This window comes from Lathyrus oleraceus, chromosome 3 (genome assembly GCF_024323335.1).
Source record: "Lathyrus oleraceus cultivar Zhongwan6 chromosome 3, CAAS_Psat_ZW6_1.0, whole genome shotgun sequence".
Classification (NCBI taxonomy): domain Eukaryota; kingdom Viridiplantae; phylum Streptophyta; class Magnoliopsida; order Fabales; family Fabaceae; genus Lathyrus; species Lathyrus oleraceus.
In genome coordinates this window covers 482998867-483070955 of record NC_066581.1, presented here as the reverse complement: position 1 = coordinate 483070955, position 72089 = coordinate 482998867, and the positions used below count along the sequence as shown (strand labels likewise).

Sequence of the window (72089 nt, the reverse complement as noted above, 5' to 3'; positions counted from 1 at the left end):
ACGAGACCTATACCATTCTACTCGTCTCTTCACGCTGATCCCAAATCTCACACTAGTTTCTCCTAATTCTCACTAGGTTTTGCAAATCGAAGAGGATAAGTTCTAAGATCCAAACTTCCAGTCAACACCACATCCTCTATTCTCACTCAAACTCAAATCTAAACATATATTCATGACCTATGCCACACGATCTACACATCTATAACTTAAAAACAGCAAAAGGAGAAAGTGAAATTCAACTCACCTGAAATTGAAGCTTCTTAGAATCACGATCTCACGAGCTCAGCTGCTCCAGATCAACTCCTATGCACCTCCTTTGAAGCTTTATGCAAGAAGAAACGGTTGAAACCTCTTGAATCTACTTCAATTTCCAAATTCGTTCACCATGAGAAAGCTCTTGAACTGCTTGATATCTTGAAGAATTGCACCAAATAATGGATGATTCTTGATCAGTGAAGCATGAGGATCAAGAATATGTAAGAATCTTTGAGGTTTGTGTGGAGAAAATGGAAATTCGAAGAGAGAGAAAATTGAGAGAGTTCTTGAATTTTCAGATCTGAAAAGTTGGTTATGGCAGTTAGGATTAGGGCTTGGCTATTTATATCCCTTGCTAATGACACTGTTAATCCTCTTTTCCATTTATTAATCATGATTAGTAAGATATGAAGCAATTTGCAAAAATGCACATTAAGCTCCCATGCCCATAATACACGTGTTCAGCTCCATGCAATGGCTTTAATCCACTCAAGAACAACCAAGGGTCATGATTTGAAGAGTAATTAGCTTGCATCTTAAGCCAAGAATGAATGGTGAAGATTTTCTTTAATTTGCACATGTGTGAAATAATGAACATACATGCCCCTCTCATGCATGGCAATGGCTTATTTTCACTCAAATATGGTCTATGAAGCATGCTGAATTGAAGCCTTGCCTTGATTCTTTGTGAATTTTGATTTGTAGCATGATATTATCCTTTGAACAAATTGTGAAATAATGTGACTTTTGGCCATGATTCCTCTTGCACAATTGAGTCAAATAATGTTATTTGAGATGCCTTGAACATGAGAAGCATTTTGCAAAAAGAATGAACCCATTTGAAGCATTATATCAAAAGTTAGGCCATTTTGAATTTCCATGCACACCTTGTGATCAAATAACCATAACTCCTCAACCATTCATCATATGGACATGAATTAGGACTTTTTGGAAAGGGGAGACAAAGATCTACAACTTTCATATTCACCAAAAATCCATTTGAAACTTCTTTGATATTGCAAAGTCAAGTTGAAAGTGGACCAAAAACTTGCCAAATTTGGAAACTTTGAATTATAGGTCATTTTCCATTTTTAGTAACTTTTGCCATGACCTTTGAATCTTCAAGATGGATGTTTAGAATAATGAATAAACCCCATTTGAACATGATTGAGGTGTCTCAACTCATTTCCCCACCTCATAGCCCTCAGTTGACTGCACAGTTGACTTTTGGTCCTCAGATGACCTTGAAATGTCTTGATGATGATAGAACCATGATGATGGTGATATATCCTTGCAGATAATATGATTCTCAAGACCTTTGAAGAATCAAGAAACCCCAATTGAAGCCCATACCCTCAGATGGTTGATGATCAATTCATAGAGACCCTCAGGCTTGAATCTCCTAACTTCTCCATCTTTTGAAAAGACCTTGGAGGATGACTTTCTCAATTTCATATGAGATGCAAAATGCAATGCCTAATGCCCTAAACAGGAAATGAAATTCCACAAGCTAGTCTCAAGAAGAGGAGGGCAAATTTTGAGGTGTTACAGTTGCCCCTATTCAATCCACTAGAGACCCGAAAAGAAGATAGCAGCGGCTTTCTCACTTTCGAGGTATCAAGGGATTGAATACAATAAAAGCCTGAAAATTTGCACTGGAGTGAAGTGAAGTAACAATGCCTGTCAGAATCGGAAAAGAGGTGGTATTGAAATAAGAATCCGTCTGGTGCAGTGAGAGTTGGTCTGAATACCGAAAAAGAATGTTAACCTGGATACCAAAATAAACGGTACATAGAAATAACCATGGCCTGAATGCCGCTCATCAGTCTGAATACTGGAAATAACTTCGATCTGAGCATCGGATGATATGAGATTATTAATATCGGTCTGAACACCGAGAGATTGGCCTGAATGCCACTTCAGTCTGAATATACCTGAAAAATTGGCCTGAATGCCACAAATTGCGTCGACCTGAACGTTGGAAACTTCTTCGATCTGAACATCGAAAAATTGGCCTGAATGCCGCTTCGGTCTGAATACCGGAAACCTGGCCTAAATGCCACAAGTTGCATCGACCTGAATGTCAGAAACTTCTTCGATCTTAACATCAGAAAATTGGCCCGAATGCCACTTCGGTCTGAATATCGAAAAAATTGGCATGAATGCCACAAGTTGCATTGACCTGAACGTCGGAAACTTCTTCGATCTGAACATCGGAAAATTGGCCTGAATGCCACTTCGGTCTGAATACCAGAAAAATTGGCCTGAATGCCACAAGTTGCATCGACCTGAACGTCGGAAACTTCTTCGATCTGAACATCGGAAAACTGGCCTGGATGCCACTTCGGTCTGAATACCGGAAACCTGGCCTGAATGCCACTTCGGTCTGAATACCGGAAACCTGCATGCCTGTCAGCATCGGCAGAAATAGGGAAAATGATAATCGAGGCGGCGCGCGGGCCGACGACCCCTGCTGGGAATAATAAAGATAAGCCACGAACAGGCTGCCCCTATTCAATCCACCGTGAACCGGTCGATATGAACAGCCTCGGCTTTCAGATGATCAGGATGAAGAGTGGTTGAATACCAAGAAAAAACAAACAATTTGCGCTCCGCTGGGAATTAATATTATTTTTTGCTTTTCTTGAACCCCTACACAAATATTTTTCTTTCGCGCGGATAATCCCTGATCACCGCATTTGAACCCCGACAACTTCATGTCACTCTTGCTGCCAAACAATGAACCTCGTTCTCCATTTGAACGCCAGTCGCCTGACGATAACTCTCGATCGTCGTTGTGAACCTCATTCCCCAGAAGACCTTGTATCTCCTTTTCTCCATTTGAACCCCGTTCTCCATTCTCTTGTGATAATTCCGTTGGCAACTTCGGAAATAACACCAACCACCAATCTGACGGCGACATATCAGAGGGTACACCTTCACAAAAAGAAGGTAACATGTGCATTTCTTCCCTTGAAGACACCCATAACGACTTCTGTTGGCCTCGCCAAAGTCTAAGGTGACACATGATCAGAAGACAATCCTGAGGACCTCATCCCGGACACAATCTTCAATCCCCATCTCCATCTCCAGTTGAACCCCGTTCTCCAGAAAATGCCCAGCACTTCCTTTTCTCCTGGTGGACCCCTATTTTTGTGTTGATCGCGTAACGTTCTCCAATCTTCATTTCCATCTCCGTACGAAGGAATCTCTTCCTCCAATATCGCGCTACTGGGAAATACGGTTGATCCAACGTCACGATGCCAAACTCCTCAGAGTAACATCTTCACCAACCAGCTAAACCAATTCTCAAACGGTAACCACGGCTCGAGACTAGTTTATGCTTGCAATGCCGATGCATAAACCTTACAGTGTAATGCTCCATAACCATGGAAATGCTACGCAATTAATTATGCAATCTGCTATGCTTCTCTAAATGATGAATGCATAAAAAATATCCCCCTCAGGGGATAACACGAGCAACTCTGCTGAGGAACTCGATATCACTCCAATCTCCAACCCTGCTTGGGATAACACTAATGTCGAGGAAAGAGCAACCCTTACTGGGGATGACCTCCACCGAACTCGATCCGCTTGGGGAAAAAAACTGCCAACGCACACCTCTGTCGGGGAAACAGCAACCTTCAGACCTGCTGGGGAAATAATAATCTCAACCCTGCTAGGGGAAATACGGAATACCTAGCACGGAACACTCGTTGACTCGTCGAACCCTGGTATTCACCATCTAACCACAGTGTCAACTTTCCACTTTTGAGAGCTCCCATACTCATCCAGTCTCTTCCGATTCATCACCTTGTATTCTCGACTTCTCCCTACTTCGACCTCCTTAGATTCGTGCCAACTCTCTAGTCCTCAGACTTTGAAGAGTCTTCTTGATTAACCCCCTAGGATCGTCGCACTTCTCCGTCTCTACACCATTCTTCAACTCCTTGTCCCTGATTGGACTTCAAAGGAATCTTTTGTCAAAAGCGCTTCATATCACAACCTGCAAGTGAGTGAAAATAAACCAACAGCACCTGCAAAAGAGATCGTTAGATAAAACGTGCCCCAGGCGCGCCAAAATTTCAACACCCAGGCCACTCTTCCTTCCAAATAAGATTTCAAGTTTTCAATCCTATAAACATGCATTGGAAGGGACCCCTATGTCTCAAAATGCAAAGATTCTTTATCAAAATAAACTGATGTTTTTGCAATCAAAGCGGTAATGAAAACAAAAACAAAATTATTTGACTGAATATGCATTTTATTGATTGAAAAAGGTGGCTCGTAACTGAGCAGTACACAGGAAGCAATCCCTGAAAAGAGGTAATTGCGCACAAAAGGAAAATCTATCCTAATGGCAATGTGAACCCGTGATCTCATCAAGTTCCAACCCGGTTACAACCCATATGTCCTCAAGACTCTCCGCGCTTTCTGCCTTCCGAAACAAGACGCTTCCGACCGATCTCCGCTTTCAGATTATCCATGTGTCATATCCAAAGTACAAACACCCATGCTAGATGCAGTTGTTCATTTCACTCCCTCTTTTTCCTGGACCGCCCTTTCGGGTTTTCAGTCCATCGGGATACCCTTTTTTGCCCAAGCCGCCCTTGTGGGGTTTTCGACTTGCCGGGTGTACATTTTTTCCCTTTTTATCCCTAATTTTTGCCCGAATCTTTTCATTTTCATTTTTTTGGTTCGCCGGGATGCCCATTTTTGCCTGGACTATTTTATTCTTTCCGTCCAGCGGGTCTCTTATACGAAATATTTTTTAACGGCATCCGCATTCACAGGGGATGGAAAATCCTCACCATCCATGGTTGTCAACAACAAGGCTCCGCCAGAGAAAACCTTCTTGACCACGAATGGACCTTCATAATTGGGTGTCCACTTGCCCCGACGATCGTTCTGAGGAGGAAGGATCCTTTTCAACACCATATCTCCCATATGGTACACACGAGGTCGCACCTTTCGGTCAAAAGCACGCTTCATTCGCTGCTGGTACAACTGCCCATGACAAATGGCTGCCAGCCTCTTTTCCTCAATCAGGCTCAACTCTTCATACCGAGTCCTTACCCACTCAGCCTCTTCTAATTTCACATCCATCAGGACTCTCAATGACGGAATCTGGACCTCAACTGGTAGCACAACTTCCATCCCATACACAAGTGAGAAAGGCGTTGCCCCAGTAGATGTACGCATTGAGGTTCGATACCCATGCAATGCAAACGGCAACATCTCGTGCCAATCCTTATAGGTCACGACCATTTTTTGCACAATTTTCTTAATATTCTTATTAGCCGCCTCGACCGCCCCATTCATCTTCGAACGATAAGGAGAAGAATTGTGATGCTCGATCTTGAACTCCCGGCATAGTTCTACCATCATCTTGTTGTTGAGATTAGAACCATTATCAGTGATGATTCTTTCGGGAACCCCATATCTGCAAATGATGTCTCTCTTCAGGAACCTGGCCACGACCTGTTTCGTCACGTTTGCATAAGACGCCGCTTCCACCCACTTGGTGAAGTAATCAATAGCCACTAATATGAACTGGTGCCCATTCGAAGCCGTAGGCTCGATCTTTCCAATCATATCAATGCCCACATAGCAAACGGCCACGGAGAAGACATCAAACTCAACGGATTTGGAGGCACGTGCACCTTGTCAGCATAAATCTGGCATTTATGACATTTCCGCACGAAGTTGAAACACTGAGCCTCCATTGTCATCCAGTAATATCCACCCCTTAGCAACTTCTTCACCATCGCATTCCCGCTGGCGTGGGTACCAAACGATCCCTCGTGCACCTCTTTCATCAATTGCCTTGCTTCTTTGTCATCAACACACCTGAGCAAAACCCAATCAAAATTCCTCTTGTACAAAACCCCATCTTTATTCAGATAGAACGTCATGGCCAACCTCCTCAGAGTCTTTCGGTCCTTCTTAGACGCTCCCTCGGGATACTCTTGGGTCTCCAAGTAACACTTGATGTCATAATACCACGACTTTTCGTCATCAGGCGCTGCTTTGACAACAAACACATAAGCCGGTCTATCCAGCCGTCCCACCTCAACACTAGGAACTTGATTCCACCATTGCACTTTAATCAAAGCGGCCAGAGTAGCCAAGGCATCGGCTAAAGGATTTTCTTCCCTCGGCACATGGTGCAATTCCACCTTGGTGAAGAACGTCAACAATCTTATCGTATAATCCCGATATGGAATTAAGTGAGATTGATGCGTAAGCCATTTCCCGTTAACCTGGTTCACAACCAAAGCTGAATCTCCATAGATAACAAGGTTCTTGATTCGCAAATTAATCGCCTCTTCGACACCCAAGATACAAGCTTCGTATTCAGCCATATTATCGGTGCATTCAAACGTTAGCCGGGTAGCAAAAGGAATGTGGGATCCCTTCGGCGTAACCAAAACAGCACCTACTCCACTACCATTCACGTTAACGGCCCCATCAAACATCAGAATCCATTCGGACTCAGGGTCAGGCCCCTCCTCTGGGATAGGTTCCTCACAATCTTTCGATTTGAGAAACATGATGTCCTCATCAGGGAACTCAAATTTCATCGGTTGATAATCCTCAATGGGTTGTTGGGCGAGGTAATCAGACAATACACTCCCCTTTATTGCTTTTTGAGAAGTGTACTGGATATCGTATTCAGTCAAAATCATTTGCCATCTCGCAACTTGTCTGGTCAATGCTGGCTTCTCAAATATATACTTAATCGGATCCACTTTGGAAATCAACAAAGTGGTATGAACCAGCATATATTGTCTCAGTCGGCGAGCAGCCCATGCCAAAGCGCAGCAAGTTTTCTCGAGCAGTGAATATCTTGTTTCACAGTCGGTAAACTTTTTGCTAAGGTAATAAATTGCATTCTCTTTTCTACCAGACTCGTCATGCTGCCCCAGTACACACCCCATAGACCCCTCGAGGATTGTCAAGTACAGGATTAGCAGTCGCCCCTCCACATGAGGCATCAGAATCGGAGGCTCCTGCAAATATTCTTTTATTCTTTCAAATGCCGCTTGGCAATCATCATTCCACCTGACCGTTTGATCTTTTCTCAACAACTTGAATATGGGTTCACACGTGGCCGTTAGATGAGATATAAACCGTGAAATGTAGTTCAATCTACCTAAGAAACCACGAACCTCCTTTTTTGTTCTCCGTTCAGGCATTTCTTGTATCGCTTTTACTTTAGCATGAACAACCTCGATTCCCCTTTCACTTACAATAAACCCCAGCAACTTGTCGGACCGCACTCCAAAAGTGAACTTATTCGGGTTCAACCTCAATTTGAATTGTCTCAACCGGTCAAACAACTTGGCCAAATCTACCAGATGCCCCTCTTCTGTTTGTGACTTTGCTATCATGTCATCAACATAGCATTCGATCTCATGATGAATCATATCATGAAACAAAGTCACCATAGCTCTTTGATACGTGGCATCGGCGTTCTTGAGACCGAATGGCATCACCTTATAGCAAAAAGTGCCCCATTGTGTGATGAACGTTGTTTTCTCCATATCATCTGGCGACATTTTAATTTGATTATAGCCAGAAAAGCCATCCATGAAGGAAAACACCGAGAATTGAGCTGTATTATCTACCAACACATCGATGTGAGGTAATGGGAAATCATCTTTCGGGCTAGCTCTGTTCAAATCCCAGTAGTCCACACACATCCTCACCTTTCCATCCTTCTTTGGTACCGGCATAATGTTCGCGACCCAAGGCGGATAATTAGTGACAGCTAGGAAACCAGCATCCAACTGCTTTTGAACCTCCTCTTTAATTTTCATGGTCATCTCGGGTCGAGTTCTGCGCAACTTCTGCTTCACTGGAGGACAACCTTCTCTCAATGGCAACTTGTGCACAACAATATTGGTATCCAACTCTGGCATATCTTGGTAAGACCAGGCGAAGATATCAACATACTCTTTCAACAGTGCTACCATTCTGCTCTTGACATTCATCTCCAAAGCGGCCCCAATTTTACTTCCTTTCTGACCTCTTCGGTGCCCAGATTAACAATCTCAACTTGCTCCTCGTGCGGTTGAATCACCTTCTCCTCTTGTTTCAACAACCTGGCTAACTCTTCCGGTAGTTCATAATCTTCTTCGCCTTCTTCTCTGGCCTGATAGATCGGGTTGTCGAAGTCATATAGGGGTGTAACAGGATTGTCATCAATGAGATCCGGAGAATAATCGCATTTGCATGAATGTTGATTCATGCGTTGCTTTAGAGTCGGAACAAGACAAATTAAAAGGATGAGAATGAAAACAAACATTGCCATTTTTATTGTATTTATTTTTAAACTGCAAAAATAAATGAAAAACAGAGAACGCCGCTTTTAATGTGAAAAACATCCGTTTATTAATGATGCAAATAATGCAAAATGAAACATATGAGGTGGCACTTACAATGGACCATTACATTTCGGGCAAAACGTATGGCTTTCACGCAAACAGGATTAATAAACAGAAATATTACTCTTCACGCAGAGTGACACTGATGAACTTTTCGGCTTTCCAATTCTGGATCTCCATTCCTGGTACGCACGGTTTTATCCACGAGTCGGGCTCGCAGTCACTGTCAGTCTCTTCACCCACAGCCATTGGGGCCCTCAACTGATCCACATCCGTCACCCCGATTTTACTTTTATCCTCAGAAATTACATTCACCCTCATCTGACCATGTGTCGGCATGGGATTAGCATTAACATTCGGCGATGGTGCAAAATTGATGGCTTTGGAATCCACCAAGTCTTGAACAACATGCTTAAAGGCTTTACAACCCTCAATATTATGCCCGGGAGCACCAGAATAGAACTCACACTTGACGTTCTCATCATAACTTACAGGCCTCTGATCTGGTCTCAACGGAGCTAACGTCCTCGACTGTACCAACCCGAGATCCTTCAATTTCTTCAACAGAATGGCATACGTCATAGATGGCCTATCAAACTGGGTTTGTTGCGTCTGGTAAAGTATCTGAGCGGACGAGCTATGTGCAGAGGAATGATTCTGCGTGCGCGAGCAATGATTCCTGGAAATCAGACACGTTAGAAACCGACACTTGCAAAATAGCAGACAAGTTATTATGATTCATGCATGAATGCAATATTTATCCGTATGAGGAACATTCTGTCCTTCGATCCTGGCTTCATTGAGACGGATAATAATTCGACAGCAGCATTCTGACATACATCATCTGGCTTTGTCGTACATAACAGAAAGTTGTGCTTTCGTATTTGGAACAAGGATGTCTCTCAACCAGAATCTCAATCAAGAATGTACCCCACATATGGATAAACATGAGTTAGATGCGGGTAAATGCAAAATGGGAATGATGCAGATGCATGAATGCAATGTATAGTGCCATCCTCCAAGACATCTGAACACCAACTGTACTGGATTACGGTCTCAGAACTGATCACAACCATCCAAGGGACTAAGTAACCACAAATCCAACTCGGGGGATCCGAAATAAACGGAATCGGAGGATACATCACCATCATCACGGGAAAGCCACTGAACGGATAGCAACAAGATCATCTAAATAGATAACCCCAAATCCAACCCGGGGAATCCGAAATAAACGGAACCCGCTCATAAATACCACGGACAGAACTCCGGCGTGTCAGAAATAAATATCCATAAATCCAACTTACAAATAGAAACCCAGATCACAAACCGAACCAAAGTCACCACCAAAGAGTCACCAACAGAACTTGTACCTGTATGAATCAAACCCCTCCCCTCACAGGTGAATTCTAATAAGGTCATCTTAAGGCGGATAATCGGTCTCGACAATCGGATGAGATACTCAACGGGTTTGCCCTTTCGGGTGTGCTGTGAAGCTCTCATAAGGTCATCTAAACCAAAGATCCGGGAAAGAACGGTCACCGAAGTCAACAGCTCAAAAGAGATAACCCAACCATAGTGGAAACTCCACAAGGAAGAGCTCTCTCAGAAGAACCTCGTCCGGCTGTGGTATGTCACGTCTCAACATAATGTTGATCCAACATAAGCAGAGACATGAGACCACGCTAATCCTAGGTGTATACTCGGGTCTGGGTTTTAGCCCCACTCAGAACACCCACCCCCAAATCAGAGGAACCACACCTGTCCAGAATCCAGCACAATGATAACATGATGCATGCAAACATATATGCAAATATACATATAATCACAGTATAATAATCACAAATGCAATAAATAAAGCAGTAAAAGCAACCCAAACTACCCTAAAAACTACGCTAGAGAGCGCTAGGATTGACTCGCTTAGGGAAGATGGACCAGCAAGAGGTCAACTTCAATCCCCAGCAGAGTCGCAAGCTATCGCAACGCGAAAAACAACCGGCGGGGAAAATACAGAGCCGCCATCGACGCTATTCATCCTAGGACGGAAAGGGAGTGCAGGACTAACCTAAGAAAGGGAAAGGAACGGTGTTACGACCAGAGATTACAAGGTACGGGAGTCGGTTACGCAAGGGGAAGGTGTTAGCACCCCTCACGTCCGCCGTACTCGACGGGATCCACGCTCAAAAGATAGCTCAAAGGAAAAGAAAGGGTTGCTACTAATAAACTGCTCAAAGAAACTGCACAAACTAGAACAATAAATAGGTGGGGGAAGAGAAAGAAAACGGAGGAAGTGGACTCGGCAGGATGTCGCATCCTGGGCCTACGTAGTTTGTCAGAAACAAACATCAGAGTCAACGTAGTTCGGGAAAGGGAGACATGCTCGCTAAGACATCGCGCCATATGCCTACGTATCTTCTCTATCCAGAGAAGAATCAGAGCACTCGTAGCTCGGCTAATGCACGCCGAAACAAGACACCAAAAAGGGACGCTGAGACGTCGAAAGAACACTCAAAAGGAAACAGAATGCCAATACATGGACTTACACCTGACTCCTAACAATAACAAACAAAAGGAAACAGAATGCCAATACATGGACTTACACCTGACTCCTAACAATAACCAAACAAAAGGAAACAGAATGCCAATACATGGACTTACTTCCGACTCCTAACAACAACAAAAAGGAAACAGAATGCCAATACATGGACTTACACCCGACTCCTAACAACAACAAACGCTAACCAGCGTACACCAAAGAAAAAGGTTATCAGAACAAACCCCAACAAAGTAACCCAAATATCCAGAATAAACCTCGATATGTATAACCAGTCATCACAAATGAACCCCAAATGAATCCCAATATGAACCCCAATATGAACCCCAAGTGAATAGCAATCGTCACAAATGAACCCCGAGATGAACCCCAAATGAATAACACTCATCACAAATGAACCCCGAGATAAACCCCAAATGAATAACAATCATCACGAATGAACCCCAAAGATGAACCCCAATATGAATAACAATCATCACAAATGAACCCCAACTGAATAACAATCATTACAAACGAACCCCAAAGATGAACCCCAAATGATAACAATCATCACAAATGAACCCCAAAGATGAACCCCAAATGAATAACAAGTAACCAAAGTGAACCCCAAAGATGAACCCCAATATGAATAACAATCGTCACAAAATGAACCCCGAGATGAACCCCAATATAAACCCCAAGCAATAACAGGAGAAATCCCTCCAAGGTATGAACATACAACACACACACGTTGAACAAACGGGTACTCACACAAAACAAAGAAAAGGGTGAACAAACAGAGACTCAACAAAAAAGGGTGAAAAAACACACGAAAACAAAACAGCAAAAAAGAAAAAGGGTGCCCAGAGAGATTGCTCACAACCTCCTGCCTACGTATCTCATCTGGTATGAGAATCAGGGCGACGTAGTTCCCCTTAACAGGGGTAAAACACTCTCCTAATCAGAGACCAGGGAAGCAACAAACTAATAGGGAGACTAAGACTCGAGCCTAATAGTTGTCATGCAAGCAATATCCCTAAGTCGAGGTCTCTAACAAGAACTTAACTCACTCTGGAAGCGAGTCAACTCAAGTCCAAACTCTACATACGTTCAACATCCTCAGAAGTTAATCGTACGACTCCTACAGAAAAGGAGATGAGAAGAGGAAAGCAAATAACCACACCAACACAAGTGAACAAGCATCACACACTATATCCATACCAGAGGCTCAAACAATGGGTGGGCTTTAGTCAAGAGGGGTCATATCAACCTCGACAAACAAGCCAAATTGTAAGAGGTAATATGTAGCTCTTAACCACTGACATTGAATGTCAGGGTGAAGCTGATCAAAGTGGTAATGAGGATGAGACCTCATAGCTCTTAACCCTGGCCAGGGTGAGCTCATGACACAGAAAGCGTGGGGATCCAGAAAGTGGGATCCTTTTCCACTTGACAGACTCTGGACAAAAGATCTGGGACACATGTTCAGAAGCATCAGCACGTAGTGCGAGCATAAAGAACGATACACTGAATAACGGGGGATTGGCTACTAATCCCTTTTATTCGTCAATTGCCTCTTCTCTGGGAGGTCTTATCAAATATCATGTGCCTCTCCTTGGAGGTCTTTGGGCACAATTTTAAACAAACACAAACAGAGCCTCTGAAGGAGGACTTGCCAGCAAAATGCCTGCCAAAAAGGTGACAGGACTTCAGACTACATGGATTAAGAAGCTAACTACCTGAGTGGTGTGTCAACCATAATCCAATGCTCAAGCAAGAGCTAAAGCAAGCAAGCAACTAAGGTACCTGTACAAAGACTAAACAGTTAGTACTTCAGTCGTACAACCAGAAAATAAGCAATGAAACCCTCTTATAGTTACACAATTCAATGCATAAGTGCCTTGGTACTCAAATGAGCTCATGAGCTCACCACATCAATTAAAACCCTACAAAACAAACATAGGTTAGAACTCAATGCATCTCACAAGGTGAGAACAAACCCAATCACCAATGCTGAGTATACACATGAAACAACAAAACAAAGTTAGTTAATGTACAAGACTCAAAACCTAACCAAATGACCAATCCAGGACCCATCCTTTTGCACATCACACATTCAAAAAATCCCTCCAACGTCCTCAAAAGGACCAGCATCAAATCAAAAATCAAGTATCTCAACTGGTCTATGTAATGTGATGACCAAAAATATGCACAAAATGAACTTCCAATTTAGAAAATTCATATCAAATCAGAAATGCATGCAATGACTTTGGGATTTTTTGTACAAGTTCCTCATGCCATGGATGTATAATATGCAAAAGATCAAGTCCAGAATGATGCAAATTCTATGTGAACAAAAATGCACCAATTCAATGTCAAAAATGTGACACAAATTGTCACATTTTTCTCTATGTGTCAAAAATGATGATAACATGTGAGAAAAACTCCAAACCAGTGACCAAAAATTCATGTCATGTATGAATGTAATGTATGCAAATTATTGGATCAAAAAGCTCAAAAATGAGGATTTCACAATACATTGAATGCACTAGGTCAAATTGGCACAACCTTGATTCAAAAATTTCGACATAAAAATCCAGACATCCAAAATTCATGAATTTAGCACCACAAAAAAGTAGACATCAATACAAAACTGTGAAAAAAAATTGGGACTCATTTGGACTATTTTTGTATTTTTTATGAATTTTACAAAATGACTAAACTAATGGAATATGCAAATGAAAATGGAGGGAAAATAAAATGTTTGAATTAATCCAGAAAAATTATCAGCCCTCAGATCTGGCGCGCGCTAAAGATCCACGGTCCATATTCAAACTCATGTAACGCTGCGTTTCATTAATTGACTCAGCATGCACAGTCACTAGTCAGCGCATGCGAGGCTTGGTCAAGCGCTCCTCATCAAATCACATTTCCACGCATGAGCCACATGGCGCACACGTCAACCAAACCCTAACAACACGCAGACGCCGGAGCTACAGCTCCGGTCGTCTTCTCCGGCAAGCCCCACGGTGGCGCCGCCATACATTTTTCCAGAATTTCACGAGACCTATACCATTCTACTCGTCTCTCCACGCTGATCCCAAATCTCACACTAGTTTCTCCTAATTCTCACTAGGTTTTGCAAATCGAAGAGGATAAGTTCTAAGATCCAAACTTCCAGTCAACACCACATCCTCTATTCTCACTCAAACTCAAATCTAAACATATATTCATGACCTATGCCACACGATCTACACATCTATAACTTAAAAACAGCAAAAGGAGAAAGTGAAATTCAACTCACCTGAAATTGAAGCTTCTTAGAATCACGATCTCACGAGCTCAGCTGCTCCAGATCAACTCCTATGCACCTCCTTTGAAGCTTTATGCAAGAAGAAACGGTTGAAACCTCTTGAATCTACTTCAATTTCCAAATCCGTTCACCATGAGAAAGCTCTTGAACTGCTTGATATCTTGAAGAATTGCACCAAATAATGGATGATTCTTGATCAGTGAAGCATGAGGATCAAGAATATGTAAGAATCTTTGAGGTTTGTGTGGAGAAAATGGAAATTCGAAGAGAGAGAAAATTGAGAGAGTTCTTGAATTTTCAGATCTGAAAAGTTGGTTATGGCAGTTAGGATTAGGGCTTGGCTATTTATATCCCTTGCTAATGACACTGTTAATCCTCTTTTCCATTTATTAATCATGATTAGTAAGATATGAAGCAATTTGCAAAAATGCACATTAAGCTCCCATGCCCATAATACACGTGTTCAGCTCCATGCAATGGCTTTAATCCACTCAAGAACAACCAAGGGTCATGATTTGAAGAGTAATTAGCTTGCATCTTAAGCCAAGAATGAATGGTGAAGATTTTCTTTAATTTGCACATGTGTGAAATAATGAACATACATGCCCCTCTCATGCATGGCAATGGCTTATTTTCACTCAAATATGGTCTATGAAGCATGCTGAATTGAAGCCTTGCCTTGATTCTTTGTGAATTTTGATTTGTAGCATGATATTATCCTTTGAACAAATTGTGAAATAATGTGACTTTTGGCCATGATTCCTCTTGCACAATTGAGTCAAATAATGTTATTTGAGATGCCTTGAACATGAGAAGCATTTTGCAAAAAGAATGAACCCATTTGAAGCATTATATCAAAAGTTAGGCCATTTTGAATTTCCATGCACACCTTGTGATCAAATAACCATAACTCCTCAACCATTCATCATATGGACATGAATTAGGACTTTTTGGAAAGGGGAGACAAAGATCTACAACTTTCATATTCACCAAAAATCCATTTGAAACTTCTTTGATATTGCAAAGTCAAGTTGAAAGTGGACCAAAAACTTGCCAAATTTGGAAACTTTGAATTATAGGTCATTTTCCATTTTTAGTAACTTTTGCCATGACCTTTGAATCTTCAAGATGGATGTTTAGAATAATGAATAAACCCCATTTGAACATGATTGAGGTGTCTCAACTCATTTCCCCACCTCATAGCCCTCAGTTGACTGCACAGTTGACTTTTGGTCCTCAGATGACCTTGAAATGTCTTGATGATGATAGAACCATGATGATGGTGATATATCCTTGCAGATAATATGATTCTCAAGACCTTTGAAGAATCAAGAAAACCCAATTGAAGCCCATACCCTCAGATGGTTGATGATCAATTCATAGAGACCCTCAGGCTTGAATCTCCTAACTTCTCCATCTTTTGAAAAGACCTTGGAGGATGACTTTCTCAATTTCACATGAGATGTAAAATGCAATGCTTAATGCCCTAAACATGAAATGCAATTCCCCAAGCTAGTCTCAAGAAGAGGAGGGCAAATTTTGAGGTGTTACACTATGGCTCCGCGACCGAATGTTGTTCAACAAAAGAACCAAATAAGCCCTTGCTTCCAAATTAAGGTTCTCCCTCTTCCAAGATTTTTGAAATCCTTGATCATTCAAGTCATACGTCCTCCCCTCAAGGCAAAGGTGAGCACTAACAGCAGTAAGATCCCAATCATTTACGATCTCTTTAGCACGGTATTCACACCGCATGTTATCCGCCAAGGTAAGAGGATGACCCAAATAAGCATTGATTACATCCTTATTGAAAGTGATGATCTTTCCCCTCGCCCTAGTTTGATAATGGTATGCTACACCTTCTTCCAATTGAAGAGCATTGGCGTAAAATTCACGCATAATGTCATAGTTGATTTCCGCTTCCGGCTCACAAATTTTTCCCCACATTCTCTTTTCAAAGTTTGCCACAAGATTCCTATAGTTTCCACCTGGTGACAAACGAATGAATCTCTCTGACTGAATGGTTCTTTTAATAAGCTTTTCAAACCTCTCCTCATGCTCATTACTGATGAATCTCTGCATGGACCTTGAGGGATCGGAGCTTACTGTTTTTGTGCGCTTGGACATCTGCAAGAAAACCACAAGCAACCACGCAATAGCCAAGACTTAAGTCAGCATACATAAAAACAAAAAATGAAGTGCTGAAATTTTCCAGTTCGCGGTGCGAAGGCCAGATCGCGGCGCGATCTCTGCGAAAACCAGAAAAACCAGCAGCCCTAGGTTCTTTCCTACTGCTCAAATCTTTTCAAAATTGATACCACAAACTCTTAACATGTCCTAATTTGAAGAATCCCTACACATGCAAAGTAAATTTCAACAAACAAATCATCCTCTAACAATTACCCTAATTCACCTTGATGAGAGAGCAAAGAAGGAAAAAGGAAAAAGAGTAAACATACCTTGATGAGAGAACGAGATTGACATGATTCTTGAAAAAAAATGGGATTATTGAGATTGAGAAGGTTAAGATTGTTAGGTTTGAGTTTGGGAGTGAGAGAGTGAAAGTGGTGAAGAGAGAGAGAGAGAGAGATGAAGTTATAAAATATAAAGGAAACAAAAGTAAAACAAAAAATAGAAATTAAAAGGGTCTGTTCCGCTCAGTTCGCGGGGCCAACTTGGTTCGCGGCGCGAACTGAGCGTTTTCCAACTTCCAAAGTAACACAGAAAAACAGGGGACTTAATTTTTGTTCAGTTCGCGGGGCGAACTGAAGGAATTTTCTAAAAATTTTGGAAATTTGACTGACCTCCATTATACTCTCTAAAACAAAGAAAAATACATTACACAAATGAAATAACAAAAAAAATGAAATGAAGGCTTACAACGTTGGGTTGCCTCCCAACAAGCGCTTTGTTTAACGTCGTTTGAGCTCGACGGTTCGGCGGTACTTCACGGTTCGGCGAGTGAAATGACATAGACGTCTCGGTTTACTTCTCCACCATGGTAGACTTTTAATCTCTGTCCATTCACAGTCCATCTCTCTTTTGACTTTGGGTCCTCAACCACAATGGCTCCATAATCTCGGACCTCTTTCACTACAAACGGTCCTGACCATTTGGACTTCAACTTACCCAGAAACAACTTGAGTCTTGAATTAAAAAGGAGAACCATTTGTCCAACTTTGAACTCCTTGTGGCGGACCTTTCCATCATGGTATGCTTTCACCTTCTCCTTGTAAAGCTTGTTTCAGTGGTAAGCATTGTTCCTTGATTCCTCCAATTCATGGAGTTGTTCTTTTCTTTTCTCACCGGCTAGAGTGGAGTCAAAGTTCAAGAATTTAAGAGCCCAAAGTGCTCTATGTTCCATCTCTACCGGGAGATGACAAGTCTTCCCATAAACCATCTGAAACGGGGTTAGTCCAATAGGAGCTTTGTAGGTTGTACGATACGCCCATAAAGCTTCATCCAATTTGAAGACCAATCTTTTCTTGAACTCGAAACAGTTTTTTCAAGTATCTTTTTACTTCTCTATTTGACACTTCCGTTTGACCATTTGCTTGTGGATGGTAAGGAGTAGTCACTTTATGCTTTACACCATAATGTTCCAAGACTTTTTCCAAGGGTGTATTGCAAAAATGTGATCCCCCATCGCTTACTAACACCCTAGGCACACCAAAACGTGAAAATGTGTTTTTCTTTAGAAATCTTATCATGGTTTTGGAGTCGGACTTAGGTGAAGCAATTGCTTCCACCCACTTTGACACATAGTCAACGGCTACAAGAATATACTCATTAGAGAAAGAAGAGGAAAATGGGCCAACAAAATCAATGCCCCAACAATCAAAGACTTCCACTTCCAACATGTTGGTTAGGGGCATTTCATCTCATTTGCCTATTCCTCCGCTTCTTTGGCATGTGTCACAACTCTTTGCATGTTCATGTGCGTCTTTAAACACGGCCGGCCAATAAAATCCCGCTTGGAGGACTTTAGTGGTTGTTCCCAAACCGCTATAATGACCTCCATACGGAGAGTTATGACAATGCCAAAGGATATCTTTTGACCCTTCAAGTGTCACACACCTTCTTAAAATGTTGTCCACGCCCGCTTTGAACAAATACGGGTCATCCCACACATAGTACTTTGCATCCGCTAAAAATTTCTTTCTTTGATTACTAGTGAGGTCTTCCGGTGTCAAACCGGTTGCCTTATAATTAGAAAAATCGGCAAACCAGGGCCTCACTTGAATCGCATAAAGCTTTTCGTCCGGAAATTCTTCCCTCACTTCTTCTTCTTTATTTGTAATTTCCACATTAACCAATCGGGACAAATTATCCGCTACCAAGTTTTCGGAACCCTTTTTATCCCGGATTTCCAAATCAAATTCTTGTAATAACAAAATCCAACGAATTAGTCTTTGTTTGGAATCCGACTTGGTTAGCAGATACTTGATTGTCGAATGGTCGGTGTAAACTACAACTTTGGACCCGATCAAATAAGCTCTAAATTTTTCCAATGCATACACTATAGCTAGTAACTCATTTTCGGTTGTCGCATAATTGACTTGCGCTTCATTTAAAACTTTACTAGCATAGTGGATGGCATGAAAAAATTTAGCTCTTCTTTGACCCAAAACCGCACCAACCGCATAATCGCTTGCATCACACATAAGTTCAAAATCAAGTGTCCAATTAGGTGCAATGATTATGGGTGCGGTGACTAACTTTTCTTTTAACTCATGGAATGCTTTTAGACACGACTCATCAAAAAGAAATTGCGTACCTTTGTTGAGTAAATTACTCAAGGGCTTTGCTATCTTTGAGAAGTCCTTGATGAATCTTCGATAGAATCCGACATGTCCAAGAAAGCTTCTTACTCCTTTGATGTTTGTTGGAGGTCATAGTTTTTCAATGACTTCCACCTTTGCTCTATCAACTTCAAGCCCTTCGGAAGAGATTTTGTGACCAAGAACAACACCTTCGGTGACCATAAAATTGCATTTCTCCCAATTGAGCACTAAATTTGTTTCCACACATCTTTCCAAAACCACATCAAGATTTTTCAAGCATAAGTCAAAGGACGACCCATAAACGGAAAAGTCATCCATAAACATCTCAATACACTCTTTGATCAAATCCGAGAATATTGCTTGCATACACCGTTGAAATGTTGTTGGTGCATTACATAATCCAAAAGGCATTCTTCGGTAAGCAAAAATGCCGAAAGGACATGTAAAAGCCGTTTTCTCATGATCCGCCGGATTGACCGAAATTTTTTTGTAACCCGAATAACCATCTAAGAAACAATAGAAATTCTTGCCGGCCAACCTTTCCAACATTTGGTCCATGAAAGGTAGCGGGAAGTGATCTTTCCTTGTAGCTTGATTTAGCCTCCTATAGTCAATGCACATCCTCCATCCGGTTACCGTTCTAGTTGGAATCAACTCATTTTTATCATTTTTAACAACCTTCATACCACCTTCTTTGGGACTACTTGCACCGGACTCACCCATTCACTATCGAAGATAGGATAAATCATTTCGGCCTCCAATAGTTTTACAACTTCTTTTCTCACCACTTCCTTCATTGATGGATTTAAGCGCCTTTGAGGTTGTGCAACGGGCTTGTAATTTTCTTCCATCATGATCTTATGCATGCAATAAGCCGGACTAATACCCTTTAAATCGGATAATACCCACCCTATTGCACCTTCATTCTTTTTCAGCACTTGTATCAACTTATGCTCCTCTTTTGTGGACAAGGCATTGCTAATGATCACCGGTTTATTGAAATCATCACCAAGGAACACATATTTCAAGTGTGGGGGTAGCATCTTTAACTCTAACTTTGGCTCTTCAACTTTATTTTTCACGTCCAAGTCCTCACTTTTCTCCTCATGATAAGCAATCTCTCCGCAAGACTCCAATTCATCCAAAAATGCTTCAATTTCTTTTTCTTCATTTTCGGTTAAAACATGGTAAGCTCCTATAAGAGATCTCTCTAACAGATTAGAAAGATGAACTTGATTTTCAACCTCCACGATTTCCTCCTCGGTGGCATCGATTCGAAAAGAGTCATGCTTGTCATTAGGGTGCTTCATGGCTTCAAAAAGATTGAAAGTTACCTCTTCATCTTGCACTCTTACTTTCATGAGTCCATCATCAATGTCGATCATCATTCAGGCTGTTTTCATAAATGGTCTTCCAAGAATTAGAGGAACATCACGATCCTCATCCATGTCCACTACCACAAAATCTACCGGAAACAATAATTTATCCATATTTACTAGCATATCTTAAGCAACTCCATATGGTGAAGTGGTAGACTTATCGGCTAGTGGCAAAGTCATCCTCGTAGATTTCACCTCAACATTCCCCAATATTTTAACAATGGATAAGGGAATTAAATTGATGCTAGATCCCAAATCGACCAAACCATTGCCAATGTAAGTGCCTCCAATGGTCACCAGTAAAACGACTCGGCCCGGATTGGATTCCTTCCTTGGGAGAGTTTTTTGGATTATGGCGCTACAACGTGCATCAAGCAAGATTGTCTCGTCTTCCATATATCTCTTCTTATTTGTGAGAATATCCTTCATGAACTTTGCATACCTTGGCATTTGCTCTAATACCTTGGAAGAGTTTTTTGGATTATGGCGCTACAACGTGCATCAAGCAAGATTGTCTCGTCTTCCATATATCTCTTCTTATTTGTGAGAATATCCTTCATGAACTTCGCATACCTTGGCATTTGCTCTAATGCTTCGGCAAATGGAATATTTATTTGAAGTTGCTTAAATATATCCATAAACCGTGCATAGTGTCTAGCATTCTCCTTCTTTGATGGTGTGTGTGGGTAAGGTATATGTTGAGCTGGAATAGCACTTACTCCTTTATCTCCTTTTTTCTTCTTTCTTGCCTTTGATTCTTCCTTCTCACCTGCTTCACCCTCCTGTTCAGCTGAACCATTCTGCCCCTGCTTATTTCACGGCGCCAAAGGGGGTCGCAGCGCGAACTGAACAGTTTTTTCCTCTTTTTTCTTTTCATATTCCACCACCACTTTGTTCTCTTCATTTTCAGTTACGACATTCATATCATCCTCTACTGCAACCTCCTCACTTCTTCCACTCATCACCTCTTTACCTCTTCTAGTAACAATTGTTTTACAATGCTCATTCGGATTGGTTTGAGTGTTAGCGGAGAAAGAAGAACCCGCTTGTTGTTCCGACAATTGCTTCGCAAGTTGGCCTACTTGATTCTCCAAATTTTTGATAGTTGCCTCATTGCTCGTTTGGTTTGCCATGGAGGCTTGCATGAATTATGTGAGAGTATCTTCTAGCTTTGAACTTTCGCCTTGCGATTGTTGGACTTGAGAATTTGGACTTTGATATGGACTTTGTTGCTGAAAATTTTGGTTGTTGAATCTTGATTGTTGATAGCCTTGGTTGTTCCTTTGATATGAGTTGTTGTGAGGTGGGGGTTGCCTTTGATAACCTTGATTTTGGTTGTTCACATAACTCGCTTCTTCCAATGGAGGGCAATAACCGGTGGGATTATCTCCTTGACATAGTTCACAACATGCCACTTGATGTCTAGCTTGAGATCCTTGAATTTCCTTCATTTGTTGTGGAAGTTTGGACATTTGTTGAGTGAGTAACTCCACTTGTTGAGAAAGTAACTTGTTTTGGGCAAGAATAGCATCATTGGTATTTAATTCAAGAACTCCTGGTTTCCTTTGTGAAGGACTACGATCATGTTGACTTTGACGATCATTGAGTGCCATCCGGTCAATAATGACTTTCGCCTCTTCCGCGTTCTTTGATATAAGAGAGCCATCCGCGGTAGCATCCAAAAGTGTTTTGTGAGTCGATTGGAGCCCATTTAGAAAAATATGGATTTGAGTGAGTTCATCAAAACCATGGCCTTTGCATTTTCTCAACATTGACTTGAATCTTTCCCAAGCCTCGTTTAGAGACTCGTTGCTCCCTTGATTGAATACCGCAATAGCCGTTTTGGCTTCCATGAATCGGGATTGAGGAAAATATCTTTCTAGAAACTTTTCTTCTACTAAATTCCAAGCTGTCATCACTCTTGGTGCTTGATCAAGATACCACTCTTTTGCCTTCCCCACTAAGGAATGTGGGAACATTCTCTTGAATAATGCTTCTTCACCCACTTCCTCTATTCCCGTAGAATCCGCAATCTCATAGAATTTGGTGAGATGGGTATACGGATCTTCATGGTCCATTCCGGTGAATGGATTTGAATAAAGGAGTTGGAGGATTCCGGTTTTCATCTCTGTGTTCCTTCCACCACGAGCAAATTGGGCATTCTGCCTTGGACTATTGGCGGACATTTCGGTAGGAACTTCACCCGCCATGTTTCCTTCAAAAGTTTCTACACCCACTTCTTCAATTTGAACAAGTGAAGAAGTAGATGCTTCTTCTCTCTGTTTCCTCTCTTCGGTTAGTTTCCTTCTTCTTCGTGTTTTGCTATTTAGCTTTCGAAGTGTTCTTTCAATTTCGAGATCGAATTGAAATTTCTCCTCGGTAGCCTTTCCTCGCATGCACTAGAATCTACAAAACTAACAAACCAATTGAAACACAAGAGTGATAGTAGTAAAATTAAAAAAAAAAAAACTTAGAACAATGAATTATTGCAATGCTTGCAATATCGAACAACAATCCTCGACAACGGCGCCAATTTGTTGAAAAGTATTTTTCCGGCAAATATTTTTATATCGTATCCACAGAGATTGGTTGATATTACCGTCGTTCTATAATCTCAATTGTTGTAAGTTTGAAAAGTAACCAAGTTGTTTTTGAGTGAATTGTTATCTCTTAATTAAAATGACACTAAGACAATGAAATTAGTTTTAAATCAAATATAAAAGGTTTGCCAAGATTGAAGTTCACTATCCCAATTTCTTATGTTTCCATTATGACAATTATATGGACTCAAAATTATTGATGATATTCAAGTATCCTCTCAATAACATTTATTTCTAAATGAGATTGTGATAATCACTATATTAATCTTTAGACGATTTCTCCATCTAACTACTAATATAACAATCTTTAATGTTTGATACAAAAGAAAAGTAGTGTATAAATCTATTTCTACAATTTATTCACTACTTGAAAGCATACTTTAAGTCAAGATTTGAACAACCTCTCTCAACAATAACTCAAATCTGAATATTCAAAATAGGGTGAAAATATCAATCCATACATCAATAATTAATTGTCACATACAAGAGTTAATAGGAATACATAATCAATAAGGGATAGCTACTACCTTCAATCTTGGCAAAGTGGGGTTTAGCTCCTCATCACCATGTTTGACAGCAAATGGAATGAATATAAAAATGCCTTTGTTTCTCTTTTCCAAAACTTGTGATCATCTCTCCTTTTCTCCCATTGTGTGTTTAAAGAGTTTATTCTTTCCCTAATAATCTCCTTTTGGTCTAAAACAGAAAAGTGATCTCCAAATGTTCTAAAAATGTCACACTTAAGTTGGGCTCCAAACATAACAAATGGCCCAAACTAATTAAAAAGTTTGATGTCTTCGCAGGGTTCACGGCGCCAACATGGGTCACGGCGCGAACTGAAGGGAATGCAGCTTCTTTGCCTTGCAAACTTCCTCAACACTTTTTCTTCCAAAATTTATTCTTCAAGTGTGCTTCCAAAATGTCCATCAAGATCCTTCCAAATTTTGCTCATGCAATCCAATGCTCTTTTGTCCACAATTTCTATAAAACTAACAAATAAGTGAAATGTCTACTCAAAACATAATTAAAATGAACTTAATTGCATATTTACTAAATTGTGAGAATAAAAGTGTGTAAATTCAATAAGAACATGGTAAAAGGGACCAATAATAATATATGAAAAGTAGTGATAATTGGTCCCTAACAATAAGTACTAAAGTTGGGTAAAATATGAGAGGTAAACTAATCGAAGTGTTGGAAGAATATAGAGATTGTTTTGCCTGGAACTACGGAGAAATATCTGGTCTAGATCGAAGTGTGGTGGAGCACCGATTTCCTCTTCAACTTGGGAAAAGGCCAGTAAAGCAACATCCTCGACAGTTTACTCTAGAGGTCACTATAAAGATTAAGTAGGAGATCAAAAGACTCCTTAAAAGTTGGTTTATCAGAACTGCAAGGTATGTCAAATGCTTGGCTAATATAGTACATGTTATTAAAAAAAATGGAACTATTAGAGTCTGTATAGATTTTAGAGATTTAAATAATGCTACTCTAAAAGATGAGTATTCGATGCATGTGGCAGAGTTGCTAGTCGATTAGGTCGCAGGCTACGAATACTTGAGTATGCTTGATGGCTATTTTGGATATAATCAAATTCTCATAGCAGAGGATGATGTCCCCAACACGGCGTTTAGATTTCCTAGAGATTTGGGGAAATATGAATGGGTTGTGATGCTGTTTGGTTTAAAAAACGTTGGAGCAACCTATCAAAGAGCCATGAATGTCATATTCCATGATTTCATTGAAAAAATTATGCAGGTATACAATTATGATATTGTGATAAAATCGTCATCTGAAAATGATCATCTTGATCACCTTTGATGCTCATTTGATAGAATGAGAAAATATGGATTAAAAATGAATCCATTAAAATGTATTTTTGGTGTACATGCAAGAGACTTCTTAGGTTTCGTGGTACACAAGAAAAACATTGAGATCAACCAAAATAAGACAAAAGCAATTTTGGATATCAAGCCTCAATCGACAAAGAAACAACTCCAGTCTTTGTTGGGGAAGATAAACTTCTTGAGAAGATTCATATCGAATATAAGTGGCGAGACGAAGGTTTTTTCGCCACTCCTCAAGATCAAGAAGGAAAGTGATTTTCACTGGGGACAAGAGCAATAGGAGGCTTTCGATGCCATCAAAGAATGCCTCACAAAGCCTCCCATTTTGTTACCTCACAGTAGGAATAAGAATATGAGTTTTTATATTGTTGTGTTGGATACGACCATAGGAAGTATGTTAGCTCAAGAGGACATCAGTGGTGTCGAAAGACCCATATACTACCTCAGTCGAATTTTGATAGACGATGAAACTAGGTACAGTATGATTGAAAATTTGTGCTTATGCATGTACTTCTCATGTATGAAATTAAAGCAATATATAAAACTAGTTTATATTTATGTTTCGTCTCATTGTGATGTTATTAAACATATGTTGTTTAAACCCATTATGCATAGTCGAATTGGGAAATGGGTGCTAGAATTAACATAATTTTTTTAACGTATAAGCCTTTGAGGGCTATGAAGGGCCAGATATTGGCATATTTTATTGTAGATCATGCCATAGTCGAACCTTCACTAAACATGGTTGACACGAACCCTTGGCGGTTATATTTCGATGGGTCAAGCCACGAGAATGGAACAGGAGTTGGGGTATCAACATTATCCCCACAAGACATTTCGACGAAGTTCAAATTAAAGTTGACAGCAAATGTTCCAATACCAAAGCAGAATATGAAGCCCTAATAATTGGTCTCAAAATCCTAAGAGATTCAGGGGCCAAGAAAGTAGAGGTTAAGGGAGACTCGGAATTGGTGGTTAGACAAATCACACGAGAATACAAGTAGAGGTTAAGGACTCCGACAATAGCTTTAGCTGCGACGAATGTCTCGAAAATTTCAAAAAATTTGCAAGACACAAATCTTTTGCCATTGAAAATTTGTCGCAGTCAGATTGAAGAAGACCAATGATAGAGTACTTGGAAAATACAGTCAGAAACACTGACAGGCAAATCAAGTACAGGGCTTTAAGTTATGTATGCCTGGAAATGAGTTGTTGAAGAAAACTCCATAAGGAATATTGCTCAAGTGTCTTTGAAATACAGAAGCTTACTTGGCATATCTGAAGTACACAGTGGAGCCTATGGGGCACACCAAGCAAGCCATAAGATGAAATGGCTTCTATTCTGACAAGGCGTTTATTGGCCAAGTATGTTAAAAGATTGTATCGAGTTCACCAAAGGGTGCCAAGAATATAAAATGCACGCAATCATCCAACACTTACCAGCAAGTGAGTTGCACGCAATTATCAAGCCTTGGCCTTTTGGTGGGTGGGCGTTAGATGTCATCGGTGAAATTCTACCGGTCTCATCGAAACAGCAAAAGTTTATCCTAGTCAGAATAGATTACTTTACAAAATGGATAGAAGTTATCCCTTTGGTAAAAATGGATCAAGAGGCTATGATCGAATTCATTCAAAAACACATCGTATATAGGTTTGGGATTTCCGAAACCATTACCACAGATCAAGGTTCAGTTTTTGTGGGACAAAATATGCAAGAATTTATTGTCGAAACAGGCTTCAAGTTAGTGACTTCTACACCTTATTACGCCCAAGAAAATGGCCAAGTCGATGCATCTAACAAAGTGATAATTAGTTTAATAAGAATACACGTTGCCAAGAAACCTAAGAATTGGCACAAGACACTAGACCAAATTTTGGGGGCTTGTCGAACATCCCCAAAAGAGGCGACGAATTTGACGCCTTTCCTTTTGACATTTGGGTACGATGTTGGGTTACCAGCAGATATCTATTTACAATCAATCATGGTGCAACTCCAGAATGATATCCAGTCGGAACAGTTTGGGGAATTGATGTTCGACGAACTGACTGATTTAAACAAAGAGAGGTTGGCCATAATAGACGTATTGATACGACAAAAGGCATGTATGGTCATAGTGTACAACAAAAGGGTTAAAACAAAAACCTTTGAAGTAAATGATTACGTTTAGAAAGTAATTCTACATATGGATCAAAGAGATCGAACCTTAGGAAAATGGTCTCCAAAATGGGAGGGATTGTTTCAAATAATCCGAACGTTTACGAACAATGCCTACGAAATTCAGGAGTTGGGCATGGATCGAAGGATCTTAAGGGTAAATGGAAAATATTTGAAAAAGTTTAAACCTATGCTACAAGAGATTCAAATTCAAACATAGTGAAAATATTCATTAATTATTTAAAAGACCAAGATGGCATACAAAGTGGTCTACCGACCTTACAAGGGTCGCTATAAAAAAGAAAAGTCAAGCAGGAAATATAGATTTAAAGTCCTCAAAAAAGGTCGTCTCATGACCGATTCAGCTGTCAAGAAGGCTTTTATTCCCCCGCAGCTGCTTAATACTGGCCTCGATCTTAAGGGTTTTTTCTCCATGTGAAATCCCTTTCAGAACTTCATGGTCGACTGCATCTTGAGTAGGAAGCGGTTCGGCCGTATCTAAAGAAGCTTTTTGTGCTTCCACTTCAGCAATCTTCTTGTTAAGTTCGGCTATTTGAGCTTGATAGTCCGAAATTTGCTGACCGAAGGCTTGTTGTTGGCTGAGACGCTCTTGTTTCTTGGCCTCAAAGTCACTGATTTTCTTCTCACACGCTTCACTAAAATCCCACTCAAGCCTCATCTCATTGATCTTGGTCTTGATCTGAAAATCAGCATTTCGACAAATGGCAAGATCCTTGACCAATTGGGTAAAGAAAGCTTCGAACTCAATCAAGTACTTGATAGTCGGGGCAGGAAGCTCATGAAGGGAAAGTTCGTCGAGAAGCTTAAAGATGTCGCGCGTCATACCTTCTTCTTCTTCGAGGAAAGTTAAGAATTCACGCTCAAATAGATGATCTTTTAGTTGTTGAAGTTTGAGTGTGGCGATGGCATCTATCCCTGACGAAGGTACGGCAATCAAAGAATAAGGTCGGGTCTTAGTCGAAACTTAATGAAGTTGCTGCAACTTCCTCAAAGCTTCTGCCGAATTATGTTGCTTCATAGCCTGAACCTCTTCCGGAGTCAAAGTACTGGAAGAGATTCCTTTGCTAACAACAATTGAAAGGGCTTGAATTTGTTGCGCAGCGAGATGTTGTTGAGCCTCAGGCGATACACTTTGAAACTCGTCTTGTCTTTGAGGGCTCAAGATAGCCTCAAATGCTTGATTGTCGACCCTTGCTTCAACTACGGGCTCAGTTGGAGTCAAATCGGTCACATGTTCCTAGAATCAAGAAGTTAGAACCCATGTCGGAGAATAAGTTTGTGAGTTGGTAAAATAAGAGAGACAAATACCTGAGAAGCCACGTGTGGTGGAGAAACAAAAGGACTTATTTTTGGACCATGAGGGGAAAACACCTCACTAAGATCATCTGGAACCACAGTCTTCATGGTCGAAGGAGTGACTCTTGAGGGGGGTTTCTTGGCTTGGACTTTCTTTTTTCGTGTCGGAGTAGGTGGAGCAGCTGATGGCACTTTCGATGTTGGAAAGATATGTCAATGCACACTGCCATCGGAATCTTCATTATCGACCAAAGGCACCTCTTCAGGAACCTGAGTCATAAGACAAGTGAGAGGGTAACTAAATTGCTAAAAACAAAGCCCCATGAAACACTAACGCTAAGTACCTTCGACTTCGGAGTCGATGGCGCCCTTTTCCTCTTAGAAGGTTTGCCATGGGCTGGTTCAGTTGTTGGAACCCTTTTTCGACCCTGACAATAGAGAAAAGGAATGGTTATTTTTGCTCTCTATAAAGAAAGTAAAGGTGAAAGAACAATGGTTACTTTTTTTGTTGGGACTTCGTCAGCATTGGTAATTTGGATTGTTGCATCGGGAGCATCAGTAGACGGTGGTGGAGGCAGAATTTTTCCAGTGAGAACGGAAAAGGCATCAATCATATGTTGAAGGAAAAGATCACTAGAAAAAGCTTGACGTTGGTAGTTGGCCCACCATTCATCGAAGTTGGTGGTTGTTAAAAAATATTGTTGGAACTTAAACACGGGTAGTTCAAGGCGTTGGGTGGACTTGTGAAAATGCAAGCACGCTCTATGGTCATTAGCGTCTAATGATCGACCATACCATACAATGTCAGTCGAGTGTGACACCAAAGGTTTCGGTAACTTTTGACTAAGGTAAAATTGGAGAGCCACCAAGTTGGGTTGGTAACTCATGAAGCCATACCCCTTCGACACCGCTTCAACCCTAAAGGGTAGTAGCATAGGGGTCAAAATGCCATCCACACATCACTTGATTGTGCTACAGCTTGAAGGGAGTCACTTGGGAAAGGATTCTTAAACCATTTCGGGCCAAAGCTTTGGTCCACGAATGGAGCCATATCTAGAGCAAAGTTGTCGGCCTCGATGAACATGTTGAAGTACTTCATAAAAAGATGTTTGTTGGTGGTTTCTTAGCATGTCATCAGGGCAAGTCTTGCTCCTTCGACTGGTCGATCCTCAATTAAGCGCATTATGCACTCCGACACCAGGTAACCCAACTGATAATCAAAAGTGGCATTCAACTAGTGTTGCAAAAGCCACAAAACCTGACAAGTTCAGGGCCTTGGTAGTAGAATGGAGGTATTTTAATTTTAGGGTTGCGAGCCTCAGCGAGTGGTACAAAGAAGCTGGCAAAAGCTTACCTAGAGATACATGTCGACCTTCGTGAATTTGGATCGCCAGACTTATGTAACTTTTGGCTATCTGTAAAGAGCTAGTACAAAAACATAATATGAAAGCCATAATGTTAGAAAATAAATACGTTCTTCGTCAAAAACCTCGACAGAATCCTTATTATGGTGATCTTCGATGTAGTTTTAGAGGTTAGCATGACTGAATGAAAATATGGTCTCTGTCGAAAGTGTGGGGTCGAAAGTTTCGCCTAGTGGCGATAATCCTGTAATATTCGCCACATCAAAGAAAGTTGGCGTCAAAATGCCACATAGAAGCTAGAAAGTATTGGTCGAACCTTCCTAGAAATACATCAAAGCCAGCAACATACAGGGGTTGATTTAGTGAGCTTGCCTTGAAATCTGGATAGCATCGCAGATCCCCGTGCTCATCCACTGGTCATGGAGTTTTCGTTGGACTTTGTTAAGCCAAGATAAGTACTCTTTGTTCCCTGGGGTAGGCATTGACCTGGAGACTCTTGCCTTTGGGTCCATGAATCTGACGTTAAGGGTTCTATCTTTTTCGAAAGTTGGAGGAGCAGCAGGACTGTAACCAGGAAAACAGCCTTGAACCATTTTTGGTTTAGTTTTGGTGTCTGGGTAAGGTCCTTGAAATGCAACAAGTTTGTTGTCAACGACAAATGGAATGAGCATCTGGCGTTGCCAGATTTTTACCACTGCCTCATCAGCAGAAGTGGGTTGAGGAGTATGTTTCACACTTTCCATTGCAGAAAGTTGAAATGCGATGGTGTTGCTGTCAGTGTTTAAGGTGATAGCGTTTTTGGTACGAGCAGAGGAAGTCATTGTTATGAAAGATGAAGAAAAATTTGGTAAGAATAAGATTGTTGTGAGAAATTTTAGAAAGGATATGCAGATGAAGAAGAAGGAAAATAACGTTGAAGGTAAAAAGTGGTTATTTATAGGTAAACCAAGTGACAATCAAGCATTAGTCGATTGGCAGTTGTCCGACTAGGAGGTAGTGGGAAAGTTGGTAGCTTTAGTTGAGATCCCACGACCTGGGAAGCAGGTCATAATGATGATAATTTTTCTAGGAAACCGTAGCGCGGGAAAATCATCATTGCACACAAAAACATGATTAAGGATTAGATGGCCATCCGAAATTTGGAAATTCAAAAGACAAGTTTCTCGATCGTAGCGCCTCATTCAAAACTGGCCTTTTATGGGGCAATTTTTAGCTGGAAATTTATACTTGAATAGCATGAAGCCAGGTCGACCAATAGGAGGTCGAAAGTGGAATCGACGAAAGGGGGAAACCAAGAAGGTTGGGTCGACGAAGGAGATGAGTCTGTCGAAGTCGAAGGCAAGCTTACCATAACGAGAACTGATTCTGGGAAGCAGAAAGGGGGAATTTACCAGCAACGTGGGTGACAGGCTCTGACACGTGGTGCATTGTGAATGGATCATAACCTCCGGGAAGTTATTTCTTACTACTATTTAAGTAGATATAATTTTCATTTCAAGGGGTGGCAATTTTAACATTGAAATAGGAATACACTTGAAGTATCAAGTGTTAGAGAAGTTAACTTCCTGCAAAAATGTACTTTTGCTTCCACCTTTATTTTCAAGTCATTTAACTTGTCAAGTTATTTTCATTTGCTTCGTTCATTTACATATATATCTTGTCTTTTATCTTTCCTTACTTTTACTGCATTTCTATTTTGCAAAACATTTCACTTATTGTTCAAGTATTCCAAACACTTTACGAACAAAACCATCATATACTTAACACACATCGATCTAGAACTTTGTAGTCGGTCCTGCAAGTAAACCTTGATAGGAAGGCTAGAGATTTTTGCGAAAACAAGTCAACCTTCTGATACCTCCTTTGATAGTGAGATTGGTATCTATGTCAGACTTCCTCGGGTGAATGGCTTCAACAATAACTTGAGACTCAAGAATTCCTTTCACCCCACTAAAAGGAACTCTATGAGAAACTGGCATACCCAAAAGATAAGCATACTCCTCCATGGTGGGCAACGGTAGACAGGATCATAGAATTGAACCAACGTACAAAGAAAATCATCCTCAACATCAGTGGATATAATAGATAAAAGTCATCCAAAACGGTCTCTGAGACTCTTAGGATCATCCATAAAAGATGTTAGCTTCCTTAATTCCATAAGATCGGGACATCTGAAATTGTATTTCTGAGTATTCATTCTTCCAATATCCATGATCAAAATATCTACAATGTTTGCAAAGAGATTCTCTAAGTTCCTTGGAAATTGGAAAAAAAAATCTTATGAATGTAATGAGTGCATGATGCAACAACCATAAACAAGATCACACAAAGCACACAAACAAGGTCCAAAGATTCGGAGTCACAATCATGGAGCCAAGGGTAAGAACCAACCCACAATATGTGTATTAAGGGGATAATCACCTGTAGAACAAGGTTCTTAAAAGTTTCCAGAGTCATAATTCCATCTTTTGGATATTACCGGCTTAAACGACTACTCGTCAACCAATAATATTCTTAAGAGAAACGCGTCCGAGTGTAGTATCGCATAACAACTAATTCAAGTCTACATGTGAATATCCACTGCACTACATCCTAAAAGGCCAAGATAGGTTAAGGGTTCTAAGGTCCTCGACTTCTCGGGCTCCCAGGTCGGAAAAAGTAATGCCAACTACAACTACTCGTGTGACATCAGTAATCCCAAAGGGGCATCCAGTGAGTGGGGGATCTCAAGTCAGTTTATTAAGGATTAACTCCACGTAAGCCAAACATAACGATATCACCCTCCTATCATAAGAGCTCTCAAGTCCGGGTATAGGACTTATCTTGCCACATAGAGATCACCAAGCACCAGACATAATAAACAATAACAAACAGCAGCAAACATAATATATGCACAAAAACAAAGATGGGTTTAACCCATTAGAGACTACTCCCCAGCAAAGCCGCAACTTTTCTGTAGCGGTAAAAAAATTGAGATTAAGTTATTGATTAACTTAACTCACAAAGTAAGAGTCGCCGCCGTGCTTTTATTGTTTCCAAAGGAAAAGGAAAAAAGTACTAACAAAACCCGAAGAAGTTTTAAAACAAAACTAATAAAAGAGATAAGGATGTGGGGGTTAGTTATGCAAAGCGAAGGTGTTAGAACCCTAAACATCCATGGTACTCCATGGAACCTCTTTAAAAAAATTCCTTTTGTTTTGAAAATTGGTATTGTTTGCAAAAGATTAGAGAGATGGAAAAGAAATGTTTTTTTTATGATTTTTGTGTTTGCCAAGACTTTTTAAAAGTCTCATGCCTACATACCAATAAAGTGCAATGGAGGATCAAAACCTTGTAGTTCGTGGTAAAAATAACAAAGGTGTTTGTTTTGATTCATTTTTATGAAAAGACATTTTGTCATTTTAAGGAGAATACTCAACTAGTCACCCACAAATATGAGAACTTTGCATCATCATGAGAAGGGATCCAACTTGGATAAGGATCAACAAATATGCCACTAGCTCTCTTAGATGAAAAAGAATTATCATCAATTTTATGGAGATAGGAGAATTATATCTCAACTATGGAAAATGACTTATGTCTAAACTTTGAGAAAAGTTTCAAAAGGAAAAAAAGTGCACAAAGGGCACAAAATGACTTGAGTGAGTTATGCATTTTTTATTCTTTTGAAATTGGTCTAAATATGCTTAAGAAGAATTAGCATTTGTTAGGAAAAGGTTTTGAAAATCACTTGACAATAATCAAGGTTTATTGAGAAATTGGTTCAAGTTTTAAAAAAAACAAGAAGGTTTTGAAAAAGATAGAAGATTTTTGAAAATTTTAAAGAAAGGGGGAAGAAGAATAGACTATCCTAGAGCATACAGTAAAATCTAGGGAGGAAAGACCTAACCAATAAATATCAACCTTTATGACATAAGTCACGAAAGAATTCCCTCATTTGAATTAAGCTTCAAACAAGTAAATAATAACCCATGCATCATATGAAACCAAAGTAGCTCAACCAAGTCTTCAAAGGTAGTCCCAAGTCAAAGGTACCAGATGGATTCCATGGTCTCAAACCATAACTTCCCAAGCAAAGGTCAAGGTCTTAATTCTAGGTCCATAACTCCACAATCATTGTTAAGGATAGTAACCACAAGTCCATGAATCAGGATAACCAAGTTTCTTTTTAGGTTTTTTCTTATTAATGTTTTCTTTACAAAGATATGAAAGAAAAGTCCAAATGGACAAAGAACAAATGACATAATCACAAATAGTATGAGATGGAATGCTAACATAAAGCATAAAGTAAATGGTACAAATAAAGGAGCATAAAGTAAATGACTTGGAAGTAAAAGTTAATACAAGTAAAATGTTAGTAAATGATGTTAGAAATCAAAATGAAAGATGATTTGGTCATTTTTTGGAGAACACTCAATTGTTCACCCACAAGCGTGAAAATATGAACTTATACATCATTTATGAGAAGGGCTCCAACTTGGATAAAAATCAACAAGCATGCCACTAGCTCTCACAAATGAAAAGGGGGCAATATTTTCACACAATACCATGAGGAATATGAGACTTACAATCTCACTTATAAAAATGCATTTTCTTTTCGGACAAATTTAGCGCTATGTTAAGCAATCATAATTAGACTTATGTAGAAGTCACAACTATCTGAGGTCGGTCAATAATAACGTTAGTATTAATACATGCTAGAGAAATGATATGTAAATCATCCTCCTAAAGTCATGCCACACAAAAAAAGAGAATAATCAGGCACAAAGGCTATGAGGATGGTCCACTACTTCAATCCACACTTCATGACACTTAGGACAAACTTATGCATCAATCCAAAGTACCTTAAATGATCCATGATTAATTAGAAGGTAGATTTGAAATGATGAAAGTTCATCAAGTACCAACCCACACATCATGAACAAGATAGACACAAACCATCCAATTGATCAAAGGGAAAAGAAGGAGATGAAGAAGAAAATTCACACCCAAATTGGATCAAAAGTTTGATCAAGTCATCATCAAAATCGATCATCCACTTTGGTGGATTAGGGTTTTTACCCCATCAACACCCAAGATCCATTGAGTTTGATGAGACTCATGATCCAAACCATCATGATCCAAGACCAACAGAAGTTCACAAAGGTCACACAAATATAAAATGCAATTAAATGAAATAAAAATGCATCAAAAGCATTTTTAAATGAATTTTGAAATAGAAATAAAATGAAAAATCCATAAAATCCTTCAAAACACGAAATAAATGGCCAAGAAAATTATGGAAGGTGAGAAATAAAGTGAGAAATATGTGATAAATTTTTCAGAATTTAAAAATACATAAAAGTAATTTTAAACCAATTAAAACAAAGGAGAAAAGAGAAAATTCATGAAAAATAGAAAATCAGTGAAATAAAATATGAAAAAATAAAAATAGATGAACAAAAATAAAAGAGAATTTTAAAAATTATTTTGGGAATTTTTGGATGAAAAATGAAATTAGTATGAATTTTAAAAGAAAAAGCAATTAAAAATGGGAAAAGAAAAATAATTAAAATCAGAAAAAAAAATACTGAGTGTTGGATCACGCCTCATTAATTAACGTGGCAGATGCAACACTCCTCAGGTTATGGAGCACGATGGAACGGGCTACAAGCAGCACACAGAATCCAATTCAAATCCAACCAATCACAATATTTCAAATGTCCAATGTGCCTAGCCAAACTCAGACGACCTGGAACACTCCAGTCATCTTCTCTGGTAAGCTCTCACCGGAGCTTCATTGTTTGTTAAATTCAGAACATGAGACCATCACCCTTGTGATCCTTTTCTCATCCCGAATTCAACCTCATGCTCCAAATTCATTTATCTAAATCGAGCAAAGGGAATTTCAGAGAAGTTTCAGAAGCAAGTAAGCTATGAAAAATAAAATAAAATGATGAACACGATCAATCAAGACCAGCTAAGTTAGGGGAAAGCATCAAAGAGTGAAGGACTACATTGGGGTAACTTGTTTGAGTTTAAATGATGCTCGAAACTACCTTGTCTGGATGGTGATCAGAAGTTGATGAAGCTCGATCTGGTTAGAGCAGTTCAGAAGGTCTCAGAGCTTGGGAATTGTTGCAAACTTTTCAGAGGAAGCCGAAGATGCTAATGGAATCAAGAAATTTGATTGAAACAAGTTGAAACTCAAAACACGATAGTTCAATTTTTCTAGAAAATTTCAAGTTGCAGCAGGAATTTCTTGGCTCTCCAAAGCTTGGAAATGAATGCAGTAGCTTCCTCTATTTATAGGGAATGTGTTTAGATCTAAATATGTGTGGAATGATGTTGAATTCGTGCAAAACGAATTTGACCCGAATGTGAGAAAAATGTGACTTGCAACTCATCAAAACTTAGCCAAATGATGCATTTTAAGGGTCAATTAACTTATTGAGACTTGTTTAAACATGTTTAGGTCCAAAACACATGTTAATTTGGCTTGGAATTAAGATTAGTGAAGTTCAAAATTCGGGCAATGGTAATTTCTTCAGTTACAAGTCACCATGTTCAACCCAATGGGGCACCCTACTCAGGAGGCTTTTTGATCCCGTTCTTTTTGCAATATGTTAACATCATGGCAAAGATTACAATGTGCCAATAAAGGTTGCATTTGGATGATTGAGCGCAAAGTTATGTCATGTTGAAGTTGGCATGAAAAAATGATCATATAACTTAGAAAAGTTCAAGTGCTCCATGGCTGAAAATGACATGTAATGTCTCAATGAATTTCATGGCCTTCTAAGCATATTTTGACCTTGATCCTTGAAGCAAACTTGTAGAGGGCATCACAAATGAAATTGTGCAAAACGAATCATCCTCAAATGTTAAAAATTGAATAAGTTATGATCTTTGAAAGTTGAGAAAACGTCACTTGAAAATATGTCAAATTTCACTAAGTCCACAAATGACCTATAATGTCTCCAAACCTTTGATGATTCTCCAAGCATAATTGGCTCTTGTAATGTAAAGAGAAGTTGTAGAGGATGTTGATAAGATTCATATACAAAAATAAGCATTCAAAAATATTGAGAATTGAAGGAGTTGTGATCCTTGGAACTTTGACTTCAAAATATTGACTTTTTGGTCAAACCACTTAGAACAAGCTTGTGTACTTGGACTTTCCTTGCATTTCAAAGCACATGGGTGATCATATGAACTCAAAATAAGGTGTATTTTATTGAATCTTGGTTAAATTGCCTAAAGCTTGAAGTTGCTTATTGAAGAATGCATGGAAATAAACAAATGAACCTTTGACTTTCCTTGAGAAGTAAGCAAAAAAACTTTGAGAATGTCGTGATTGAAAAGCCCTACCTTGCACAATAAACTTAAGGAAAATAAAACATATTTTTGATATTTTTACTAGTGGTTAGATAAGCAATTAATCATGCAAAAACAAAGGTAAAACACCAACAAAGAGGTGCTTGATGATCCCTGCAATGAGAAAACCTAAAGAAGAATAGGGGGATCAAGATGTGACCTTGTTTGTGTGCAATGATGCAAATGATATGTGGTATCTTAGGGTTAAAAATTAGAGTATCACACATGTCACCCCCTGTACCCCTGAATATCACCCTACACCCCCCTCAGATAGGATCACCATCTTTTCCTCTAATGTCAATATTCAAAGGCATAGCATTGGCTATGAGCTCCGTGCAATGCCCCGGGAGATGGTTTCCCTTCACAAATAACATACTGACCTTACTTTGCAGATGGAAGTGGCTAATGCCACTCATGTCGAAGAAACAGATTACCTCTACTAGGAGATCCACAGTCTTCAATGCGAGATGGTAGAAGCTCGGGCACCCTATCCTTGTCGAGATTGCTCACGCACGTCTATTTAATAGACTTTCCACTATCTTCTTCACACTTGATACATTAAAGCATTGAGGCCACTTATTAGCTTATGTGTGGGGGAGGATTTATATCTCATCATCTTTTTATTTCACCGTCTTTAGACTCATTTTCGTCGCAATTAGATTTAATTTACTGTCATTATTTACTTCATTGTCCATTAGATTCATTTTCATTTTTTTCCCGTTAGTAACATTAATTTTTCAGAATTATTTTCATATTTATTCATTGTTATTTTCAGTTAATTTTTTATCTTTCTACTTACACCATTTGGTATTATTATTATTTCTAACCCGAATGCAAGTTTCATCTTTCAATTTTGACAATCCATCAAAGCAAACCTTCAAGAAATTGCCAACACCCCCCCCCCCCCACCCCCTCAAAATGCACCCAAACACTCCCAAAAGCCCAAAAATCCGCAACAAAATCCCATCTTCCGAAATTACACATATGGCGTTCGCCATGAAATGGTGGCGATCGCCACGGGTCCAGGAACATCAAAAAACGGGACAGAAGCGGAAAAATCACTTTTTTCCCCATTTTCAACCTATCTTCTTCTTCCCCGAACCCATTTTCTTCCACCATTAACTCACATAAAAATCCCACTCACTCAAATTTACTCTTCATCACTCCATTTCCCACTACCTTCTCCATAAATCTACCAAATTCCTCAATCTCAAATTCCCTCATTCTCACAATTTCACCAAAATACTCCATTTTTCACAAAATCCACAACAATGGAAGCAATGGGTGATGGACATATCATTTTTCGACAAGGAAGGAATGACACCAGGAAAAGGAAGAAATATGAAGATTTGTTGAGTCGGGACATCTTCTCCACGAGGTATGTCGGCAACGCTTGCTTGCATAGGTTAGAAATTTACAATAATGTTTATTATTTGGTATGGACATTAGGATTGCAAGATTTGTTTGAACGTAGAGACCGTACTTACGTGAACCTGACACGGGAGTTTCTTAGCTCACTTATCTACTCTATAAGTCAAAACACAGTAAGCACTGCAGGAACAATCAAATTTCGTATGTTTAATGTAGAATACAAATATACTACTGATCAGATTGCAGAGTTGTTGAAATTTCCTCATGGGGAAGGTGTCCCATGTGTAGCACCTATAGAAACTGATTGGGCATTTGCGGCAAGTACATTTTGGCAGGAATTAATAGGTTTTTCTACGAACACCTTTAAGGGTAACTTGCTTTGGAAATTCATACCATTTTTTCCCGAGAATACACAAATAAGTTGAATGCCAAAGAGATATTCTATCTGCAAGTTGCACTCACACAGATACCATTAAACTCGGTCATATTCATGGTGGCCCACGTGTGTTTAGTTTTGAAAATAAAGGATCCATTTCTTTTGGAGGATTGATTACCTCTCTTGCCCGTGATCTTGGACTCGATCAAGAACTTTCTACTTTAGAACCTCTACAACCTCGCACCATTGACCTGCAATTTCTCAAAAACCAGCGGTTGTGTAGAGTTAGGAAGGCATGAGGATACCACCTCATGGTTAACAATAAAGCCATCGAGAGTGTCATTTTGCCTTGTCTTGATCATACCGACGTGTGGAGAGAAAATTAGACTTATGATTTGCTTGCCCCCACCACTAACCAGGTACCCCAAAACATCCATCGAGATGATACAGCTGACGATGATACCGATGACGAATATGATCGGAGAAACATGTCTCCCGTTCATAACCCTCATCCCCCTCATTTTTCACATGCACACACTACACATATGCCTTATAACCCTTTTACATGTACCACCTCTGGTTTCTATTATGACGAAGAGATGTTGCGGGAACAGAGAGCTCGTGAGGAGGTTAGTGATGGCTTGTTTTATGCCATGTATGGGCAACAACAAGATATGATAGAGTTCATGCGGGAATCACAACGCCAAATAGACCACTCCCTAAGATCGTGATGGAAACCCAATCCATCATGGAAGCCCAATAAATGCGTCTGCAAGCTTCATAGGCACGTGATTTTGATCTTGTGCATGCTAACCAGGCATCTATAATAGGGAACCTCTAGAGTCTACAAACGTCAAACGCCTCGCTATCGGCACAAGTCCAGCAGCTCCAGATTTCCCAGAGTTCACACACCGGATCCAGAACCGTCATCCACGGCACCAGGACCAGACAAGAGAGGGTAGTGGAGGCCATCAGTAGCATATCATCCAGTTTCTACCGTTCCTTTTTCACCTTTTATCAAAAGACTGGGGATAATGTTCAGTTTAAGTGTGTGAGAGGAACCTTATTGATTTCATCTTTTTATCATAGTTTTTTAGCTAGATTTACTATTTTAGTATTATTGCTTAGGATTTTATTCACTAGTTTAGTTTGTCTGTTGTGTCATTTCATGTGTTGTCGAGTCTTTATGCGTCGTTTTCTACTGTTATTAATTCTTCCATTTCATTAGCCATACAAAAAAAATTAAAAAATAAAATAGGTGTTTAATTTGAAATTTTAGGCTATTAGACAAATTAACGATAGGTTACAGAGACTTGGGAAAACCCCCAAAAGATCAGTATCGTCTTAACACCTTAAAAGTCTCCTAACTATGGAGATTGATTTGGATACTTGTTATACCATGGCCTTGAAATCTCGCCCTTAAATAAGTCTTTAAGTAGTTTATCTTAGCAGTCATCATCATCTGAATTACCACTGAGTAAGCAGACCGATGCAAATAGGTGAATGATCGTGTGCTAAAAAGAAAGAAAAAGAAAAGTCAAATCTGGAATAGAAAGAACTAGAAAAAAGAGTTTGCATTCTAAGTTAGGTGACCCTCACCCGGTCATTTAGCCTAACGGCTGTGAAACCTCTAAGAATATTGCATATTCATCATAAATGTTTGACATAATATGGATCATGGTCACTAACATGTTTGTTTGTCGTGTGTAAACAGATAACGGGCTTAATGTGATTGCACCTGAATGAAAAATGACGAAAAATGGGATGAATAAGTTAGGTCTGGGCATAATGACATGATGTGAATTGGTTTCTATAGGAAGGAGATTTATGACCGCAAACACGAAATGTGTTGTTATGATACCCTTAGTTTGCGTGTTAGTACCTATCAATATGGCCTTGAGATAATTAAAGTCTTTATCCTAGAATAATTACATGAGCACCATTGTGTTTCTTCTTATGAGCGAGAATGTCTGCTTGAAGACAAGCAATGGTTTAAGTCTGGAAGATTTTGATAACACCGAAACACACCGTATATTTGACTCGATTTACACATGTTTTACTGTCGTTTTGATTTCATTTCTAGTATTATGTTGGTATTTTGTATGGATTTCAGGTACTTAACCATGTGGAAGCCGTGCACGAAGAAATGAGGTAAATCAAACGGAAAACGGAGAAAATGTCCATTTTGCACTCATGGCGACCAGCATGGCGATCTCCATGGAGTTATTCATGATGTGGCTGACGTGTCCCATGACCCAACGGTCAAAAAGACCAAGTCCCCGTGTTTTGTGAAGGAGGCGTTTGCCACAGGGAGTATGGCGATCGCCATCCCCTATAAGAGTGAAACGGTCAAAGGGCTGAAGCATTCTTCCCTACTTTCCCTTTTTTCTCTCACACGAATTTAGCCACATTGAATTGGTTTCAAGGATTTTGTAACACTATAAATAGAGGTTGAATTTTACATTTTAGGACATCAAATCTTAGTGCAACTTAAGCCATATATTCATATTTTCAAGAGCTTTAATTCTTCACATCGGAGGATTATCGCATTGCGGTTGTTATTGAGTTTGGAGCACTTTATTTTGCCGCACTTTTAGTTTTATCTTGCCAGCATTTACTTTTCCGTTCAAGTTTTCCTTCGATTTATTTTTGTACCAAATTTAAGACCCCGTTTGGAGCGGGTTCTTATTATTATCAGAATTATTTATTTCTTTTGTCTATTTACTTTTTATCATCAGTACTAATTATTTCTTTTGCTCATTTACTTTACATGCTCGTTATTTTTCTTGTCTTACTTTGAATTCGAAGTTAAATTTATTTCCCTGCACGTTCGTGATTTTAATTTATTCGCTTATTATGTTTAATTTGCAACCCCTCGCTTTGTTGCTTACTATGACCATGTCCAGCTAATCTACCAGTGCTGGAATGTGAGGACCGTCGATTCGAAGGTACTCGATCTGTTATTTCTTTAGGATTACTATCAGGGTTGTTTTGGTTTTTATCTCAATTTTTCAGAAATTAAAGTTGGTCAGGTTACTACGAGAGTAAGACCGTAGATACGTCGGGTAAGATCGAAAGTCGTCTGGTACCTAAGATAAAATTGTTAAGTGTTTTATTAACAAACACCGCGAGAGCACTTTATAAATTAATTAGGAGAAATTGATATTTCTAAAAAGTGATTTTAAAACTATTTTCGGACGTGTTTATAAGTTTAGAATCCGGTTATCCGGACGACCTTCGGGAACCCTTTAAAGTAAATTTTTCCAACCAAAATTACTTTTTTTACTAAACAACATAATATAATTTCTAGAAAAGGTTTTCACTACTTTAACACAAAGCGCATCGGGCACTCGATAGCGGACGGTATAATTTAAAGATTAAAATCTGGTTCCAAATACGCGAGAGCGACGGTTTCTTTTTAATTAATTCTTTTACAAGGAAGGAAACATTGCCCCGTAAGTAGTTCTACTTAGGAATAATAAGAGTATTATTGATCGATGAGAGTCACATTTCGGTATTACATTTCTGAATTTATTCAAGTCTATTATTTTTACTTTGTTATTCTTATTCCTAATCTTTTACGATCGCCTTAGATAAACACTGTAGCAATAGAAAATGATAGATTGATCATTATGTCTCTGTGGATTCGACAACCTTTTATATTACTCTGATACACTTCGTATACTTGCGGAAAACACACATCACACAGCCAAGAGTTAGGGTTTTGCTTCCCAGATGAATGTCAAGTTGTAATCTCTTTGAATTCATGTCCCAGAGACCAAGAATTAAGGTTTCACCCCAATGATTGCACATGAAGAGCCATGTCACATCTCTAGGATTTAAACCACCATCAAACTCTAGTTTTGCAAGTCATAAGCTTTAAATCTATAATGATTATTAGCAAGTGTTAACATGAATGAGTGATGCACATGAATGAGTACAAATGAATCTCAAGTCAAAGGTTAGATAAAAAATGAAAAAGGAGGGAAAAAATTTAGTATTACAGTATGGTCGGTACATTTTGAATTTACTTTAATTAATGCATGTCTTTTTAATTTATGTATAGTGTGTTTAAATCAATTGCTGTGTGTATTTTCTAATTTATGATCTAAAATGACCTAAAATATAAGTTGGTTTCAAAAAAATATCTAAGTTAGGACAATATTGTTGTCTAGAAAGCATTCAGAGAATTTCTGAGCATCTTCGAAACCATCTCATCTTATGTGCAATAAACACACTTCCAATAACTTAAAATGAATTCAAGTGGTTTTATGAAGATGCATCTTCAGATCCAACCAAAAAAAATTTACATAGATGCATCTTTGTATCATATTTTGACAAAATAAAATGTGGGACAAAATTATGAATTGGTGCAATTTTAAATGTGTTTGAAGATACATTTCTAAACACCAATAAAAATATTTTTAAATTTTTAAAATGCGTAGAGATCGAATGGAATGAATATTTTTCTTTGAATAATACCATAATGGTTTTTGACATATTCATCATTGTGCTCCTAATTTATTCTAAACATAATTCTTCTCTAAAAACCTTAGTTTTCATTCTCTCTTCTCCTCGCATTAAATCCATCAAATATCTATAGATTTTGCTTAACCCTTTATTATGGAGTCTTTTTGAAATAAAAATCCATTCCTTTTCAAATAATATTCTCTTTGCTTTTGTTTCTAACAAATGTTATTTTACCTATAAAAAATAAACAAGAGAAAATGATAAAATCAAGGATAATGCTAATTTGTGATCCAGAGGCACGTTAAGAAACTCATTTATAAAAAAATTGTATTGAAAATAACAATTAAAAAATTAAATTTTATATTTTTAATATAACCAATACACAATTTCCAAATTCTTTATTTAGTTCTTAACTTAAGGACATAAGTTAGCATTACCCTACAAAATTTATATTTACATATTTTCAAGGTATGAATAAAAAAAAGGTTTTTTAATCATTGCCAAGTCATTGGATACCAAGCCACTAGCTATAAGATACCTAGCCACTACACTGACTGCATTTGAAAACAACAAAATGATTGACAGAAATGAAAGACCAACCAAAAGTCAACAAAAATGTTCTTTCATTCATCTGTAACGTAACAACCTATGAAAACAAAATGTCAAAAAGAATACAACATTCAGAGCATGTTATGTGGAAAAAAAAATCCTAACAGGCTAACCTAGGAGGATGAAATATCATGATTTTCTTCACATCAGTTTTACAAGAAAAATGGGGGACAAAAACCAAAACAAAGATATCAAAAGGAAAAACGGTTATCCAAAATTTTCTTCAGCACAGCTGTATACTATATTCCTTACCATGACATTGCTATATATTCACATTTTACTTACCTGTATATGAAATTTCTGTCATCGGAACTGCTTTCAAATGTGGAAATTTTCAAATATGAGTGAAAAAAACATATAAGTTGAGGCCTCCTTGTGATAGAACAAAATTGGCCCTCCCATTTGACATCTAATCTGTAGTAACTAAATCAATGTTAATACCCCTTTCTTTTGCTTCTACAGCAATTTTGTTTGCTTCTCCTATAGACAGAAACAGCTTATAGTAACATTTCCACAACATAATAGAAAATGGATACACTGACAGAGCCTTCTTATAAAACCTCTGTGATATTGCCTCAATGCCCATAGCATTTTGCAGAAACTCTGCAGCTTCCACCCAGACATATTCTGGTGGTATTGGGATGCAACCCGTTATTGCATTAACCAAGGTTGAACAGGCCCAAAACCAGAGACCGGTTGAGTTTAGATCAGAAGAACTGCAATCTTTGCTCAATAGTTTGCAAACAGCAATAGCCAATTGGAAGTTGTAAGGAACTACCTCCATAATGCCTTCAACAAAATCCACCAGATGTTTTGGGTCACTTACAGTTTGAGGTAAAAGAAATGAATCAAACCATGATTGAAGTATCAAATTTAGCGGAGAACAGTCAAATGAAACTGACTGTAATATATTGCCAATGAGATTCTGTAATCTAGGCTTCTTGATGTTGTCAAGAAATTTTCTTGTTAGCACCCTAGGGGCTAGCAACATCTGGGAGGAACCATCCATATATACTTCAAACATCTTCTTGATAGCACTCTTAGGATCATCCTCCTTTAAGCTTGATGCATCACAAACCAGAAACATTACATATTTTCTTATATATGGCTCTAAACCCACAAAATTGACAGTATTCCTAGCCTTATTAACAGCCATGCTTGCTTCTGTTTTATCATTCTGGAAAAAATAATACACAGAAAGATTAAGATATCCAAACATCATATCCATCTGTTTTTTACCAGAAATTGATGTGTCAGCAACAATTTTTGTCCCTGATCTCAATAAGCCAGAAGAATTGCCATCATCAGTGACATTCATTGTGCCGTACGGGGGGTCCTGCACTTGCCATACAGAGTGAAACCATCGGACTGAAATTTTTTTTGCAAGATCAATTCTTTGATTATGGATAGCATTTGCAATGTATTGATTCCAAATGCACTGGACTCCAGGAACTATTTTTGGCCATCTACTAATTGCGTCCTCAAATACCATGAAATTACCAACACCAAAATCTTGTTTCTGTATTTGAGCTGACACCAAGACCAATTCTATGCAGAAAGGGTATAGCTGAACATATTTATCAAACAAAATCCTTGAGCATTCTAAGCTATCAAGAGCAACCATGCATCTGAGATGATTGAGAGCAAAATGTTGGGCATACTTGAGATCAACTTCACTATCCATTGTGAAGGCACGTGAGTTTATATATTCAACTGCTGTTTCCATAAGTTCTGCAGCCCTCTCCTTTTCACTGTCTGATAAACTGACAAAAGGCCATTCAATGTCCAGCAGATCTTTCTCACATTCAAACTTCTGAACAACAGCACCAGGTAGTTTCCTGTAAATAACTAAGTAAACACAACAAATCCATAACACACATTTGTCAGAAATTGTTAAGCAATTGAGTATATCTGAGAGTGGCAGAAGATCAGGCTCATCCAATTTAGTTGTAGCCGAGAGAACTTCATAACTTTTCTGAATGGCCTTCTCAACATTCCCCGACATGCATAAACAATCCATCATCTGCAGAAATAAATCTAAGATGCATGCACTTTCGCATGCTCTGTCTTCAGGAACAGCAGATGCATGCTGACAGAGAGCTGAGAGGGCAGAATCATAGGCCACTAACCGATCATCAAGCTTTATCCGACTATTAACGTACATGAGCCACAGTACATAAGACCCTTCATAGAGCTTAACCTAAAAAAAAAAAAGTTTGAAAATTCCAAGGTAAGGCACATAATCAATCCAAATAAGGAAGGCTGAACATATCACAAGTTAAAGAATTTATCTCCATTCACCCATCACTGCTTAAATATCATGACAGGAACCAGCCTTACAATAATTGATAGAACCACATATCAGTATCTAATGATACACACGAGTCAATAACCATGGATATAACAGCTCTCGATATTTAACATTTTAAAATGACAGATTACATATAAAAAAAAACGTGACTTGAATGTGCAAATAAAATTAATTCAGAAAGGCATGCTTACTCATCACACAACCCTAACCAATAGGCCTAGCAGGTGATTTATAATAGTGCTACCCATGATGGTCAAAATTGCAAGCCAGCGCGAGATCATGCAACTCTGCGATCTAGATGAATCTGGCTGAGTCCGCGCATGGGAGGAATCGCGAATTGGTAGGAGCAGCAAGGGATCGCTGTGCTAAGTCGTAAAAACGTTATAACCTTGTCGATAGTTTCTGTTTGGGCTGCGCATAGTTGTGGTTTGCGGGTCTGGTCTGCCACCCGGTTCCTTAAAAACGACGCCAAAACATTCAGTTTCTTCTTTTTTATAAAATGTGGCGTTGAGTTTCTAACCCATTATAACCAACTACCTCTTAATCTGTGCTTTGCTTTCTTTTTTTGGCATAGGTTTTGCTTTTCTTTTTTGTTTACAATAATTAATCATAATTGTTTTTAATAAATTATTAATACTTAACAATAAAAGAAAATATATTATGCTACAGTGTTATTTTTTGATAATAAGTTTAGTATATAATTACGCAATTGTGGTGTTTTGAAGTGTTTTTCTTTCCACTTATATTATAGTATATAATATTTTTTAAGCATGTCTATGTCAATTTGTGAACCTGGTAGGATCATACGATCTATGTTACAATTCACCAATTTACGATCTTGCAAATCCCGATCCTATGTAAGATCTTGATTTTGACAACCTTGGTGCTAACTACTGTTGGTATAAGGAATCTGTACGAGTTCCTATTTGAGAATAATATAAGAGATGAAATTAATTGATAATTATGTTTTTATTATGTCAGTTATGTTGTTTTTAATTAGGAATAAATAAAGGAAAGGAGATAGTTACTGATTGGCTATGTTTTTATTATGTCAGTTATGTTGTTTTTAATTAGGAATAAATAAAGGAAAGGAGAAAGTGACATTAGGAGATAGTTATTGATTGGTTATGAGAAGGAAGGATAGACCAAGTTCTCAAGTTCTTGGGAAGGAGAAACCATGACACTCGAATTTCTTGAATAGGAATTATGTTTTATTATGTCAGTTATTTTGTTTTTATTATGTCAGTTATGTGGTTTTTAATTAGGAATAAATAAAGGAAAGGAGATAGTTACTGATTGGCTATGTTTTTATTATGTCAGTTATGAGGAGAAAGTGATTAGGAGATAGTTATTGATTGGTTATGAGAAGGAAGGATAGACCAAGTTCTCAAGTTCTTGGAAAGGAGAAACCAAGACACTCGAATTTTATGAATAGGAATTTTCTTGCAACAAGATTATCTCTTTCCTTAGTTTATGTGTAATTTCTTAATCTGTTGTATTTTATAAGTTGTACTTGTAACTTCAAACCCCATTTTCCACTTTTCCTGAAAGTAAAACAGAGGACTAAAATGTTCAGTTCACTACTCTATGTTTTCTGGTAGTGTTTCTTATATTTGTTGAAGTTAGTATTTATGTTTTGTTCACTACTCTATGTTTTTTGGTAGTGTTCTTTGTATTTGTTGAAGTTGGTATTTAGGTTTCCCGATTGTTGATTGTATAAAAATCAGAAGTCAACCTCACCCTTTGAGCTAACTTTTGGGGTTGAGATCCAAGCATATTTAACATGGTATCAGAGTCGGGTTAAGGACTGCAATGTGGGCATTTGACTCATGCACACGCTAGGCGCGTGGGTGGGTGTTGAAATTGGTATTTCTGTTATTGGAGTTTGTTTGTTTGAAGTCACACATTGCATAGGTTCCCGGACTGTTGATTGCTTAAATATGTGAGGGCAACCTCACCCTTTGAGCTAGTTGTTGGAGTTGAGATCCAAGCATATTATACAGTATTCGTCAATAAGAGAATCATTATCAATGTTATATCCAGTTATAACAGAATCAAGCTAACAAATAACCGAGTAAGCCCAGAGGATTTCATGGGTTACCATTAATAGCAACTCCTGGACTTACTATATTATCAAAATTTCTCCATGTAAGAAAGAAAAACTATCCAGACATCATGCTCCTAAAAGTAGAAAACCAATAGAAACATACCGCACATGATAACATGTCCTCCTTTTCATTTTGCCCCAAACCTCCATAGTAAATGAGCATGTAAACTATCCAGATTACCGCAGATGTTGGATTAGTCTCCAGAGCTTTGGACAATACAGATAGAGCCTAAAAGTTCAAAAAATTTAAAAGAAATACGTAAGCAAACTCACACTAACCACCAAGAAATAAAAAGGCACTATCTGTTACCTTTCGCACCCCTTGCAACTTATTGATTTCCTGGTTGAGAATAAGAAGAGCCGTCTCAACAGCTTGCTCACTATCAGCCATAGCCTGTTTAATTTGATTCTAATTATGCAATAAATAAAGGGGGAGTTAGTACGAATAAATGAATTCAAGACATTCAGTATTTCAAACTATATTGTACAGGTTAATCATAAAGTCAAGGCTAGATTAATCAAGAACTGTTCACCAGGAAAACTATGAGTATAGAACTCAGTAATGGTAATGAGTTAAATGACAACTGTCCTTACTAATGACTTCTGTCCTTGTTAATGACAGCTGTCCTTTATAGTGCAGGATATATATATATATATATATATATATATATATATATATATATATATATATATATATATATATATATATATATATATTACTCGCCCATTGTAAATCAATGAATCATTTTCAAACAGATAAAAGAATCAGTTTTATGGTTTTCCCTTTCCTCTCTTATAATGTATCAGGAGCATTTTTGTTCCATGGCCGATACAAGTCCAGAGATGGTATCGGAGACTCTAAAACTGAAAATTTAGTCAATCAATAACTAGACTCTAAGACAAGAGAAAATCTCTGTATATACAAGAAATATTTCTTTGCAATGAAGGTCACAAAATTGCCATCTATACTGAATAATACAAAAACAAGAATAAAAGATCTTTGCCATTAAAATAACTATACCAAACACCATATAAGTAAGTTAACTGATACGCACAAGTATTTAAAATATAATATGGCTGTTCTTCATATCCTAGAATTCAAGTAGTGGATCATTAAATATTCAAAACTATAATATCATAATATTGTTCTGTCACCCCACCTAATCCACTAGGCATAAACTTCTAAGAATACCACGAAAAAAGAAAAAGCTATTGGAATAATTATAGATTGTCAACCATAAAAGATTGATCTCATTTTTACGAATTCTAGGTCCCTCAAGAGGCATTACAAAATTCAATTGGTAATAAGCAAGTACTCTTCTAGGAGTTTCCCAATCTCTAGCATGCTTCCTATTTCTATCATACATGAAATAACTAAATAAAATCCAGAAACACTCCTACAAAATTGCAAATGAAAACGTAAAAAGCATTCCTATAATTGACACACCGTGCTCACTTTGGCATTGTGGTGTTAAAACACAATTAAAGAAAAAAGTATTAGAATAAACCAGGGAAATAATATGATGGTTAGAAGCAACAAACCCCAACTCCATTTCTCCACTGAATAGATAGCTGCTTGCTCCATGCCCCATGGACCTCTATGCGTTCATCACCACCATGTGATAATGGACCATCTGCAGGTGAACCATTTTGTAGCAAATTCATAGTAGCCAAAGTGATACTGAAATGTTGCTGCCAGTACTGAGCAATCCTTTGTGCAGCAATAGGTTTATATGCAAATTGATCCGCTTTCAGAACATCTAAACTAACAAGGTATGTTGGCAGAATAGTAGCTTTGTGATACTTAGTAACTTTTTTCACCCCATTACAATTTTGTTGATGCAACAGTGATCTATCTTGAGAATCTGCTGAAACAGTAATAACAGTCCTTTTAGAGGGAATACTTTTAATAACTATAATAAGGTGGCTAATATCATAATGAAGTCATGTAATCGTAATCCATATATTAGTATATTAATGCTAGCAAGCACATGTGTAAAATAGTCAATAATAGTGCTGCAGCACTTGTTATGGGTCAATTCAAAATTAAAATTATGTCACATAATTCAGTGTCCCCAACAATGTACTTCACATCAGGTGTAAAGAAGCTATCTTTTTTCTAATTTTGAGTCCAAGCAAAATAATAAGATATTGAAAGATCGTCAACTCACTGTTTGGGTCCAGTCATTAAAGATCAATAACACGCATTCAATGCAAATTTGATTCAATTTCAACCTCCAGTTAAAAATACTTACTTTATTTCATGTACAGCTCCTGATTTGTACAGGAATATAAATCATACATACATGATCCCACCCGCATACTCAATCAGACATACCCAATAACTTGACATACTTTTTTCTGGATAAAAACAATTATTAGATCCCAAACCCCAGTGTAAACTGTAAAGTAGGATGGACTGTAGTCTCTTTTCTATATCATCCATATATCATTCATTGACCTAATTATCTTCTATATTCAAACAATATTTAGTTCGGCTTCAAAAAACACCATGAAAATACAAAAACAATCACATGGTGATAGGACAATTGGGCCTCTGGCCCATGGTGATAGGACACTTTAGCCTGTGGCCCAAGGTAAAAGGACACTTCAGCCTGTGGCCCTAGGTAAAAGGACGCTTGATGGGTAGTGGTGAGGGCATTCTGAAATATTGTTAAAGTGGTTAGGAGAGTTCTCTTTGGTTAGGAACAATGTGTTCTGGTATTAGTATCACACTCTGGTTTATCTTTCTGTTTGTAAAGCTTCATGCCCAATCATTTCCATTAGTAATACACAGTTTTCTTCAATAAATTTGTAAATCCTATGACATGGAAGTTCCACCAAACAACAAGAATTAAGGCAAAATATACAGGTTTTTAACTGTAACTAATTTTTTATACCTCCATTATTAAAATCGGTATCTTGATGCTGATTAATGTTTCCATCCCCATAGTCCTTTGCATGCTGCCAAGGACACTCATCATTGTTGCATTTTCCTCGCAGCTCATACATGCAAAGTGGCCAAAATGGATCAACTTCAGGACTGCAGCCATATGAGCCTTCTTCTGAAAATAAATTCCCAATGGTGACAGGCATTGAAACTGCCATCATGTAGTCCCTCTTTGCTTCATCGGAACTGATGCAAGTAGCATTTTGACTTTGACCATCATTATCATGAGTGGACTTATTTTGATTTGGTAATGGATTTGAAGTAAATGGTGACATTTCTCTCAGCTCACTAAATACACTCCTAAAAGTCAAAGGTGGAATGTTCACTGAATTAGTTGAGTGATGATATTGAAAAGGCATATCCCCTCGATCACCTGAACCAGCACAGCAGTTGGCATTCAAAGTATTTCCACCAATGATTTGCTGACTTTGAATCTCATTGGAATCCAGATGGATGCTTCTTTCTTCCCTATCAATGCCTAGATTAAAAGAACAAAATAATCAGGAACTTAACAAAAAAAGTTCAAGTTCATCAAAATTTAATTAACTACAGCTAACTTCAACTAGTGATTTCTCACAATAAAGACCAAGAAGCATTGATGTAAAACCTGAATGATTGGTCAGTTCAAAATCGTGCCAATACACCGCAATTGACAGCACAGCACTTCTAGATTTTTTTACTAAAATATTTTCAATATTGTGAGAGTCCTTGTATCACTATTTTTTAGCTTTATTTTAAAGCATTTAGATAGTTGATTTAGTTGATAGAAACCAAGAGCCTAACTATAGTATATAGCTTTGATCCTCCAACACATAAAATACACAGATCAACTTCTCTTTTAGCAACAGTTCATAAAATTCTAATGATCCAACTCAGTCAAGTTAAAAGAAGAAACAATGACAGCCCACAGCACCAAAACTATTTCAGTTACAAAAAAATTTAAGTAATAAAACTGAGTGAACAGAGAGAATACATTTTCGTAAAGAACATAGAAATGTGAACCAAATGTAGGAGGGAGACATTGATAAGAGTAAAGGAATTATACAGTTTGTCCAAGCTATATATTATTATGCTTTGACAGGATTAAGATTGGCATGACAAACTTAAAGTAAGACCAATATAAAAATTAACAAAAGATAACACATCACAAAATGTTCATTCGAGAGAGAATAAAATCACCTTTAAGATCATTGTTTGCTGCATTAGACAATGAGACGGCACCATGATGCAGTCGGCTTTTCTCATTTCCAACCTCATTTTCAGTACCTCGTTTAGCAGTCTCAATGTTGTTGCATGGACTACTGCTCTTCGTAGCTCTTTTCCCTAATCTTGCAAATAATTCAGACCTTAATGTTGCTTCAAGAAGCAAAGAATCCTGAGGACTATCGGTGGAACAATTTGGATTTGATGTAGTATCTATGTCCGTTTGTTTCGCTTTGGAGTCTTGTTTTCTATGATACTCAGCATCAAGATGATTAGAAGCATGTCCAGCTAGAGAAAACTCTTCATTTTCATTATCTGATGTATCAAATTCATCCATAGGAGAATACACTCCATCTGCGGCATGATTGCCGCTTTGAGGCAGTGGTTCAGATGTACTAGCATCTGGTTCAACGCAATGTTCAGATCCTAAATTTGCTCCATCTGTGTGGTGATAGGAAGTATCAGATTGCCTATTATTGATGCCTTGATCATTAGAATCAAAACTAGGATTATTAATATTATATTCAGCCTGCCTCAGACAGCTTGATGTGGGTATTTGATATCCAAGTTTAGGTAAGTAATCTAGACCTATATCAAGTTGCTGGTGCTGTCCTAAAGACCAAGAAAAACTGGAAGTATTCAAAATCAAAGATCGTAGCTTAGCTAAATACAACTCCCTTTGGTGATAAAGATTGTTGCATCGAGCATTAGCCTCAAGCAAAGACCTCTGAGCTTTAAGATAAGCTCTGTGTGCATTTCTCTCTTCAATTTCACAATTATGTCTGTGCTCTTGAGCTTCCTCCAGTTCCTTGTCTATCAATTCTTCCATACCAAAAAACGACTGTAAATCAATGCTGCTATGCTCTGTGACACTTGCATTACCATTATGATGATTCATAAGAGCAGCATTGCTTAATGCTTCCTGAGTCAAAGACGAGAGGTGAAAGTGAGGAAATTCAAACTAATTCACAATAGAACAAAAACATAATGATTATAAAAGGTATTTTAGGGACCCCTTCAATTGCTTATTGTCAGTACTTTATTCAGGAAACGGCTTGGTAACCCTGTAGTGCTATACTAGTCTGGAAATATAAAGACAACTGAAATTACACAATGTCAAGAATTTCAAATTAACTTCACTCTTTAGAGAACATCAACCAAGAGTGGCACTACAATTGCACGTTATGAAAGTTGGTGCATCACTGAATCAAACCATAGGTCATAGTAATTTAGATTGATCAGTCATTCATAATTTCTAAAGAATTCAAAATGATAAAAGTGGGGAAAGACTAACTATGGTAGATTAGCAAGTAACAAATTGCATGTACCATAGCAACTAACTACGGTACATGCAATTTTTATGTATAGAAAATTATGGCTTATGACCAGTTATTAAACCAAAAAAATACCAAATACAAATAAATGTATAAATAGCAAATTATTACACACTAAATTAGTTTTGACGCGTATAAATAGCAAATTACTCACTAAATTAGTTGGCGCGCAACTGGAAGGCAAATTTGCTGGCATTGCACTTTGGTTGAGAATTGCACAACGGTCAACCAGACTACTACTTTTGTCAGTCTGATTGCAACCATAATTGACATCACCTACAAAGTATGATGAAGACCATGAGATTCTAACCAGAAAAGGACTTAAAACATGTTTTACTGAAAAGCAATTAGGCACTGGTGGAATTAAACACACAGTCTTGTCATACTATAATTTACATGTTATCATGACAAGACAATATAATTTTATATAATGTGACATCAAATTTGCGTAGCACTTGGAAGCACCCTTACATAAGCGTGTGATCAGGAAACTGAGAAAAGAGACAACCACATGGTACAAGTTAATGAAATGTTGAAATGAATACACAAACCAAGAAATGAGACAACCACATGGTACAGGCTAATGAAATGTTGAAATGAATACACAAACCAAGAAATGAGACAACCACATGATACAAACTAATGAAATATTAAAATGAATACACAAACATGAATGTGCGCGGACAGGCATATACTTGAAGGATGTTCTTCAAATTTAGAGATGAAGGAAATTACAAGTAACTTTATTCAAACATATGTTTATTCAATGATGTCAATCACGGAAAATAGCCATTTGTTCAAATTCAGCTACACACAGTGCTATACCACTGCTATAAACACTATTGACAGCACTGTTTTAATTTCTAAAATCCAGAATAGTGCAATAAAGTTTCTGAGAAAATTTGTTCGCCAAAATGTGCAAGTTACCAACGAAGTAAGTATTTACCTTCTCTTGCTTTACAAGGCATAATTTGTAATGGGTTGCCAAGATGATTGTCAGGTTGTCTTTGTGATTTGATGATTGTTGACTCTCCTCTACATGATGGAATCTCTTTCTGGTTATGATCAACCATGTTTCCCTCCTGAGGACAAATGTTTCCGCACGGAGAATCTTTTGATGGTAATATAGACTTTACAACAGGAACTTGCTGACCACCAACAACTTGAGGGGTATCATGAATTGTGTCAAGTTTCATGCGCTTCCTATCTGGTTCTTTTGGCTCCAATTGTGCAGCTCCAGATGAAACTGGAATATTTTTCTTAGTTTTGTCATTCTTAAGGCTCATGGCATTCTGATCCCTACCCAAAACTAAAGCAGACTCCTTACTTAGCTGGGCTGTCTTCAACTTTAGTTCACTTTCCCGAAGTGCAATCTGATGCCGCAAATCCTGAAGTTTATTGTCATTTGATACTGCTCCTTGGTCACGTCCACGCTCTCGGCTAGCTAAAGTTCTGTTCATTGTACTGAAATTTCTAGCTCGTGATCCTTGTCCCAATGACCAGGATCCAGCCCCCTTAGAATTTAAACTAGGAATCTTGGTGGTTGATGAGATAATTGTACGATTAGAAGGCAATTTCTTGGGCATTTCCTTCTGCAAACTTCTACTATTTTGTGGTAACTGTAACTTGTTTGAATATTCCAAGGATGAGTTAGGTCGCTTGACAGTTCTTACCAAACTGAACGCAGTACCTTTTTCAAAGTCACTACTACCACTGTCATCATCAGAAAAGCTTATCACAAGATTTTTATCATCGCTTGCATGACCAGTCCATGGAGAAGATTTAAGGGGTAACTGGTTCTTTTTTATGCTCTTCTGTGAAACTGGTTGTATGGTTGTTCGCATCTGTATATTATTGGAGCCTCCTGTACAACATTGTCACTAAATTTAGACTCCACAATTGTACAAGTCAATAAAATTAACATGGCTTTTACATGATTAAGTACACAACGAATTTTGACTAAAAGAAGAGAAAACTTCTATGCATGTAAGAAAAAACACAGACAATATGAAAAGAAAAATACAGTGAAAAGGCTGTATCAAACCCGTAAAACTAGAACACTATATATTCACACACATGGCATACCAACATCATGACACAATTCAGACGGAGTTTCCGATTCCATAAACCAAGACTAATACAAAATTTACAATGCCAGACGAGCGATAATCAATCGACAGTTAACAAGCCTTACCACCCTGAACGCCTTTGCCACTTTGTTTCACCGAAGGAACAAAACTGGAGCCTGTAGCAAGGGTGGACTGCACCGTAGATCCATTGGGGTTTCCCTGGTGGACAAAAACTACTCAGCAACAAATCCATATTAATCGAGTTAAATAAGCAAGAACAACGCATTGATTCTACCACATGCTTACAATTGGTGACGCGCTCTCATTTTTCATTTCTACTGTTTAACCCAGACAAGCATAAAACCCTACACCTCAGTATTGACAATATAAGCTAAAAAAACCTATTGTCATAATATCAGTTCTACTTTCTACAACAGATAAATTTGCAAGCTAGTTCAGGTTAACCGCTAAATTATTAACAAATCCATATCAATTGAGTTGAGTTTACAAGAACAAAGCATTTATGCCACCACATGCTTTCAAATTTCGCTACACTCTCATTTTCATTTCGACTGCTTGAGCCCTAAAATGCACTAAACCCAATCACCACAGTGTTGGCAATATAGCTAAGCAAAACCAGTTGTAACAACATCTCTTCGGCAGATAAATTCTATGAAGTGCAGATAACAGAAACACGGCATCTACAGTGACACGTCCTGACACATCGACACCGGTAATAATTAGAAAAAATGAGTAAATTAAGAGGAATCACAAGTGTCAGGGTCGGTGTAAGTTTCGAACAACTTCACCAACACACCTTTTTTCAGAGGCATCGGTGCTTGTTCAGACCAACTGCAAAATTACTCATTAACAAATTCCTATCAATAGAACTAAATTTACAATAACAGTACATTGATTCCATGACATGCTTTCAAATTTTGATACGCTGATTTTGTTCATTTCTAGTTCTACTGTTTAAGCCACCAAAGAAGCATAAAACCCTAGACCGCACTGGTCACATGTTGAAGCTAAGCAAAACCGAGTTCTATCATCTCAGATCTAACAGCAACAAAATAACAAATAAATTCCGCAAGCAAAACCGAAACAAAAAAACGAACAAAAAATCGCAGAAACGATAGGTAAGGTTTTGAGAAGAATACGTCGGCATCATCGGAATTCGAGAGTTCGCCTTCTTCTCTGGTTTTAGACGGAACGTCGGTGTTGTGGTTATCAGGTGCCGCCATGGCTGCGGTGGTTAATAGTGGTCAATGGCGTTCTCCGTCGTTTCACTCTCTTTCCCTCTCTCCCTCTCTCTCTCTCTCGAGATTATGAATAACCGTTTTTGTACTTTTCTCGAGAGGTAAACGCGCACGTAATGGCAATAGCAAAGGGATGAGGTAAGAGTATGAAGAGACTCGTGTGTTCAGCAATGCTTTCTTCGTTCAGCCACGCCTTCGATTAGCTCTCCAAATATAATTGATGATTTAAAAAAAATTAAATTAAATTTTTTTTATTTACAATTATTCTTTTAATTAATAATTTAATACAGAAATATTATTGTGTTTTTTATTATTAACATGGATAATATAAAAAATAAAGTCAGAATATATTTTAAAAAATATTAATTTGATTCATGTTTTTTTTTACAAAGTTAGAATATAAAAATAAAAACAAACAAAAGTAAAAACATGAGAGACAAAAACCTCAATTAAAAAATTAAAAATAATTCAATTTTTGTCAAAAAGAAGAAAAAAACAAAAAATAATAAAAGATGTTGAGCTTAATAAAAAGAATGTTTAAATACATCTTTTATCTATTTATTTATATATTTTTAATCTTTTAATTTGTTTTTAAAATTTTTAGTTTTTTTATCCTTTGATTTTATTTTTTGGGGAAATTTTTGTATTCCTCTCTATTTTTTAGGTGTGCAAATGATTAGGATAAAAAAAATATTTTTTATGATTATTTTTTTAGATTATATATTAATATTATTAATTTAATTTTTTTAAAAATTAATTAATTAAATTTTTATAACAAATATTATTTTGGACTTTAAGTTTATTTTCATTTAGTACGGTGAAGTATACAAAAATAAAATCATGTCAGACTAAGTTTTATAAACACTTATTTTATTTATAAATAATACGGGATTTTATTGACATATAAAATCATCTATTCCACAGTCAAACAGATTAACATCAATATTTTTTCTGATCACACAACTTCATGAATAGTCAGACCCAATTTAAAAATTTAAAAATTTGTTGAATATAAAAAATAAATAAATAACACACCAAACAAAGATATACAAAGAAGATATCATTAAAATATTGAAATTCTGAATTATTGATGATAAAAGAATAATAAGCAGTAAATTAGCTTGAATTTGTGAGCATTAATTTCACAAATAATCAAACATAAGAAGGATCTAAATGCAATATGTAAAGTGTGGCTTAAACCTATATAATAATTAAAATTTAATGCAGTTACAATTTGCAGAAGAAGTTCACCTTATCACTTGATAAAGCAAGCCAATGGAAAGTACTCCCTCTATTTTTTATCATAAATTATTTTTTATTTTTTTACATGTACTAAGAAATGTAATAAATTTGATATAGAAAAACAGAAATTATAAAGTGTTTTATAAAATTATCATTCATTAATGATATTGTAAAGATAAATTTACATAATTGAAATGAAAAAGGATAATAAATATTTAAAGTTATAATAGGAAAAATAACATTAATGATTCATTATTATTATAAAATAATTTATATTGTAATACAAAATATTTTCCCAAAACGACTTATAATAAAAAACGGAGATAGTATATATAATCATTGATATTTAATGCAGTTGCAATTTGCAACACAATATAATCATTAATATTACTACATAAAATTATAACATTGCAATCCCCATTTTTGATAGATATAAGAACCTACATATCCATTTTTCTAAATGATGAACCAGAAATAAGAATTCAAATCTCCAATAATTTCATTAGCACAAAGTAATGAATGAAAAGATTTAATGTGAAAGATCAAAATAAATTTAAAGATTGAGTTATGATGAAAATTGGTAGTGCAGAAAAGTGAGTAGAATATGACTTATTAAGTGGTGGGTTGTGATAGTTTTAGGCAATTAAGGTGTAATTGGTGGTAGTGATATTTAAAAAGTTAGGAGTTTAAAGGTTCTAAATCTATAATAAATATGTTTTAATAGAGGTATTTAGCTAACTTAATGTGTATACTAAGAGGATTCTTACGATTTTGATCTTGAACATGTGCGTTATCTTTTGAATTTATGAGCAACTATAGATAAGTTAATATGATTTTTTCCATTATCACTTATAAATCTTAAACTGTGCATATCATGCATAATATATATATTGAACTTTGACATCTTGAATTCTTTCACCATTACATATCTTGAATTAAAGTTTGTTTGACATGTTGCATATCATATGTGCATTTGAAATATCATTAGCAATATGATTGAAATTTATAAAAAAATTTAAAAGAAGTGAATGAATGTCTACTTTCTTGTGATGTTGCTTGTGAAAGAAAGTATTCATTTAGTCTAAATCAAATACTTCATCACGGTTTTCTTTGTCAGGGAAAATTCATGAATAACAATGTTGTCTCATAACTCAATATTGATATTGTAATCCATAAAACATGAGTTATTGTGAATGAATCATGTGCAAGTATACAGTATATTCAGTAGCAAATGATAAGAAAAATATTGGTCCAACGAGAACTATGCTTAAACATTTCATTAATTATTCAAAATAATAAAGCAGTTAATGATTTAAAGGCATCATACAATTTAGTTGCATGTCGCCAATTTGCACAACAGTAAAAAGAAATAGTGATAATAATAAGTACAAATCATAATTTGCAAGATTGTTGGACAATAATTCACTCAATAATTTCATATAATGTATGTGATGTCATATGGTGCAGGTCATATGTGATTAAGACTAAATTGTATGGTGTTCGCCAACAACGTGAGAATATGGAGTGGTTCATTAAGATTAGTTTATGTCTAAGTTGTCATCAACATCATTACACTTCATGAAAAAAAAATATTATTTACCACTACGGCTATAATCTTTTATGTCTAACGTGATTGAGTAAGCAAGGAATGTTTATTCGTTATTTGATTGAATTGCTTCTTGAAATCTATCTATTAAGAACTACTGCAATTTAACAAACTAGTATTTGAATCTAAGATTATCAGACTTATGGTAGATATGGCATAACATAAATTATATCTTATCACATTTAAAATGTTATTTGTTCATAGAACTTCATATATCATATTATCCAACAAAATATAATTGGCTCATATTGGACTTAAATAAAGTAAGAGCTAAGAATTCAGATTACACATTCTTAAACAAGGAGTATAAAAATGGTAAACCTAAGAAATTGAAATAATCTTTTACAATTTTTCAACCGTATGTAATATTTGGTGCAGTGACTCCTAATGTTATCTTTATAGCATAAAGGGAATATGAGATGAGAAAATAGTGGGCGTAGTATTTGACAAATAAAAATAAACTACTTACAATCATCAATATAACTAAATCAATAATTAAAATATATGTCTCACCCGCCCCCTTACCCTCACATTCCCCCACCCCTCCCCAAACATGAAATGAAGATAACATTTTCACTCTTAGAACAAGGGAAAAGATGACCACGTACATGGAACTAACAAACATCGAATATAATTAAAACTACTAAATGGGTTATATGATTAAAAAGGGTTACTAGGCCCTAAGCTTAGAGCTTTTGTCTTGTCTCTAACTAATAGGAGTTTTTTTCTCTTCACTCTAACATCTTTGATTCCAGAAGATCAAAAGAAGACAACTTTTACTTGCCCCTATGGTATTTTTGCTTACAGAAGAATTCCATTCGGGTTATGTAATGTAGCAGCCACATTTCAAAGATGCATGACTTCCATTTTTGCGGACATGCTCGAAAAGCATATGGAGGTCTTCATGGATGACTTCTCGGTATTTGGTTTCTCTTTTGATAATTGTTTAACCAACCTTTCCCTTGTGTTAGAAAGATGCCAACAGACTAACTTGATTCTCAACTGGGAGAAGTGTCATTTCATGGTGCGGGAAGGCATAGTCTTGGGTCATAAAATTTCTCACAAAGGAATAGAAGTGGACCAAGCCAAGATCGAGGTAATAGAAAAGCTACCCCCTCCAATGAACGAAAAAGGTATAAGAAGTTTCTTAGGGCATGCGGGTTTCTACCGTAGGTTCATAAGAGACTTTTCCAAGATAGCTAAACCTTTAACTACCCTGTTGGTTAAGGACAAGGCTTTCATTTTTGATAAATAGTGTGTCGTTGCATTTGAAACTATAAAAAATAAATTGGTGATGGCACCAATTGTCATTGCCTCAGATTGGTCTCTACCTTTTGAGATCATGTGTGATGCGAGTGACATCGTAATGCACGCAGTTCTTGGGCAACGTAGAGATAAACTGTTGCATGTCATATATTATGCTAGTCATGTTTTGAACCCTGCACAGATGAACTATGTGACTACCGAGAAGGAGTTGCTAGCGGTGGTTTATGCCTTCGATAAATTTAGGCAATATCTGTTTGGTTCTAGAGTCATTGTTTATACTGACCATGTTGCTTTGAAGTATTTATTTGCTAAGCAGGACTCTAAGCCAAGACTGTTGAGATGGATCTTACTCCTCCAAGAGTTTGATATGGAAATTCGTGACAAAAGAGTGTGAAAATACTGTGGCAGATCGCCTCTCTCGGATGTCCCCTATAGAGGAGAATGGGGAAAAGCGTCCAATAAAGGATGAGTTTGCTGACGAACACATCCTTGCTGTTATTGGAATGCCACGGTTCGCAGACTACGTGAACTATCTTGTAGGCGGGGTGATCCCTAGCGAATTTGACTCTAACAAAAAGAAAAAGTTTGTGCATGATTGCAGGTTTTACTTGTGGGATGAGTCATTCTTGTACAAGAAAGGAGTAGACGGGTTGGTCAGAAGATGTGTTCCCGAAGAAGAACAAAGAGATGTCCTGAAAGCATGCCATGACTCTGACTATGGTGGGCACTTTAGTGGTGATAGAACCGCAGCCAAAGTCCTTCAGTCAGGCTTATACTGGCCTACACTTTTCAAAGATGCTCAGCAAGTAATCAAGGAGTGCGATAAGTGTCAAAGGATGGGAAACATCTCGAAAAGAAATCAGATGTCGCAAAACCCCATGCTGTAAGTTGAACTCTTCGATGTTTGGGGTATCGACTTTATGGGACCATTTCCACCTTCATTTGGAAAGAATTACCTTTTGGTGAAGGTGGATTATGTATCCAAGTGGGTAGAAGCAGTTACTCTACCAACGAATGATGCAAAAGTGGTAGTCAAGTTTCTAAAGAAAAATATATTTGTCAGGTTTAGAGTGCCAAGAGCTCTAATAAGTGATGAAGGAACTCATTTCTTAAATCACCTAATGGAGAAGCTACTCTTGAAGTATAATGTAAAACATCGTATAGCCACTCCGTATCATCCGCAAACAAGTGGTCAAGTTGAAGTGTCGAATAGACAGCTGAAACAAATTCTGGAGAAGACGGTCAACTCATCTCGCAAAGATTGGGCAAGTAAGCTTGATGATGCACTTTGGGCATACCGAACTGCTTTCAAAACACCGATTGGTATGTCCCCTTATCAATTGGTATATGGTAAGGCATGTCACTTACCCTTAGAACTTGAACACAAAGCTTTGTGGGCTTCAAAATTCCTTAATTTGGATCTTTTGAAAGCAGGAGAATCCTGAATACTGCAACTCCATGAGTTAGAAGAATTTAGGAACCGAGCATATGAAAATGCCAAGATCTACAAAGATCAAACAAAGAAATGGCATGATAGAAGGACCCAAAGGAAGGAATTTTGGGAAGGACAAATGGTACTATTGTTTAATTCGAGGATGAAGTTGTTCTCGGGAAAACTGAGATCGAAATGGTCGGGTTCGTTTATGGTACACAAGGTATATCCCCATTGAGCAATCGAAATAAAAAATCCATCCAATGGGTACATTTTTAAAGTGAATGGCCAAAGATTGAAGCCTTACAATGTGGAGCAAGAAGTTGGCCAAATTAATGTTGTTCATCTTGTTTGATAAGATGAACAACCGTCGAGCCATGCGACGTTAAACGAAGCGCTACGTGGAAGGCAACCCACGCTTTTGTGTCTAACTATTTTCTTTGTTTGGTTGTGTGTTATTTAATTGTAGGTTTGAACAATGTTTGCTAGAGGAGCCAAAAGTTCATGCGCAAAAAAGTCTCTGAAAAAAATCGGAAGCAGAAGCCCGACACAAGCTCGAGAAAGCAATGAAAGAAAAAGAAAAGTCAGGGGTCTGACACGGCCCGTGTCAGGAAGTGATCAGGAAGGGAGTTTTCCAGGGGCCTGACACGGGTGTCCGTGTCAAGTGACACGACCCGTGTCAGCCCCTGCGTGAACAAGTTGGAACGTGGAAGGACACGGCCCGTGTCAAGGAGGTAATTTGCGTTGACACGGTCGCCCGTGTCAGCAAGCGCGGTGGGAAATTTTTCAAAAAAAATTTGACTGTTGGCAATTGGGCCCACCACCGAATTTCCCCCACTAAATCCATTTTATCACTCATTCACTCCTCATTAACCTCTTCTCTTACCTATTCTCTCACCTTCATCTCTCTTTCTCTCAAAAATACCTAAAAACCTCCATTTTTCCTCACATAAAGCTCCATACTTTCACCTCATAACTCCATCAAATCTCCATCTGTCTTCACAAAAGTTCTTCCATTTTCCATCCTCTACCTTCCTACGGTAATCTTTTTGCTTAATCTCTCTTTTCAATTTCAAGTTTCTTTTTTGTTGTGTGCAGGTAAGAATATGTCTCGCCGAGTAGACAGGAGCAAAAATGTGGCGGAATCATCCCGGCCACGTCAAAGGGCGCGAAGGACTCCGAATGAGCACGACATTGTGTTTGAAAACTTGGAGCACCAAAAGAGGTATGCGATTCATCTTAAAAGAAAATTAACCCCCACAAGATACATGTGTAATGGCACTTTACAGGAATTGGGATTGCAAGCTGAAGTTCACCAAATGTTCCACACCTTAGGTATGTTGGAATTCATGCAGTTAGAAGCGCCAACTTTTGCGCGCATTACTCTTGAATTCTTAAGTACCATTGAATTTAAGCTGAAAAATCGGTGGAATAGAACGGAGAAAAAGAGTAATACGGTACTTTGCATTTTCGTTTATTTAATACTGATATGGAATTGTCTGTGGATGAGTTAGGGAGTATCCTAAAACTCCCAATCGTAGGCCCTGGAGCGGTGCCCGATACTTTTGTTCCGGCGGAATTCTGGACCGCTATAACAGGTAACACTAAATATGTCTACAAAGGGGCAAAAGCATCGGGTATCCATAACCCTTGTTTCAGGTACGCGCAAAAGGCTTTGGCGTACACCATGTTTGGTCGCAGTGATAGCACTGGTGTTGCCACCCAAAGGGAGTTGTTCTTTATGTACAGTATGACAGCATAAACTCCTATCAACGTAGCAGCATTTGTAGCTGACTACCTAGGTAGAGTTGGTCGCGCTACTTCAGGCGACATTTCGGTTGGCGGAATGATCACACAGATTGCCGACCATTTTGGATTTGGTGCTGCGCTTGCTGACTCTCCACAGGTGCCGGGTAAAAATAAACTGGACATGGCCGCGTTGATTCAACAAGGAATGATTGAGGTAAAACAAGATTACTATTCTCTTATTTGCCAAAAAGTCCATGTTCTTGCTTTACCCGCTTATGATTTCATCAGTATTACTAACAAGGCCAACTGGCTTTATGAGTGTTTCAACTTGGATGCGGGGGAAGAAGATTTTCTTGATTCTTTGCCTGCAGATGAACATATGGAAGGTGCACCGAGCACTGAGGAGCCATTTTACCAGCAACCGCAAGAACCGACTCAAGCTTCAGGATCCTACTCCATGCCATAAGACCAATGGGGTTGGATTCAAGATGAGATCGGTCACCTTCGCACAGAGCAATCTAGGCAAGGTGAGGAGCTCACCAGGTTCGGAGTCGAACAACACCGCCAAAGGACGGTTTTGGATAAGATGAATGTGATAATGCAACACATGATGTTGCATTATCCGTACCCGCCCCCACCTCCTCAGTAAACATTGTGAGTACCCCTCTTATCTTGACAATAAACATTACGGACAATGTTTGGTTCAAGTGTGGGGTTTTTTTTATTGTTTTGTATTTTATTTTTAGTTGTGTTTGTGTGCTTTGTTACTTTGTTTTGTCTTTGTGTGTATGTTTTATTTCCTTAAGTTACAGATAAAAGTGGATTCTACTGGATAAATGATGGACTAGTGACCAGTGAAGGAAAGATACAACCCCAGATTTGCTCCCGAGGCAACGTGGAAGTTAATACAACTGAGAAAGAAAATGTTAGACGCAACTTGGCAACTCTAGACTGAAAGAGGGGAAGGTAAACCCTATATTTTATATAGTTAAAAATTATTTTTCAGCTTAGAATATCAAAGTTAGGTTTTCAAGCCCCCCCCCCATGAATTTAAAACTTAAAATAATATGAACACATATAAAAATCTCAATCAACATGAAATAAATAACTTCCCATGAGGCAGAAGCCTGGTTGTTACTATCTTCCCATAAGGCATAAGCTTAGTTACTATCTTCCCATTAAGGCATAAGCCTGATTGTAATGGATGAAGTAACTTCCCATAATGCAACAACTTGGGTACTTAGTATTTCATTCAGAATCCTTGCTTTAGTGTCATAAAGTCTGGATATCAATATCGCCATAGAGCATGATTTGTTAAAGCTCTCATATCCTGGTTGTATTCCTCATGTCTGGTTGTTATCATAACATGTATACACCTGGTTCAACCTTGATCACTTGAACTTAGTTCAGAACAAGAATATGTTTGGTTAACTGCAGACTGCTTAGTTAACTATTCATAACATAATCTCGATTCTTAAACATAAGTTTGGTTCCTATGAACTTGATTAAGCTTTCTTGGTTAATGCCTTAGAACCTGAAACACTTAGTTAACATGATGAACATTTTCAAAGTTCTCAGAATCACCAATGACAGGTCATATAAAGACATGGTTGGGTTTCAGAATTGGAATTATATATATCAAAATCATAGTCATTCTTTATCCCCCTTTGTCATTATTAAAATATAAAATAAAATATAAAGTAAACCAAGAATAAAATTTAATTTCATTAAACATAAAACTCAGTACATAAATGAAACAGAAAACAAAGATAATACAAAGTTTTAAAAAGTAGGGTTTATGAGGGGGTGGTAGTCTTAATAAGATATATCCATGCATCCCTTCAATCTTTCATGTCTTCTCATCCTGATGCTTAAGTCTCTCTTTAACTTTAGAATTCTCGGCTGCCAGATGCTCAAAACTCTTCAAAATAAATTCCTCAGAAACAACAATCTTCTTGACTCCAGAGTTATTTCCAACTTCAAGAGTAGTCTTAGAAGAAATCATAGTAGTCTGAGCTGGAGAAGGTGGTGGAGTTACTATTGGAGAAGGAAGTAGAAGTGTTGGAGACACCTTATGTAGTAAAGGTTCTAATATACTAGAGAGTTTAGCATGGAAGTTCCTTTTGGCTTCCTTTAGGCAAACAAACTCTAACTCTTTAGAATTGACTTCTATCCAACTTTTGAAGTCATTCAAAGCACATACTTCATAGAGGTTTGTGTTAAAAGTGCAAGCCTTAGTGAAAGCGTTGAGTCTACGAGCATCATCACCTTCAAACTGAGTAGACATTTCATCCAAGGGTGTGGTGAATATTGATTTGAGAGGTTGTCTGGTCAAAGTAGGGCAGATGGGTTCTATATGGGAGGGTTATGAGATCAACTTCTGACTCAGTATCAAAATCAATGTCTAATTCTGCAATAAGGATGTCAGAGTGAGTGGAGATTGATGGTTGAGGGTTTTCTGGTTGATTAAGGTGGGATACAAGAAAAGTTGGTAATAGTGGTTGAGGTGTTGATGAGATGGTGGATGTTAGAATTTAGACGGTGGGGGTGGTGGAATGGTGATATTTATAGTTGAGGATTATTGAGCACAAGAAATTGGTTCTAGAATATAAGGAATATTGTGAGAAATAGTGGTTGAAGGGGGGAGAAACCTTGTAAAGAGGTATGTGGGAATGAGATAGACGAAAGGTGTGTGGTTATTGAAATGGATGAACTGTAAACACCAGTGGGACGACGAGCTTCAGAAGGAGCAGTCGTTATAGAAGCAATTCCCCTAGAAATAGCTTTACAAGCTTTGGGTCCTTAGAAGAATTATCCCAATTCTCTCTAGAAGCCTTAAACTTCTTGTCTATCCTTTCAGAAGGCTTCTTAGTAGACTTCTTGTTCTTGTTCTTGTTCTAAAAAATAGCTTTAGAAGCTGCCAGAAGAGCATCATCATGAAACTTTTCCAAAAATTCTACCACCTCTGTCAGAGGATACGACTTTGAGAAGATATGGAATTCTTTCAAAGGGATCCTTATGCTGAGGATCCTTGGATAATTCAGCAGGAGGACTTATCAATTCAGTAATAATCCTCATATTCTTCAGAGCCTTGGCATTCAACATCCTACTAGCCAGAGGTTGCATGCCTTTGGAGAACTGATCGTTTGTTAGAGAGTCAATCAGTTGGCTCTCCATTAGAATGTTTGAGATTAGCCTGCCTATATGGGTGTAGCTCTTTTCCTTTTGCTACCATCTATAGTGTCCCTTATAGCATCCCTTAGATGTTGAAACAGAAGTGTATGAAGATTCACCTTCTTTTCTAATTCAATATAGTAAAGGATATATTATTGGTCACCATTGATGTAGTCATAGGAGTTGTTTGATGGTATGGGATAAATGCATCCAAGAAGAATTCTAGCCCAAACCTTAAAATGAGGAAGAAGGTCCTTGACCTTGCTAAAGTGTTTTCCAGAGGAAAAAATCACTTTAGAAATCTCAGTCAAATTGGATTCCTTTTCCATCATTTGTTCACACCTTGTACCAGACCCATAATGTCCAATGAGTTTGGCTATCAGCTTCTCAGATATCATTATCTTCTTTCCGAACACGAAGGAGGTAACTTGAAAAAGGAGAAGATTCGGCATGTATCCAAAATTCTCTTACAAAGTTGAAGAAAACTGGGCCTTAAAGACAGTTGAAGAACCTTTCCCAACCTTGAAATTTTATAATAGGAAGAAGGTTAATCCCATTGTCCTTCATATTTCCAAACCCAACTAAGAGTTCACCCAGTAATTCCAGTTTCTCTGCAGAAATACTAAAAGTGATTTCAGGAACATCATATGCATCTTCACTACTAACAAGTTGACTTGAAGAAGATCTTGATGAAACTATCTGGAGAAGACGAGGGATTTGAGGTTGTGGTTGCGATGAAGAAGAACCACAGTCAGTTTATTGAGTTGTAGCAACACTCACTTGTTGTTGTTCTTGAGTTTGTTGAGCAAATTGTTGTGAAGATGTCATGGTTAATGAAGAAAAAGGTTTTAGGGTTTGTTGAAAGTTTCTAAGCTTAGAGAGAGAAAATGTAGGTTGTGATAGTAGCGAAAGTGTGTGAAGTGGGTTTAAATAGACGTTTTTGTAATCATGAAAAATTTTATAGTCAAAATTTTTTTTTGACAAGGAGGTAAAGCGTGAAAGATATTATCTAATCCCAATATTTATTCACCCAACGTGTCACATCATCAAATCAGAAACAATTCAGTTTTCTAAGACATTTGTCTTAAAACTATTCCACTAATTAAGACTGATTGACAACTATTTAATGAAGAACTGTTCAGTATCCATAAAGTGATTTGTTTAACCAAACAAATTATGACTGGATACATTTGAACCTCTGAAACCTTCTTACTTCAGAAGACTCACGCGTTTAGAACAACCAACAAATCTCATAGTCTTATTTTCACTTATGATATATTAACATTCTGAGAAAAATATCTTTTTCATTCTGGACATAAGTCCATTTTCAAAAAAAAATAGAGTGAAAACAAATCTATTTTCAACAAGAGGTTTTGTAAATATATCATGCCATTGATGGTATGTATCAATAATTTTTAGATTTAAAATTCCCTTATGAACATTAACACGTATAAAGTGATATTTTATCTCAATATGTTTTGCTCTAGAATGCAAAATGGGATTCTTAGATAAACAAATAGCAGAAGTATTATCACAAAGTATAAGAATGTTACTCTCATATATCTGGAAATATTCTAGCTGACCTTTCATCTAGAGCATCTAAGTACTGCATCTAGAGGTTGCAATGTATTCAGCTGCAACAATTGAAAGTGCTATTATTGATTGCCTTTTACTGGACCATGAGATCAGGTTATCTCCCAAAAATTGACAGCTTCTAGAAGTGTTTTTCCTCTCAAGTATGTCTCCAACATAGTAAGTGTAAGATCCCAATTTTGACCCTAAGATCCCTCATGCTATTCTCATCATATGCATTAGCATTGAGATCACACCTTGGCACCCTCCTTACCCCTCATTCAATGGGTTTGCATTGGGAGAGATCACCAAGCACAATTCAATTGTATCATACTTTGTTTTTATTCACTAACCAAAATACCAAAAATATGTCAATGTATAGTTTGTTGCTTTTGTAGGTAGTGTGTATGCCCACCTATGCTCTATTAAGCTCATAAATGCAATGAGCTCAATCAAGAAGTGGTTTATTATTTCTCTAAGTATAATATATTAATCCCCATGATCTTCACATGTTATTTTGATCAAGAAATCGTCAAGAGTTTGAAGTTGGTTTGCCTTGGAAACCCTAATTCATTTGGGTACCTTTTGTGACTTCTTCAACAAGTTTCTTCATCAATTGATCAAATATTTCAAAGGATACTTCACATATCATCATCTTACGCATATATGATCCTCCATGAGTCCCAAAAGTTAAGAGAATGTCAAGCTAGTAAGTTGGTTCATGGTGGTTGACTAGAGGAATTCAACTGATCAATACTAGGGTTCCCTATACCATATCTCCTACAATTTTTGTCATATGAAAATGATTCAAAGAGCAACATTACTCTAAATGACATTACAAACAACTGTCATGTTGAGGTCAAGAGATATTTTTGCTTGGAAAGTCATTTTTTATGGTGAAAGATTATAGGTCATTTTGTTTAAACCCTAATTTGGAGGTCAACTTCCCAAGATCATAACTTGCTAAATTTTTATAAGATGAAATCCATTCAAGTTTCATGATCAAATTAAAGATGTCTACTTCAACTTTTATATTTGGAGTAAGTGCAAATTCAACTTGAAAATACATGTGATAAAGGGAAACATTATAGGTCATTTTGGGCCAATACCATTGAACAAGTGATTTTTCTCAACTTCTAAAATGTATAACTCCTTCATGTTAAATTCAAATGAGGTCAAATTTGTGACCAAGTTGAAGGAAATTTAGAGATCTATAACTTTGATGAAGGAACTTTTTTAATTTGATGTCCATAGAAAAAGTTACTCAAGGTGGAATAAGTGAACATATGGCTTGATGCTTAGAATTTTTGTTTGATATGTTTGATTTTCCAAACTTCCACCTCAAAATTAATCCTTATCCAATCTTCAAATGAAAAAGTGTTCAGCATGAAAGTTGTTCCTCTCGATCTAGCCTTTCCAAAAAGTACAAATTCATCTCATTTGGACAAAGTATGAATGACTTGTGCATGGCTGAAAGTTGAAGGACCATTTGGAAGATTTGAAGTTCCACTTTTCATACACGATTGCATGGCCTTTCCACATGATTTCAGCATTGCTTACACATAATTTTGGACCTAAGTGCATCATTTGATGAGCCTATCACACGCCCATGCAAGCATGAAAGTGAGATTTCCAACTTTGGCCAAAAATGAAAGTGTGCAATTATCAATCTCCTTGGCTATAACTACAAGTCATCTTGCTCAGAATTAAGGACCCTGGCACGCAAGCTTTGAATCAGCAACCCTAAACCCTCACATTCAAAGGATAAGCTTGAAGATTTTATTTGAAAATCGAGTTTGAATCTCACACTGTTTTTGAGATTGAAACTCCAAGAGTCTTTCCTTCTCTTTGATCCATTTCCACTCCATCAAGCATCTGAAGCAAGGCCAAGCATAATTGAAAGCAAGATCGTGCCAATCTGAACCTGCATCGAAGGTGATTTTCAGAATTTCTCATCTCTTCGATTCTTACTCAATTCTCCATTATTCTTGTTGATTCTTGGTTGTCTGAATTCCTACCAATGTAGGCAACAAGATTGAGTTGCTTAGAACTCAAATCGAAGCAACTCAGATCATGATCCTCAAATTTTAACTCCCTATATCTTTCTATATACTTGGAGTTAGACAACATTGAGGCCAGATTCGAGCTCCTAAGCATTTTTTCTCTAAATTCATGTCCTCCTTTTTCATTTTCGGTGATGGTTGAGGGTGGACTAGTCCGGTGAGGTCCATCGGAGAAGAAAACCGAAGCTCTGGCTCTGACGGTGTATTGGCACGCTTCTGAACCACATGATTCTTTTAAATTGTTTTAATCTGGGGCATCCAAAGTGATTACCACTCGTGTGGGACATTTGACTTGGTGTATGGTGGAACGCGCGCTCAGATCCACTTGATTTGCCACCTTAATTAATTAGGGAGATCAAGTGGTCCATGTTTTTTTTGTAATTTCTGTTTTTCATTTTAATTGCCTTATTTTCATTAATTCATACTAATTTTAATATTGATCCAAAAAATATGGGACTTTCACAAAAAAAAAAATCAAATATTTTTCTTTCATTTTATGAATTAAAATTATTTTTTGGATCAATATTACTATTTTTCATGATTTAATTGTTTTTGTGCATATTTTTAATTGTTTAAAAATACTTTTAAGTCTCCAAAAATTTTGAATTTTTTCTCCAAGGTCCTTTGACCTTGTTTGAC

General features: G+C 37.7%; 2 protein-coding genes across 4 annotated transcripts; one reads left to right on the top strand and one right to left on the bottom strand.

Annotated features, from left to right (window-relative positions):
* Positions 1–26696: 26696 nt before the first annotated feature.
* On the top strand, positions 26697–27263 carry LOC127131766 (uncharacterized). The gene has a single exon (XM_051060679.1). The coding sequence runs from the start codon at positions 26697–26699 to the stop codon at positions 27261–27263; it is 567 nt and encodes a 188-aa protein (XP_050916636.1).
* A 16847-nt stretch (positions 27264–44110) lies between these two features.
* LOC127128279 (uncharacterized) lies at positions 44111–57542 on the bottom strand. 3 transcript variants are annotated; one of them, XM_051057520.1, is made up of 10 exons: positions 57248–57542; positions 56213–56306; positions 54965–55882; positions 54173–54294; positions 52661–53606; positions 51432–51959; positions 50074–50399; positions 48842–48940; positions 48635–48760; positions 44111–46313 (listed from the first exon to the last, which is right to left on the bottom strand). In XM_051057520.1, the coding sequence occupies exons 1-10, from the start codon at positions 57329–57331 to the stop codon at positions 44523–44525; spliced, it is 5034 nt and encodes a 1677-aa protein (XP_050913477.1). In that variant the 5' UTR covers positions 57332–57542; the 3' UTR covers positions 44111–44522. The 3 variants fall into 3 exon arrangements, with proteins under 3 accessions (XP_050913477.1, XP_050913479.1, XP_050913478.1); XM_051057522.1 differs by having other exon boundaries at positions 48842–48925; XM_051057521.1 differs by having other exon boundaries at positions 50074–50396.
* Positions 57543–72089: the final 14547 nt, after the last annotated feature.

What these genes read in the sequence shown, in the direction of transcription:
- LOC127131766 (XM_051060679.1), top strand. Translation starts at nt 26,697, where the DNA reads ATGGATCAAGAGGCTATGATCGAATTCATTCAAAAACACATCGTATAT.
- LOC127128279 (XM_051057520.1), bottom strand. Translation starts at nt 57,331, where the DNA reads ATGGCGGCACCTGATAACCACAACACCGACGTTCCGTCTAAAACCAGA. An exon ending in AGCAAACAATGATCTTAAAG is followed by an intron (nt 51,960 to 52,660) that starts GTGATTTTATTC and finishes CTTTTAATCTAG; the next exon opens with GCATTGATAGGGAAGAAAGA. An exon ending in AGTTGCAAGGGGTGCGAAAG is followed by an intron (nt 48,761 to 48,841) that starts GTAACAGATAGT and finishes TTGAACTTTTAG; the next exon opens with GCTCTATCTGTATTGTCCAA.